General features: G+C 41.6%; 3 protein-coding genes across 8 annotated transcripts in view; 1 reads left to right on the top strand and 2 right to left on the bottom strand.

The window, feature by feature from the left end:
• Nucleotides 1-422, bottom strand: part of NANS (N-acetylneuraminate synthase) — a 9,428-nt gene extending 9,006 nt beyond the window's left edge. Inside the window, exon 1 of the mRNA XM_064736562.1 lies at nt 239-422. Within this exon, the coding sequence (XP_064592632.1) occupies nt 239-370 (132 nt within the window). The 5' untranslated portion in view covers nt 371-422. The remainder of the gene's footprint in view (nt 1-238) is intronic.
• A 13,255-nt stretch (nt 423-13,677) lies between these two features.
• CLTA (clathrin light chain A) lies at nt 13,678-27,996 on the top strand. Of its 3 annotated transcripts, XM_064736862.1 has the most exons (7): nt 13,678-13,954; nt 20,375-20,412; nt 22,266-22,383; nt 23,715-23,826; nt 25,249-25,302; nt 26,479-26,514; nt 27,556-27,996. In XM_064736862.1, the coding sequence occupies exons 1-7, from the start codon at nt 13,762-13,764 to the stop codon at nt 27,722-27,724; spliced, it is 720 nt and encodes a 239-aa protein (XP_064592932.1). In that variant the 5' UTR covers nt 13,678-13,761; the 3' UTR covers nt 27,725-27,996. The 3 variants fall into 3 exon arrangements, with proteins under 3 accessions (XP_064592932.1, XP_064592933.1, XP_064592934.1); XM_064736863.1 differs by lacking the exon at nt 26,479-26,514 and having other exon boundaries at nt 13,692-13,954; XM_064736864.1 differs by lacking the exons at nt 25,249-25,302; nt 26,479-26,514 and having other exon boundaries at nt 13,693-13,954.
• A 3,637-nt stretch (nt 27,997-31,633) lies between these two features.
• On the bottom strand, nt 31,634-66,741 carry GNE (glucosamine (UDP-N-acetyl)-2-epimerase/N-acetylmannosamine kinase). Of its 4 annotated transcripts, none has more exons than XM_064736858.1 (12): nt 66,601-66,741; nt 53,628-53,836; nt 51,508-51,959; nt 50,362-50,514; nt 49,700-49,912; nt 49,374-49,461; nt 41,091-41,301; nt 38,580-38,709; nt 36,597-36,818; nt 35,544-35,726; nt 34,838-34,954; nt 31,634-33,984 (listed from the first exon to the last, which is right to left on the bottom strand). In XM_064736858.1, the coding sequence occupies exons 1-12, from the start codon at nt 66,649-66,651 to the stop codon at nt 33,749-33,751; spliced, it is 2,265 nt and encodes a 754-aa protein (XP_064592928.1). In that variant the 5' UTR covers nt 66,652-66,741; the 3' UTR covers nt 31,634-33,748. The 4 variants fall into 4 exon arrangements, with proteins under 4 accessions (XP_064592928.1, XP_064592929.1, XP_064592930.1 ...); XM_064736859.1 differs by lacking the exon at nt 66,601-66,741 and adding an exon at nt 57,785-57,825; XM_064736860.1 differs by lacking the exon at nt 66,601-66,741 and adding an exon at nt 55,358-55,480.
• Nucleotides 66,742-71,247: the final 4,506 nt, after the last annotated feature.

Genomic DNA, 71,247 nt, shown 5'->3' with positions numbered 1-71,247 from the left:
CGAGCCCCACCTGGCCACACGCTCCTCTCAGGGAGTTGTAGAGAGTGATCATGTCACCCCTCAGCCTCCTTTTCTCCAGGCTGAAGAACAACAGCTCCCTCAGCCGCTCCTCACTGGACAAGCACTCCAGACCCTTAATCAAAGTCAAATGCAAGGGTCCCCCTGCAGACAGTCTGTGTCTGGAATAAACCCAGGCCGTACTCCGGCGCTCTCCCTCACCCGCCTCCCCCCTGCGCACCTTGACCATGCGGATCATGCGCTTGGCGATGTCCAGGTCGCCCTGGTGGTTCTGCCCGATCTCGGCGATGATGAAGCAGGGCTGGTCGCCGCCGACGCGCCGCCCGGGGCACAGCTCGAACTCGCGAGCCATGGCGAGATGGCGACAACCCAACAGCCCGCCCGCGACTGCGCCGCCGCTCCCGACTCCGCCGCGCCTCTTTCATCCGCACCAATGGGCGCCGCCATTCCGGGTCCGGCCGCGCCTTCTCCCGGCCGCACCAATGGGCGCCGCCATTCCGGGTCCGGCCGCGCCAGCCCGCGGCGCCGTCGGCGGGCGCGGACTCCCTCCCCCAGGGCCAGCTGCCCGCCGGCAGGAGGCGCCGCGGCACCGCACCCTCAGCGCTTCCCGCAGGGACGCGGGCACCGGCGCCACGGCAGCGGCTTCCCGGGAAGCACGCACTAGCTGGGTGCTCCACCCAAGAGAGAGACCTTTAAAATCTTCCAGGGATGGTGACTCCACCGCCTCCCGGGAAACATGTTCCAGTGCCTGACCACCCTGAGAGTGACAAATTTTTTTTCTAATACCTAATCTGAATCTCCCGTGTCTCAGATTAAGGCCAGGCTCGGCAGACACACCGACCCCCGCCTCACTACACACTCCTTTCAGGGGCTGCAGAGATTTGGTTCAGACAAAACTTTCCATGATATATGGAAATAAATGGTAAAATATGGCGCAATAGCTAAGGTTGCTTCTGAGATTATTTTACTCCAAAATCGTTCTCTGACTGACATGCAGATACACTTGTGACATTCTGGGCCTATCTGCGAGGTTTTTATTAGAACTGAAAATCGATAATTTCAATTGTTATGATTTTATGGTACGTGTCTGGTGGTTTTTTGTTTGCTTTATCTGCTTTGTTTTGTCTTGGTGAGTGACATGAAGCGGAGTTGAGTCCCATTGATGCACAATGTTAGTACCATAGTTACAGCACAGTATTTATTTTTGGGGGTATTGATTGTTCCCCAAGGAGAGCTGCATCCTTCTGATGGACTGCAGTGACTGATCGAACACAACCAGCAGGCTCTAAGCTGTGTACTACTACATGAGAGATAGCCTAAGAAATTGCCTCAATTTAAAATCAGAAATGGCCTTGATGAGTGATACACTGCAATATGCCAGTGGCTCTTGAAAAGGATGTTGTCTTTTACAAAGAATTGACTTTTGTAAATTATGGTGAGAACACCGTATAAATACAATTTTTTTTTCTTTGTGTAACCAAGAATTGCAGCATATAAAATGTTTGTATCTGTATAAAACCAGCCAGTTTTCTAGAAACAGGTCAGTTGCCTGAGGCTGTCTCATAGATGAGAAAGTTTCCTGACAACAGAACTCACACTTAACCACTTCTACTGGTCAATTACATTGACTACAGCCACAGGTGGACACAAATGCAGCCGTAGCTTTTTTAGGGGTGCTGAATGACTGTTACAGAAAGCGATCCGAGTCAAATACAGTCCCTATAAAAAAGGTTGCATTTGTGCATTGGGTTATACATACTTAATGTTTTTATGAAAATTTTCCAGAGAAAAAAATAGAAGGTTGAAACTATACTGCAGGTATTACTGATGTAGTCCATATGGGCTAAAACAGTATAATTTCAGGAATTACACAGAGTTAAAAGCCATACCATAGTCTGTTGAACTTTAGGATACTACAAATTAATGATTTATGAAAACACCTGATACTCAATATTGGCTATGCAAAACAATTTGTGAATGTAACTTTAATACTGCATGCATACAAACACTGAGAATAATTATAATGAAATTTACCCCAAAATTTGCTGATTGAAAAAGCAGCTTCTTAAGTGTTTCTTAATTGTAATATCTGAAGCAAGTCTCTAATATGCTGCATTTCACTGAATTTTAGTTTACACTAATTTTAGTACCACCTAGCCCATGAGACATTTCTCCAACTAAACTACATGGCTTGAGGTCAAAAGTTTGTTCTTGTAGTTCCTTAGGTACTATAGGTTCTTCCTGCATAAACATTTACCACCACCTCCACAGCACAGACACACAGACACACCCTTCTTTCCTGGGGCAAGTTTCTTGTTCAGTCATCAGGTAAAGAAGCAGGAAAAAAATGCCTCCAGAACACAAATAATTAACTTCTGGAATAATTCAGCAATGACATAATAACATTTTGCATATTATAGCCTAAAAATAACAGTAGGTTCAGCCCCTGTGCTTTTAATTATTCAGCATTAAAGCAGTAGAATGGAACCATAAGATGACATGTGGTGATATATATATATATTTATTTATTTATTTATTTATTTAATGTAAAGCACTAAAGTAAGAACTAATACATATACAAATAATAATACTGCAGAAACTGTGAACCATTCCAACCCAGGCAGTTTTACACTTCCTAACACTTCCTAATAAATGTCTGTCTGCAATAATTCTAACTTTGTATTCTGTGAAACTGTTCCTGTGTGATGTCTAAAACCCTGGTTCTGTTGCAGGTTTGTCTTTTATTTCAGTGGGAAAGCCAACTCACACTGAGGATTTGATGGATGTATTTGCGGACAATAATGAGAAGCATACAGAGAATACAATGGAATACTTCCAGCTGGAAGGGACCTACAATGATTGTTTAGTGCAATTGCTTTGACCATTTCATGGCTTGTCAGTTAGTGTTGTCACACTGATAGTTATCACACTAGGCAAACTGAATTTAATGCTTTTTTCAGGAATTACAGAGTTTGAGACAACAAGTGCATGTAGTTTGTGTACTCAGATACATACTTCTATACAGCCCTAGCACTTGACTGGCATGATAAAATATATTTGAAGAGCCTTGGTCCTTGAAACAGATGTGCTTGCACCTTTGATATAGTTTTTAGGAAGAAAATTCCATTATGATCCAGTGATGACAACCATTTGCCAGCAGCAATTCCTTTCAAATATCAAGATCTAGTACATTTCAAAAAAGCTTGACTGTCAGTGAATTTTAATTCCCTGGTCTCCTTTTCCTTGGATGATACACTCTCCAATTCTGGGGGTGTTAACTTCCCAGGGCCACATAATCTATTTGTCTTATTCATAAACAGTGCATGAAGTACATGCACTTGTTTGATTGCATCCTCCTTGTTATGTCTAAAGAAGTGTTCTCAGCACTTAAGATTATAATTGTCCAGAACCAGAAGCTGACTCCCAGTGAGATGTTTATAGTCTCGTGGCATCTGTTTTAAGCCTGTACACATATTTTCAAGGTCTCTGGTATTATCCCACACTTAAATTCTACATCATAACAAAAGACACTTGATACCCAATTTCAATTTTTACTGAGTAAATTCATTCAAACTAATAACAAACCTAACAGCCCACCAGTTCTTGTGGCCTTGCAATGCTAGCATTAATTTTATTACTTGCAATGACAGTTTAATTTTTTTATTGGGCCATCCAGGCCATAGGTGACAGGCAGTACATCTTCTTGTGGTGACAGCAAAAATTTGATTTCTGCAGATTTTCTTTATTTCAGCTTGACATTTGAATTTTAGTTTCCACACAAGTTAAAAAGCTAAAAAGACAAGCTAAAAAGACCAGCATATTTACCTTTTGCTCTGACTAGCTTTCTTATACAACTTTGAGAACAGCCCTGTGTATTGTGAATGCGTCCAGATGTGCTAATTGTTCAGCAAATTACAGTAATGGATTGACTTGTCCTTTTTACCAGATCTTGTGGAGTTTAAGTAACTTTAAACAACTTCCACAAGAAGAAGTGAGAGATTGCATACAATATTTGAGCAGGATGGCTGGGATGATGTGAATGAGACAACTCTTACTGACAAACAGTGATTAAGGGTTACAGAGGCAAGAAGGGATTCAGAAGGGAAAAGATATAAGGAGAAACTAAGGAAGAGTGACAGAATAAAGTGATACTGGCTGATACTGGGCCAGTGGATTGCTGAGAATGCTGGGAAGCCCAAAAATCTGAGGAGTATAAGAGGCTGGACTAAAAGCTGGAGACAGGGGAACTTGAAGGATACTGGTTTTATGAGAAATGCTGCTGGAAATGACAGCTGAAGGGACTGAGTCATGAAAATCAGAGCCTATCCCTAGTGCTAGGAGTAATACGAGACAAATGGGACTATAAATAAGGGGTCTGCATAAGAAGAAGGCAGATGATGTTAAACATCATCTTTTTTCCCCCTAAAAAATCACAGGTAAAGGACTATGGTCCATTAGAACATATTCAAAATTGGTAAAGATTTAGAATTTAGTTAGAGGCCTACCTAGAGTATATTTTCTCCCTCCTTCTGCACAACTGTCTTCTCTCCTTCAGTTATTTCCAGGGCCGAAGGCACAGAGATCTCTATGTTCCAACCCTGTGTGTATCGCTGGGGTGCATTGGCTTGCAATTTTTGACTTGACAAGACACACGATCAGGGCTATGACACAAAGCACATGTTTAGGGCAATACAACCCTCAAATGATAGAGGCTGCTAGTTTTAAGATTTTTCAGTCATTATTTTTGCCTCTTTCAGCATACTTAGTGAACAGTCATTAAAATACCCCCTCAAGAGCAATCTTGCCCTAGACTGTACCAGATGTACTGGAGGTGACTGTCCTAGTCTATATATCCTGTGTTTTATGAGACAGCAGGGAAACATTCACCAAAGCTATAGGGAAGAGAAAGCTGGTCCCTTAATCAGCCAGTTCTGATTCACTGGTTTTGCTATCAAATTCCTGGATGATACTGAGCTAATCACTAAAATAAGCTTTTCATATCTAATTGTCAAACTGAATTCTTATAGATGGCTTATCCAAGGCATTACTGTTTAGTTTACAGATCTGTTGAATTCTTACAGCTACAATTCAGTATGAGAAATGTGCTGAACTAACACAATACCTATATAAAATACCTGGTCTTTGGCATCTCTGAATTGACATTTGGAATAAGTAGACACTATCCAGTCTAATCTGGTTGTATTTCAGTTCTACTCTGCAGGAGCAGAGGAAAGAGGAGAGTACACTCTCTGTACATTGAGGGCAGAGAGGGAGAAGACTAATACTCTCACTTTTCTGAGAGGTGTGTAAATGTAAATTATTACTTTAAGAAGCCTCCAAATGATTGTAAAAGGCGCAATGACAGAAATAATGCATCTGTTGTCAGAGGAACAGTTGAAAAGTGTGTGATGCAGAAACCCGTGACATGCAAAACACTGAGAATAAACAGAATATTTGTTTGTCAGCTTAGCTCAGGGCTGTCAGTCCTGCCTCAGTGGTGCTGTAGGAGTGCCAGTCTACATCTCAGCTCCTGGCCTGCCTGCATGACATCACTCATCATTGACCTGCTTATCACTACAGTCTGTGGGCTGAGGTCATAGCCAAACCCATTCTCAGCTGGTTTGTACACGTTAGCCACAAGTTCCTACTGTAAGAGGCACATCTTGCAACTGGATCCAGTTGATTTCCTCCAGCAGATCAGAGCCTAGCTTTGCTGTTACAAGGAGATAGGTCTCTAACACTTCCAAGTATTAGAAAGAAAACTGAACTCTGACTGGAAAAATAAGCATTCACATAGATGCTACAGCCTTGATTACCCAGGGAAAAAAAGTCAAGTTAATGTGTTTTGTGATAAGGCAGCTGAATGGGTGCTTTCTATGTGTTCAGAATGTAGATTACTTTGACACTTAAACAGGGGAAAGAAAATACCTTACCTTCTGTATGGAATTCAGTCATAAATCTATTGCTGTTTTAGGAGGGAAATGAGAAGATTTTGGCAGATCCAAGAGCTTCAAAAAAGCTTCAAAAGCTCTTGGCTACCCAATTTTCCTTATAGTCAAACTCCCTTTCAAAGTTCTTCTAAAATTTAATTAAAAAGTTAAAAATCCCCTCTGTCAATAAAGAATGGCTTTTCCCTTCTACCAGAGCCTTCTTAATTTCCTTACCTTGCAACAGTCTGCAACAAGTTGTGATTTCTACTCAGTATGAGTTTCAACAATCCCTGTATTTCAAGTGTCTGTCATTTATTTAAGGTTCAATTAAATCATTACAATAAACAAGCAAACAAACTAAACCAACCCCCCCCCCCCACTTTGAAAAGCAGTTTACAGCAGAAATAGAATTAAAGAGTTACCTTTATTTATACTTCTTTGCATGAGTTATTTTTTTGCAGCCAGGCTCTTCTCAACATTTTGTGACCTGTGTTAGGTTTGAGCAAGTTAAGAAACTCATTCTGCACCTCATGGAATGCTCTTGTGTCTGTAAATCAAATCCAGAAAAGGTCATTGCCTCATTGTTTGTAAGGAAGCTGACATGTATTACAGGACTGTAATACATGAAAGAAGTGGTAGATTATTTGCTAATATTTCAATTAGTTTTACTACCTTAGGAATTGCAGATGTTCCACATTCAGAGGTGTTACTAAAATATTAAGACAATGTATTGTGAAGTAGCCTTGCGAATCCAAACTGTAGAACAAAAATGTAATACAGACTGTCCAGAAAACTTGACTGGAAACTAATTTACTGAATACATTTTCAAATACACTACTGAAGTAAAATTTTTCACTGAATACTTCTGGTGGTGGGGGAATTCCTGCTGTAAATTAAATAGGTCTCTTTAGTTATGTCAGAGAAGATGAGAGTGAGATTATAGGACAGAAAGATGCTTATTGCCTACACGCTTGCAATCAGTTTGGTCAGACAGGCATCTCTGGAAAATGAATTTTTCTCTCAGGACAGTTCTGTCAGGTAGGCTGACAAGTCTTCCTTTGCATGTGAGAACTTCACATGCAGCACATTCTACAGCAACAAGAAACTGTGAAGTCAAACGACATGTCATTGCTTTGTGGAATCAGAGATTCTGTATCACCTTTCACTAGTGAGGAATTCAAAATGTTTTTCTGTGAACTTGTTCTTTAAGATATGAATAGTAATTGCCCTTATTCAGGCTTAAGGAGTCCTCCTAACTGGCATTTCAAAGATGATTGAGTGGCCTCACAATGCCATCAATCATCTTTTTTGTTGGCATGGATGCCAATAAGAGTAGATTAAGACAAGAGTAGATTAAGCAAATTTAATAAGGCAGGAATTTGAGGCTTCTTGCAGGCTTCAGCAGTTCTACATGGTAAGTAGGTTGTTTTTGGTTTTGGTGTGATTTTTTTTTGTTTGTTTGTTTGTTTGTTTTTGGTAATAAGCCTTTATCCTGAGAAGGAGAATCAATGATCTGGCTTGAAAATATGCCCCAGAAATACCTGCAAATAGGTACTTTTTTCTTCTGCCCCTACATAGGGCTTTTTCTTCCTGACAATTAATGAGTTTTTTATGAAGAACTAAACCGAACCCTTCAAGCACATTCTTCCTTATTTCATACACCTCTCAGAACACCACAAAAATGTTGATTTCACCATCTTTATGGAAATGCAACATGCTGTAACAGTTTTTCCTGTGCATTTCCTCTGGCTCCTTTTAGCAGAGATGATGCTCTTAAGAAAACAAATGGTAAGGCATCAAAATCCTAGTTCCTTTTGTTTCTGAGGAAGTGATGATCCATGGGGAGCCACATACTACTGTTTCTACTATCAGAAAGACACCTGTCTCTACACTGGATTTGTATGCACCTAAATAAAACTCTCCACCGTGGATTATGAGTAAATTTGGAACACCTTCTTAGGTCTCTTGAAATAAAACAATCCTAACCTTCAAGCATCTCGGGACTCTGGACCAGACAAATAGGCTGAACCAGAGAAAATGTCTGGAGCAAAGAAACTTTCCCTGGGTGGAGAAGGACCAGTTTAAGGAGCGCATAAACAAATAGGCCTTACCTACTCCACCAATGACAAAGCTGACAGATGTCTTTGGGAGTCCACCCTTGATAGTCTTTGAAAGGCCGTGGCAACTGGGAATGTCCCTCAAGACTGGAAGAGAGCAAGGGTCACTATCTTCCAGAAAGTCAAAAACGAACATCAGCAGTGCAACAACAAGCCAACCAGCTCCACGTGAGCCCCTGGAAAGATGACAGAGCAATTAATCCTGGATACCATTTTCAGTCTCATGAAGGACAAAAAGTCATCAGAAGTAGCCACCATGCACATATGGAGGGGAAGTTATGCCTAACCAACTTGATAACCTTCCACAGAGAGCTGCCTTGCCCGCTGCATGAATGGAGAGCAATGAGACTTTGTTTACCTTGGCTGTAATAGGGTTTTAATGCTGTCTTTCACAATGTTCTAACAAGACAAGCTGACAAAGTGTGGGATAAATAAATGGATAGTGAGGTGAATTGAAGATTGTCTGAACAATTAGGACCAGAGGTTGTGATATATGGCACAAAATCAAGCTGAAAGCAAGTTCACTAGCATTATACTTCAGGGCATGATAGTGGGGCCAGTACTGTTGAGGTTCTTCATTAACAGCCTGGATGGTGGAGCAGAGTGCTGCTACAGCAAGTTCATGTATTATACAAAACCAGGAGGAGTGACTGTTAGATCAGAGGGATTGAGAGGGACCTTGGTGGGCTGGAGAATTGGGCAGAGGGGAATCTCATGGAGCTCAACAATGAGAGATGCGAAGTCTTACACTGGGATAAGAATGATTCCAGCCATCGGTACATTCTGGGGACTGGAGTATAGCTTGGCAATGAAGGGCCTTGGGGTCATTGGGAACAAGAAGCTTGTCATCTAACAGCAATATGCCCTTACAATGAAGAAGGCCAACAGCATCCTGGGATGGATGCACAAGGAAGAGCACTGCTAGCATGCGAAAGAAAGTGATCCTTCCTCTGCATTTAGCACATCTGGAATGCTGAATCCAGTTTTGAGCCCACAGAACAAGAAAGACATGGACATACTGGAGTGAGTCCAGGGCAAGACAACAAAGATTATTAAAGGACTGAAGTACTTTTGTGTTAAGGAGAGGCCCACTATATCTATACAAAATGTTGGCAAGGCTTTACCTTCCTGGTATTGCTCACTCTATAATTCATAATCATATAATTTCAAGTATCTTCACCCTGTATTTGCAAACCTTCCTCTTTATACTAGGCTTGTCATATTACTTACTTACTTACTACTGTTCTGCTCTGGCAGTCTAACCTTCCACTCTGCTCATCTTTGTGCAGCTACTTGCTTTCCTTAGGTAGGGAACCATGTTTCTTCTCTGCTTACTCAGATTCTGTTTGAATAACATGCACAGCTGTGATGATTAGATACAGCTGTCAGAGCAACAAAAAAGCAGCATAGTTTTAATTAGTTTTTATGTGTTTATTAGTTGTAGGTATGTTCCTTATTTTACTGACTACTGTCTGTTCCTTGGAAAGCAGCCATGACTCTTATCTTGGGATGTTTGTGTTTAACAGTGTGGACACTACCAGCAGTGTCTCTTTGTGCCCTCATCTAATTAAATTCTCATGGCAGCAAATCAGCTTGATAAACTGAAAGCAGTGTGTCTTGCCGTGGCACTGGAGGTCTTGTAGCAGGGGACGTTTGTCAATATAAATGTGAAGTAAGGGTGGGCCACTTCAAATCCTCTTGCCTTGCAGGTGGCTTGATGCACTCTCATGATAAAACTTCCTTTCTTCTGGGGATGAGAACTACATATATTTAAAGACTGGTTTCTCTTTCACATTGTAGAAATAAATATGTCTCCAGTTTGATTGAATAGGAGAATTGCTCTGTGGTCATCCTAGGTAGTCAGAGTGGGCAGATGGCTTATTTAAGCTGCTACTATCAATATGAGTTATAGACCCTGGCTTGGCTTTAAATCCAGCCCCAGCAAAACAAGGTGAACAGCTGCAGCATGACTCTGTAGTGCAGATGGGCTTGAGCTGAATGGCAGTGACGTGTACAAATGTTTTCTTTGTGGGCTTTAGTCTTCATAAACCCATTTAGTAGAACTGTTAATTGTAGCTAGCTTTAAGTGCCCAAGTCAGTGTATGTGCAGTGACCTTTAAAAATCTGCTTTGAGGGAGCTTCCAGATTGATGTGAAGTGATGTACAGGGTAGTTGCTGTGGAGCAGACTGATGCTGGTACCTTTATGTGCCTCTCAAAACAGTTCTTTTTGGGTTTTGTACCTTGCAAAGGAGTGGCAATCTGACCCCAAGTAGGCACCATCTTTCTGATACAGGAGTCTAGGTTCTCATAAGTGAAAAGCTGGGAGGTTTTTCTAACTTCTGTCTATAGCTTGAAAGTCTCTAGTCATCAGCAGTTTGAGGGAACCTCTTAACTGGTTTCAGTGGAACTGGACCAAGTCCTAGTCATTGTGTGCTCTCACCAACTGCGGGCTCTTGTGCAGGGCACTTCTAGCTAGAAAGATTTCCTGTCCAGATGTCAGCTGTGCAATGCCTTTCTCATTTGCATACTTACAGAGTATTGTATGGGCTTGCATTTATTTTTTTTTTCTCTAGAAACATCTGTTCTACTAATTATTTATTTTCTTAAATAAAAAACATTGTGAAAGAGTCAGAGAAATCCCAGTATTGTGGCATTGCAATGCCTTTCTGTTGCAATACCTTTCTTAATGTAGGAAGTGCTGAATTGCAAACCCATATTTTCATAAATGCTCAAAAACATATTTTTAAACTACTTGTAAACAAAATCTCAGTACATATAGAAACTAGAATTAAATTTTATCATCTTTCAAAGAATGGAAAGAAACAGAACAATCCTGACACTCCTTTGTAGTCTATTTGCCTTTTCATAATTCCAAAAGGGTTTATTCACCTAATATTTCTGTAATACACTCTTCTCCCTAGTGTGACACATCAACAAACCATGATGGATGAATAACAAAGGGTGTGCTACTCTTGTGCTTTGTACTACTCTCTAAGGAGTAACACCTGCCTTTAGAAAAGGAGATATCTTGACTTCTTATACAGGGTAAGAAAGCAGGAAAGTAATAATAGCTTTGTCAGTGCAAGAACACTTCATAGTGCATCTGAATGATAGATGACATACAAATTTTTGAATTCATCATCAAAATAGATCTAATTGCTCACTGTATTTTCCCTTCCATCTAAAGCAATAACATTCAGTTACTCATTCCAATAGAACACAGAAAATAATTTTCTTGGGCTATTTGAAAAATTGCAATTCTGTTAATATATCAAATTCCTTAATCCCTATTCTGCAATTTTTAGACAAGCAAGTAACCGGATTTGCTTTTCATTTTAAATCACAATGTCCTACTTGTGTTTGTGCCATCAGAAATCCCCCAGAGGGCTGAGAGGCAGTGGTAAAGCAAAAGAGGAAATAACTAGACAGTCATGCAACATCCACTAGTCATAGTTAAAGGGAAGCAGTGCAATATTCCTTTATTTACGCATAAGGAAAGAGGAGTGATGAAAATGAATGTGGGAGTATCTTTTTAGAAGAACTTGTGAAAACAAAGTCAGCAAGTTTCTGCTAGAGTGTGGCATACACTTCATGTTGGCATTTCATTTTTATCACCTGTCGTAAGTTATGGGCCCACTTACTGCTATTGTTTTTAATTCTTTAGCTTTTCCATGGCAGCTGGAGATTATTTAAAATAAATAACCTTGCTGTTTTTCTATGAGAGATGAAATTCAGGAAGGTCTAGCCTCCTACCATACCAGATTCTGAGTTTTCAAAGGAAAAACTAGGCACATCATTTATTTGACTAAATGAGGTGAAGGGAGCTATCTGTCATACTACAAGAATTTACTTGTACTTTTTTTCTCTAGCAAATGATATTGATGGGGGGAAAAAGTGTAACTGAGCATGTGGTTTATCTCACCCGTTAAATTCACATATACAACTGTCTTTCAGAGTTAAATTTTTCTCTGAATTTGGGCTCCTTGTGAAATATGCCTGAACCCTTTTTTGGGACTGTAACATAAGCCTGGATGGCATTACCTCTAATATTTCATGAAATGTACACACAGACTTATGGGCAACATGTAAGCAGAATTAAGCAGGTACATCTTGCAGCAACTACACCAGCTTGAGGGCTGCCAGCATAATTTTCTCCTTTCTTACATAAATATTTCCGCTTCCTCTCTGCTATGCCAATAAATTACATCTGTGGCCAGCAGGTCAAAGGAGGTGATTGTCCCTCGCCCTGCTCACGTGCCACCCCACCTGGACTACAGCACACAGTTCCCATGCCCTCAGCATGAGAAGGACATGGAACTGCTGGAGCAAGTCCAGAGGAGGCCGCAGTGTTGGTAAGAGAACTGGAGCACCTTCCCTACAAAGACAGACTGAGGAAGTTGGGTCTGTTCATCCTGGAGAAGAGGAGGTTGTGCAACCTCCCACTATCTGGAGGGTACTACTGGGAAACTGGAGAGGGAGTCAGTGTCAGGAACTGTAGTAACACGGCAAGGGGTAATGGGTACAAACTGAAACAGGGGAAATTTAGGTTAGACATTAGGAAGAAATTCTTTAGTCTTCTGGGGAGAGACTGGAAGAGGTTGCCTAGGGAGGTTGTGGATGTCCCAACCCTGGCAGTGTTGAAGGCCAGTTGGATAAGGCCTAAAATAAGCTGCTCTAGTGGAAGGTGTCCCTGCCCAAAGCAGCAGGGGTTTGGAATAGATGATCTTTTAGTCCATTCTAATCCCTTCACATTCTACAATTGAATGATTTCATCTGTGTTATAATACCCAGATACAAGAACATGATCAAAGTAACTGTCCAAAAAATTGTATCAGAAATTACTGCCCTTCTGATTAACATTTTGGCAATAGAACACATGCTTCTTGAATTTACACTGGTTTGATCTCATCAGTGTGAAAAAATGTCTGAAGGCAGGGGTGTCAAGAGCAGGGAGCCAGGCTCTTCTCGGTGGTGCCAACCACTAGTACATGAGACAACTGTCAAAGACTGATGCACAGTAAATTCCACTTGAACATAAGAAAGAGCTTTACTGTGTGGGTGATTGAGTATTGGAACAGATTGTCCAGAGAGGGTGTGAAGTCTCCCTCACTGGAGATATTCAAGAACCATATAGAAACAATCCTGTGCCAAATGCTCTGGGATAACCCTGCTTAAGCAGGGAAGTTGAATAGATGAGCCAATGTTGATGTCTCTTCCAACATCTTGTGTTTCTGTGACTTAAGTTTCCCTATGTGAGAGTGAAGACACCCAATATCACGAAAGATGTTTGACACAACCCATGTTTTGGACGTTCGAATTTGTCTCCAAGTTGCCGATGGACCCGTGTCTTGTCCCAGCGGAGCGCCTGTGCTTTGGCAGGCTGGCAGAGGCGACTCCGGACCGGCTACAGCCTGAAGGATCGGATCCCGATGGAGCGGATCCTGATGGAGCGGAACCCGCCGGTGCCACCCGGCTCTCCGGGCATTGGGGCCGCGCTCCGCCCCGCCCGCCCACTCGCTGCTTTCTGGGCACTGATTGGCTCGCATTCCGGAGGCCCCGCCATGGCCGCTCGCTCATTGGGCGGAGCCGGCGGTGCTCGCCGCTCATTGGCGCAGGCGGGGCGGCCCCGCCCTTTCCGCGCTGCTGCCCGGCGTAGGCGCGGTGCGGAGCCGCAGCTGCTTGCCCGCCTTCACCCATGGCCGACATGGAGCTCTTCGGTGACCCGACCGGGAACGGGATGCCCGACGGTGGCGAGGAGGATCCCGCCGCCGCTTTCCTGGCGCAGCAGGAGAACGAGATCGCGGGCATCGAGAACGACGAGGGCTACGGCATCCTGGAGAACGGCGAGGTGCCCGAGGCGTTGGAGGGTCCCGAGGGCCTCGGCGCGGGTACGCCCTGCGGGGGCCGTGGGTGGGGCGGGGGCTGAGGGGTCCCGGGTCCCCTCGTCCCTCGGGGCGGCGCGGCCGGGCGGGGGCGGCGCCGGCGGGACCCTCGCTGTGCCCGGAGCGGGGCTCGCTGCCCGGGGCTGGTCCGGGGGTGGGTCGGGGCCGTCCTGGGTGCGCTGCGCCGCAAGGTGCGCTACCTCCCTGCTCCCCGCCTAAGACGTGCCTGTGTCCTAATGCGAACGGTGCTGATCTCGTTTAATCCAGGAGCCTGTCTGAAGGAAGGCTTCTGAAAGCTGAATAAATCCGCCACTTGAATTTCTGTCTTCAGCGGGGGTGATCTTAGTCTTGGAGCATAAGAGGAGTTAAGCTAATGTTTAATTTTACTAAACCTTTAGCCTTTGTTCCTTGGTAACCTTTGTACTGAATGTAGCAAGCCCGACACTGCAGAACCCGCGTTTGGAGAAGGGTGGGAACTGAGTGTTGAGAAGTATGGATTATAGTCTAATGGTGGCTAAAGCAGCCCAGAATAAACACTTCTCCTTTTGAAAGGTTTTAACCGAAGCCCGAGTGGAAAGGGGTTGATGTTGCAACACTCTCAGAAGACTTTGCTTCTACTTATCACCAGGGCCAAATATATACTGGAGACATACTTGCTCTCATGTGACTTCCCTTTGTCACTGCAGTAGGATGCCACTCTCCTTCAGACTGAGATGAATAACTGCTCCCCAGTTCATTGTTGGAACATCTTTAGAATTAAGTCTTCATTTTGCAACCCGATATCAGAAATTACTGACGTATCTTATGTATGAGGGGGAGGGTTTGTAGTATCTCAGTCCATAAAGCTCATCTAGATAAACTGGGTAATGGAGACCTTCCAGTGCTTATTTGAAGGTAGCGTTGCTCTTAGCATCAGCTCACTCATAAGTTCCAAAACATATGGATTACATACTGCTGAAAAAAAAGGTGTTTACTGGGGACTGTTCCAGTACAAGAGCTTGAGGATAATTGTTATCAGAACACCATCCTGTTTTGGTACCATATATAATTTGACTTCCGTATTCTATTTATAGTGCAGAAACAGACACAGTGGTCACTTCCCTTCTTACTTTCAGAAGTCTTAGACAAACATCATGCCTTACATGGGCTTTATGTTCCAAACAGACTCTGGAACATTAAAGTGGCTGTTTGAAAACTAATTTAGTTGAAAAAAAAAATCTATCATTGACCTTGCCCACAATATACTAGAACAACTAGAAGAGTATCTACATACATGTAATGATGACTATTGTGTTTCCTTTTCAAAAAGTTGATTTGTTTAATGCTTCTAGATTAGTTTCTTATTTAGAAGTAGTTATTAAACTGCCTTTTAAGCACTTTTTCTGAAGTCATGTAAGTTGACGTGTCATGAAGTCCAAAAGGGTTATTGAAGAACTTTAGGAATAAGTTAATGAAATAATAAATATGATAATATGATCCAAGGGTCTGGGAACCCTAGGCAGGAACTGTGTGTTGTCTTGCTTCTTTTTATGCCTTGGGATTGCATTTATGCTCTGGCCTGTTACATAGGCATGGTAGACGATGCTTGTGGACTTGTGGTGGCCCTGTTTTTTAACAGAACATTGATCTTTGTTGACTGTCAGAGCCTGTACTTGCTTGCTCCATGTTAAAAAGAACAGACTTCAGCCATGCAAAATGTACTGGTTCAGGCATGGTGACAAATGATCTAATGACTTCTGTTGCCATTTGTATTAGACATTTCTTCTCATCTGATCAGTACCTTAATAAATATCAGACAGTTGTAGTCTCTGGCATATTAGCTCATTAAACTCTTCTGTAATTGAATAGATGAATGCAAATTTCTTTTTGAAACAATGCAAGTTCTTATGTAAATCCTTAAGCATAATGACCAGGGGTTTGTGGATTTACTTTTTTTAACTGTAACCTTTCTTGAACTCCTTATTTACAGGTCTCTTGGATAAGTTCTTTATAAACACTGGGCCAAAACTAATAACTTGGGCAGCTCTCAACTGAAGTTTGAAGATCTTAACTTCAGATACAGTCACAAGCAGTCATCAGCTTCTTGAAATACACTTTTTAAGAATCATAGTTTCTCATCAACAAACAGTCTTTCAGTTTCAGTCTCTTTAAATAGTTAGATAAATACATGGACAGAAGGAAGCTTCATGAATTGTAAATATCATTATTGGGAATTCTGATAATTGTCGTAGTGGTGGATACTGGGTGAGTATGGTGGGAGTAGCGGAATGCTGCCAGGCTTGTGCGTCTCACATAGCATTATGTCATGTTGCCATGATCAGGGTTGGAATACTGATCCAGGCCTGATCCAGTAGGCTATTCATTATGTAAATAGCTATGCCATTCAAGCTGCCTGAGCATGCAAAAACCTAATCTTATTTCCCTAGGAAGGTGAAGCATAATCCCTGCTCCAGAAAGCAGAGAGTACTGTATAAATCAAGTAATACAATGCAGTTGCTTAGGTATGGGTAACATGATATCTTATGACATTTATTTTTCAGTGATGAATCAATGTCCATGTATTTGCAGTGAGATTCTGACAATAGTATGTCTTGAGGTTGTATTGGTTCACTTCCTATGTTCTCTAAGCAAGAGAAAGAGAGTTCAAGGGGAAATGTGTGGTTTTTAGATCATGTATGCCAATACAAATCATCCTGGCAGTTTGCCAAGTAGCTTCTTATGGGGAATTTCATTCAAAGACAAGCAGTTATAGATGTTGAAAATCACGCAAATACACAATTTTAACGTAGGCTGACTAGTCTCAAACATTGCTTTTGCATTTTCACGCCTGTAAGTTTTATATGAACTTGACCAAAATATTTTTCTCTATCTTCGAAAGATGTTCGTGAGCCTCTAGCAATTAAGAAAATTAATTGTGTCTGGTGGTTTCTCTAGGTACTTCATTTAATAGCCTTTCAGGAGCTGAGTATCAATTTGCTTCAAAATTGTTTAGGAAAGAATTGATTCCTGTCTCTGTAGTTAGCACCACAAACAGCAAGAGTTCTTTTCTGACTATTGATTCTTTCTTAATTGTTTGAACAGCCATTGATCTGGGTTTTGCTGTGCAATCAGCGTCTGGGGCTTCAGAGCCCCATAAGACAGCACTGATGAAGGTATGAGAAAAGGAGTGGTATCTGTCTAGCTTGTGTTAGTAATGCTGCATTATTATGAAGTCAGGATAGAAAAATCTTGTTTTGTTTTGTTTTGTTTTCAAGAGAATACTAGTGGAAATGTACAGAAGGTGGAAATTACAGAAGCTGTTAGATTGGAAGATTATAAGAAGCTGTTATGGCACAGTGTTATTGCAGATGTGTTTTAATTCTAGCCTACTGATTATATTGAAAATGAGGGAACTCATGGCTTTTAATAGGACAGCGGATTAAACTAAAACACTGGAAAGAAGCACTCTTCCTGAGCTGCTTGCCTTTGTTTTGCACACAGGCATGAGGATGAGTTATAGCTAGAAAAATTATTTCTTTTCCAGGTTCTTTCATAACGGCGTAAACAAAAGGTTTGAGAAAGATCCTTCTTTCTTATCATGTTATGGGTTAGAAGTAGGTAAAATTAAAGCATGACTGTGCCTAAAAGATAAAAGGATGGTAAACTAGGCCTTGAGTGGTGAAGTTACTTAACCTTATGTCAGAATATATTAAACTTTATGTTCTTCTCTTCTTTAACTAGAGCTGCTAACCTATTGAAAGTAGCAGCACTTAGGGTACTTATTGTTTAAAAGAGATGCTGCGGGTAACTCCTAAAAAATACTTCTGTTTTAAAAGAGAGTAAGAAAAATGTTTCAGTATACTGCAAAGCCCTGCCTGTGACTTTAGGGTAACAGTCCACTTTTGCATTGAGAATAAGACTTTAGAGAGGCTGGTGAACAAGGCTAAGCTAGCTTCCTTTCAGGCCAAGTGATCCTGAGTGGTAATAATTATAGTAGCAGCCTTCAGAATAGTTAATCATCATTGTGATAAATCTCTGAGGCCATATATTGACTTCTAGGATGTAAGTGACAAAATGCTTTTTGTATTTATCTTCAAACTCTCCAGTCTTTTCTTTTGTAAGCTGTAGTAAATGTGGAGGGCATTAATGCTAGCTTTCTATTTCTGGCAAGCTTGGGTGTTGTATCTCCTGGGAGTGCAAGGCAGCTGATATGACTTATCCTCTCCATGCTCTTCCAGACTCTAAAAGGTATCTGTGTTGCTGTATGAATATTCATTATTACCATATGGTCAGCATGTGTTGCAGAACTGTAGATGTTTATATGTTTATATATGTTCATTGCAACAGTGCCCTTAAAAATAAAAGTTTATCTGAAGTTCAAAAGCAAACAAGGAGTATGGATCATTGGTAACTGAGATGGTTCTAAACATGTGGATTTTAACTTCAGGAGATACAATACTATGATAGAATTGGATGGACTCTGAAGCCAGTAGAGGAGTCTCGTTGTTCATGGCTGCTGAAAATGTTATGATGCCACTAGCAGTATTTAGGCTTTTTCTGTGGGAAGCTTATGAAATTGCAAGTTTCTGTGAACAGAAAAATCTGATACACAACTAGCATTGGTTACTGATATGAAGGCTGGCAGACAGACAGTTTTTCTGTATTTTATACTTAATTATACAAGCATGAAGACCGGAGAGCTGAAATGAAGGAATGTTTGACTATTGGTCTTGTTGCAGTTAGCACACTTGTATTGGCATATGACAGTGTGCTGGTACATTTCTGTTTCCTCTTCTGCTTGTGATTAGCTCAGTCAGCATGCTGACTCTGCAGCTTAATTGCAAGTTCTGGGGAGCTCAGAACAGATGGGAAATTTGTTCTAATACTGCTAACGCTTCTAACCTGGATGCCCTCTGGAAACACTTAGTTCAGTTTCTGTTAGTGGCTGTTTCTGTGCAGAACAAAAATGGCCCTTAGACAAACCTACGTGTTTCATCTCAGGCACAGCCTTAAACAATGATGTTGTTCCTTTTACCTGCCAGCCTGAGTAGTGAAGACCGTAATGAATGTTTTTTGGTGTGACAAGAAAAACATATTTTCAATGTTCTTGGAAACATCCTCAAAATTTATGAGCCCTCTAGCCCAACTGGTGACTGTAGTCTTTTTAAAGGCCTCCTGTACCTTCCAGAGGAGTAGGAGTCCAACAAAGCAGCAACCATCTCTCAGTTATGGGAGTCTAGTTATAAAATATATTTTCTCATAACTGAAAAGCTATTTTTTCTTAATTTGAGTCTTCCCCTGCAAAAGTTAGTAACTATGTTCTTGGGGACTAGTATTCTCCAACTTAACTGCCATTCTTGAACTGATGAATTTATAGTCCTCTACATAACACAGTTAATGATTGCTCTTCAGTTCACTGATAAAGGAGTATGAAGAACTTCCTGTGTGCCATTCACTTGAACCACACAACTGGTGCGAAACTAGCTGCAAACAAGAGGACACAGCAGCATAACTTGCTTAGTTTTAGGTCAGTCAGCTATCTGTTTTTAAGACAGTGGTGCAAAATAATGTGATTTTTCTGCTTACTTTTTGGTATAGTCACTTCTTTCACTGAGGGGTGTATTATGGTGGACACACTTTTGTGTGATAGATTTATCCATGGTGATATGAGTAGCATGAGTACTTGGTATGGCTCGCTGACAGATGTTATGTAGCCCTGCTCCAGAGAGATGCCCTGCTGAGACTTCGGAGTTTCTGAAAATCTTGGTGTGTTTTGTATAGTCCATAGATTTAAATAGTTTCAAAAACTTAAAGGTTTGACTCACACCTGGTATTTGTTCCCCTCGGCTGTGTTGCCACTGTCACTTCAGAGATAATAATGCTGCAACTGAAGTAGGAGTTATCAAGCATGTCATCACAGATGGTAGCAGAAAGGTGACTTTGCTAGGAATGTTAGCTTTATCTCTGAGCTAATTAGGAGATAACAACAGTAAGATAAGAATTACCAATTGTTGGCTGCAGCATTGTTAATCTTCCAGGTAGACACTAAAAAACTGGTAGTCATCCTTCTTAACTTAAGAACAGTTGTATAGTAGTCAGCTTCTAAGAGAGGGAGGATGAGGACAAAGTGGGAGTAGCTTTAGAACACAGTCTGTAGCAGATTCTCAGCAGTATCAGCTCTGCTTTTTGTGTTGTTAAAAGCAGGATCTCATGATGAAGAAATGACCTTGTATTTCTGGTTCTGCAGAACAGTGGCTCACTTGGTTTTTCGTGCCTGTCCAGAAAAGTGCAGGGAGAAGGAAGTGTCCCTGCAGGGTATCAAGTAACATTCCCTTTCACAACTCCCACATTACCTACTTTAGTAAAGCTTTCCATACAAGTTACAGAAATCAGTAAATCTGGCTGTTCTATCTTTCTCAAATGACTAAACAAGTCACCTCTTTACAGATGCCGTTGGTGGAGTGGTTAACGGGGATGTCTATCAGGTAAGATAGAAGTATTCTATACTTAGAATGTGCTGTTCTATTCTGAGAACTTTACCTTAATGTAGACTAATACTTCCTATTTCTTGTCTTTAAAGTAAATTTGTCTCATATCTGAGGAGGGTTTTCTGTACTGGTAGCTCATCTCATGGAGTTGTCAGTCTTCTTAATTATGCCCATCCTCTGAACTTAGAGGCCATATAAAGCAGCAGTTCATTTTGAAATGTGGCTTAACAGTACATAAGCACTGTAAAGCAGACTGTTAGGCTCTGTGATATGACTTTACATTGACTTGCACTGGCTGCTAAGCTGAAAGTGTGCTCTGATTACCTAGTTTAAAGTAAGAGTTTTCAGATTTGCTTGCTCTTTAAAGATAATTCATGCATCCTGGTTGTCTTATCAAAATAGTCTTACAAGAAACGGACTGAAAACATACATTTCTTAGTGACATGAAGATGCATGAAATTAAGCTTCTGGCTAAAAAGCTCAACCCACAGTATGAAAGCATGTTAGACAGCCATGATGACAAAAGAAGGAGATAACCTGCTTTATTGGTGTCAGGGAGGAAGGAGGCATGCTAAGGCTATCACTTTGTTGTAACTGAATTTCATGGCATGGTCATTGCCTGGTGTCACAGTTGACTCGTTAGCCTGGTTGAATGAATGCTTGGGAAAGAAGCAGTGTGAGCAATGTACTTCTCCTTAGAGTTTTAAGTGAATGCTGAGCTTTGTGGAGACATAAACAGCTTTCACTGCTGCTGACATTCTTATATCCTCAGCATTGCTGTGAGATTGATGGGACAACCTGTATTTCACAGGCCCTTTGCTCTTCCTTGTACAAGAGAAGGCAGATTTCCCTTTTTAGGTACCTTGATTTTGTGTTTGAAATTCTAAGAGATCAGTTGTTTTGGCTGACAGAGCTTCCTCTTAATCAGAAAGAAGAGACTGAATGGGCTATACATAACATAGGTTTTAGCTACCTGTAACAAGCTAGCCCTGCAGCTGCCCAGTTTATTTTGCTTTCGATGGAATGTGAAGCCTGGTGGTGTTGCCCCAGCCTAGAGTCTTCTCTTTGCAATATTCTGTCATTGAGGGCTACAGGGAGTCCAGAGAGGTGCAAGCCAAATCTATGGTCAGCTGCAGTCAACCTAGTACTCTTACGAGTGGTATTCCTTAACTCTGCTAGGGATAGGATGAAGCAATAAAAGTTGTTAAACTTAGAGTATCTTCTGTAGCAAATACCACAATATTCATTAGCTTTGTAAATCTGGTGTATTAATGTTAGCCCTACTCATTTTGAGTCTTTGAGATGTTACATTGTGAAAAGGATGCTAGTACTCTCACTGTTCTGATGATTAAATATTAAAATGCCTCTTGGGTTATAAGCTGCATACAGCAATCCAAATCCTGTAATGTGATGTGCAAATGTCTCTTGAAGTAGACAAATAAGCTGCAAAGAATGTTTTGTACTCCTGTGCACAAAACCATGAAAAAAATTATTTCGCAAAAAATATTTAAGGTGAGATGAACTCAGAGAGTATATGGCCTACTACTGTGTAGTGAGGTGCTAGGCATTGTCTTCTGCCTTCTGCAGGCTTAGTGGTCTGGTACTAAGTGTTTGTGGCACTTGTATTTCCAGTTGTGTTGACTTTTTGTTTGATCTCTGATTTCTGGAGGAAGCCCTTTGATTGTGCTGTAATTTGTAGCAAGATGTTTTTAATGGTGGAAATGTGTTATAACATCAAATGAATGTGTTATTGGCTCAGTTCAAATAGAGTATAATTTTATATAGCTGGCAGGCAGTTATCTGAAATCACTTGTTCTACACAAATGACTTTGCTATTCCTTTCCTCCAAGGAGAGTAATGGTCCCACAGACTGCTATGCTGCCATCTCCCAAGTAGATCGACTGCAGTCAGAACCAGAAAGTATTCGTAAGTGGAGAGAGGAGCAAAAGGAGCGTCTGGAGCAACTTGGTAAGCATGGTATTTGTTGAGTAACCTAATGTCAGCTCCTCTCGGGCTGAGAGGCGGGGGTGTTCTACCTGGAGAAGAGAAGGCTCTGGGGTCACCTGAGAGCAGCCCTCCAGTACCTACAGAAGAAGTGGAGGAGGAATTTTTACAAGAGAGCATTGTGTAGTTTACAAGGAGGAATGGCTTTAAACAGAAAGAGGGTAGATTTGGATTACTCATTAGGAAAAATTCTTTGTGGTGAGGGTTGTGAGACACTGGCACAAGCTGCCCAGAGAAGCTGTGAATGCCCCATCCTAGGCTGAATGGGGATTTTGAGCAGTCTGGTCTAATGAAAGGTGTCTCTGCCCACAGCAGAGGAGGTGGAACTAGATGATCTTAAAGGCCTCTTCCAACTCAAGCCATTCTATGATTCTTAAGCAATAGAATTCTGAACCATGGCAGTGCTTCTTCAGAGTCTTAACATGCTTCCTGGATGAGTTCTGGTAAGCAGACTTAAGACTGGTGTGGGAGTCAGCAAGCAAGTGGCTCTCTGAACCTTTACTTAGAGATGAGCTGACAGAAAATGAAAAGCTTTTTTAAGCTTTGATGATAATAAATACTACAGGCATTAGTAGTTATTTCAAAGGATAAATATTAATAATTTTGTAATTGCTGAGGTCATCGTTGTCACATGGATCTTAATCTAATAACTAAATTAAGAAAATAATGGATTATTAATTAAACTAAATACAGCTATCAAATGCAGTGGTACCTACCCATGGACAACGTCTAAGAGACTACAGACTGGTGTGCTTCCCACTTACATGGTGGAGGAGCCTTTGCTTGAAATTGTTAGGACAGAACCTTCTGTAAGATGTAATTCTGGATAAAGCTGACAGTTTCACTCCTCTTTGGTATTAGTTACAGCAGGTGAGGTTGTCCTGAACTGTAGGCTGTGTGTAAAAGTATGTGGAATGCCAGGTTCCTTCACTTTGTCTAAGCATAGAGGCTTTACTAAGCTTTGTTCTAGCACTGGCATAGCAAGGTGACTGTTCCTGGTTTGAGCAGTTTGCAGACCAACAGATTGACTGAATCTGAGCTACTGTGCAAAGAGCCTATCCTAAACTGAAGTGGACTGTCCCAGTTATGCAGCACAGGAGTTCTGTTCAGCTAATCCTTTCAATGTTTGTAGTATTTAGATTTCTCCTAGGACTAAATCAGGAAATCTCCTAACCCTTACCTGAGTTGGTGAAGCAACTGTCTGCATTAGAGTGCACCCTGAGCCATAAATTGAAATGTTTGCAAGATGCATTTGAATACAAAAGTGACTGACAAAGCAATTCTTAAATCTTCAGATGCAAACTCACGAAAGCAGGAAGCAGAATGGAAAGAGAAAGCAATAAAAGAGTTGGAAGAGTGGTATGCAAGGCAAGATGAAAAGCTTGAGAAAACAAAAGCCAGTAACAGGTAAAGTTTTTCCAGTCATCAGGAGAGTTATGGTTCTAGTTATGAAAATAATTAGGAAGGGATGGGAGAATACTTCTATGTCCTAAGGCAATAGTCCTTCAGATCATTAAAGTAAACAGACCTACGACCTACCTTTTTAAGTTTTCTTAGATAATCTAGATTAAATATCCAGGAAGCATTAAGATGATGATCAAGTATTACTGAAGATTCCTTCAGACATGAAGCTTGAACATGGCCATAAAATATTTTACTCTGCCCACTTGTCATGCTCCCAGCTGTACAGGCCTTCAATGTCTGTAGTTACCTACCCTGAGACTAGCAATCTTACTTGCTTACTTTAGAACATATGGAAGTGGCATTCTAGTTAATCTTTGCTACAGGTAATTTCATTAAATATCTTAAAATCTTTTGCTGCTCTTTTTGGAAGCAGTTCAGAAATTACATTACTCAGTTCTACTAGTGAAAAACTGAATGCTTATTGTATCTGTAGTGGTTTGAATTGTCTAATTATGGGTCCTGTAGTAGAAAGTGATGACTTGATTGCTGGAATAGTAAGCTCTTACACTTTCTTAGAAGTTCCCTGTGGAATTTTGACATGATGGTACATGTACATGTACATGACGGTAAAAGTGATAGAACTGACTTAATGCCTCTTAAATCTCTACTTCATTCTATGCCGGTAATCATCAAGATTGCTTTATATTTTGAGAACTCAGAGGGTTCAAAACTGCTCTTCAGAACTGCTGTTTTGTTCATTTTGTTGTATTTTGTTAGTTTATTTCTTTGAAATACTGCTTTTCTTATCAAAATAGGCATCAGATTTGTCTTTATTAAATGAAGTCCTAGGTAGACTACTCTCCTTTCTAAAGGAAGAAAGGAAGCCTACACTGCCTTCAGAATTATGGATTTGCCACTTCCATAACATTCACTGAGGAATTCACTACCTTTTCGTTGAGTGAAGAAAGGGAAACAGGATTAATACTGTCCCAGTTGGTGGCCCGAGTTCATGATACCCTCATGGCTTTATTATGGCCAGTGTTTGAGTGCAAGATACAGAGTCTGGAGCAGGGCACATTAAACAGGTGTTGCACAGAACTGTTTGGCATTCTCATCACTCTGGTGAGATCTCTTGCCTGCTGGTAGTTTCTGTCCTCTAGGAGTAGTCTTAATGCTAACATTGGGGCTCTAGTCCTCAACTAGCTGATCTAAACTTCTAGGATGTGGAAGAATTTCTGTGTTGCCCCTCTGACCAATGGCTTAATTGGTCCATTCCATGTGGTAACTGCTTTCCTGTTACAGTAAGTCTAGGTGATGCAAGGTTGATATGCTTGTTAAAACTGCCTCCAGCTGTGTTCCGTACTTCTCATCCTTATCTCTTTTCTCCTGCCTGCTTGCCTGCCTGTTGGACTACTTGCTACCTAGGGTGGCAGATGAAGCTTTCTACAAACAACCCTTCGCTGACGTGATTGGTTATGTGTATGTTGCTTAACTACTAATTCTGCTTGCTAGTCAACACTATAATAAGCAGGATCAAAAACAGTGCTGAGTGTCTGAAGGTGCCTTCTGAATATTTACTTTTTGGACCACTTCTGGTCTGCAGTATTAAGTGCAGTTCTCCTGTATGCAGTGCACAAATCCTAGCACTTTCAGATTAAGTCATGTAGTGTACATAGCCCTGGAATTATGGTAATGACTGCAGTACTCTTTAGACCTAAGGGTTTACAGTTGTTTCCAGGCCAGTGAACATTGCTTAGCAAGATGCTTTGCTGGGGATGTGGGTTAGTGCCTGCAGTTTCACATGGGTGCTGTATTTAGTCCTTCCACAGAGAAGCAGTGTTTAATTCTGTAATAGGCAGTGACCACCTGCTTTGCCTACATATCAGAAAAATATTCAAGCAATGTTTGCACATAAAGGTTCAGAAGGAAGCCAAGGAAGGTAGAGGGGAATTGCCTGACATGAATCAGGGCAGAAAATGTGCATGCATGTAGAAGAAATAGGAGGCTATTAGAGAACAGATAGATAGTACACAAGGTGGCATTGAGAAATCAGTGTAAACTGCTGGGAAGACATTTAGGAATAGTGTAGATGTTTTGCCAGCCTAATAGGTCAGTGAAAATAGAGCTGTGACTTTCAAGCCCCAGTGAATATGCTAGTTTCTGAGGGGTAGAAGGATTGCAATGTTCATTGGCTTGTTCATGTATTTTAATTTCTTCCCTTAATTTGTAGACTTGAATTGAAAGATGGACATGTCACAGATTCTAAGGTGACACCTTTAGAAGGTGTATTGGTGAGCCGTGTTCTGGCTTTGAGTGCATTAATATTGAAGATTTGGTGTGAAATTCACAGCTAACTGTAGGTGGATGTAAACCAAGACTTGTGAAATGATGGATTTACAGGTGGTGTTTAACTTTTTTGAAATTTCCTGGAGTTGATTTTGTTGGATTTTTACAATAAAACCATTATTGTTATATGTCCAGTGCAAATGTGCAGTGTGAGTGCTGCATAATAAAACTGGCTGCCTGTTTCCTGAATGTAGGCTAAGCTACTAGTGCATGTTCAGCCAGCTAATCATCTGCATTAAACTCATTCTCATTTTCTATATCTGACTTAAACTTTCTCTCCTTGTTTCTTTTCTTCTCTTCACCTTTAAGCACAAACATAAATCATCCTTGCTACAGCCTAGAACAGTTAAGTAAAAAAATCTTCACTGCCCTTTAAAAGTGTCATGTCACATAAAGTAGCAGTGTTGTAGTGATCCTTGTCTTCAGTGGTGTCTGTAACCTTATCATCCTTGTGAATAGTGCTGAACCCTCATGGGAGAGTCATTTTCACTGCTTTCTCTGTACTGCTTGTTGGAGTAGATGGATTTGGTTTGATCTCTGGATGCTTACTGCTTCTGCACTCAGGCAGCTACCAGGGCCCCGCATCATGTAAACTAGATGCTGGAGTGCTATCCCTGCATTGAAGCAATGCTATTGGCAGCATAGAAAAGCCAAAATAATACAGCTGGGAAGCCACTGGCATTATCCAGTACATAATGTACAAAGCCTTAGAGTCTCCCTAGGGTGAGAGCAGGGGAAATCCATTTGTTCTGTGAGGTGACCTCAAACAAGTCATCTCCTCTGCCAAGATACGCTGTAGTTTATTGCATTCACAAGCATGGGATTCCTGACTTAAATTCCTTATGATTCATGCTGCTTCACTACAGCATTGGGAATCATCAGCAGATAGTTTTATGATGGCCTGTAGGCCTTGGGGCTGATTTAAATCCTCAAACAGAATTTGTTTAAGACATGCTTGCAGGCAGTTGTAAATTTCCAGCTGGCAAATGTCCAGTATAAGCCATCAAGCAGCAGAGGCTTAACTATTCAAGACCTGGGCATTTCTCCATAAATAAAATGCCTACAAAAGAAGTACCTTACTTCCTGGAACCTTGTGTGGTGACTCCTTAGGCAAAGACTCAATAAGTATTCTTAAAACCAAACACCTGTATTCCAACATTTTACACAATCCTCTGCGATCCTCTGCACTGCTTGTGCATAGCATACTACTGCAGTCTACTTCATCTCCAGGACTGGGGCAGTGGGAGCTTATGTGGCCATAATGTCCACAAGCAGCTGTCAGGTCACATTTCTTATGAAACATGCCGAAAGAAACTGCATCCTCTAAGAGGGAAGGAGTGCCTTACATGCTGGGCATTAACACAAGGTGCATTGCATTGCTTTTAGGGCAGCTGAAGAAGCCTTTGTGAATGATGCAGAAGATTTTCCTGGCACTGAGTGGGAACGTGTGGCTCAGCTCTGTGACTTTAATCCCAAGTCTAGTAAGCAGGCAAAAGATGTGTCCCGCATGCGTTCAGTCCTCATCTCACTCAAGCAGGCTCCACTGGTTCGCTGAAGCAAAGCTCAATGGAGACACTACAAAGGCAATATCTTAACCTTACCCAGAGAAGCTATGTTTGCAGTAATTTGATTAATTGTTTCAATGTGTATTTTTGGACCACATCATGATGTATCTAGAGCTGATCATCGTTTGATTGCATGTTCTTCCTGATGTTTCCTTTCTGTGTCTGAAATGGGAGAACCTCCAAAACTGTAGTCTCTGTGCTGTTGTGCACCGAGGTGTCACTTCCTACATTACTGATATTAAAGATCTCTTGAACAGCAAAATGTGTTGACTTTGGATGAATTGAGAAGGTCTCCTGCTTCTTTTTGACAGAGTGTGTTTGAATTAAGTGTGAGTAAACATTTCTCTTGATTGCTGGTGATTTCACCTTGCTGATGAATGTCCAGCCAGCAGTGCAAGGCTGTCCTCCTTGTTTCTTTAACCTTTCTTAAAGCTCTTGAGAGCTTTAGTTTAAAAATTTCTCCACTATCCAATTTGTCACACTAGACAGCAGCTCAAGAAAACTTAAACAGCAGGCTTGTTAAGGGGCTTATCTTGCTTCCAGTGGGACTGAGGACACTGCCTTCTGCAGGTAAGTAGTTGTGTATAATTTTCTGCTGTCACTCTGGCTGTCTGAGGCTCAACACAAAGGAGAGGGCACTGCAGTTAAGGCCTTTGTTATTCTGCTGCTTATTGTGTTCCACGAGGTTTTCAATGCAGTCTTCATATGCAAAGATCTGTGGTGCAGAGGCTGTTTGATGTTTTTGAACTGCGTGCTTGTCCTCACTGACCTTTGCAGACACTTCTTCCACTAGGGTGGTGAACTGGAGAGTTGGAGAGTAAGAGGAGGGAAGACTTCCTCTTACTGCTGCTCATCTCTAGGTTGGAGCTCTGTCTGCCGAGGTGGTTGAATCAGAAACAAAGCGATCTAGAAAATCTGTGTTCTGCTTCCTTTACTCACCGAGCAGTCACAAGGGCTGTATTCTAGCCTTGCTCTGTTAAACCTTACCTTAGCTGTCTGTCTTCTAAAACTAATCTGTTCTATCTCCTATGTTATTCCACCCTGTTTATCAAAGACACAATATTTTAACTACTGTGTAGTGTAATTGCTTTAATACCTTTTATGTACAAGCTGGAAGGTTAGTCCAGGTAGTTTGAAAAGAGTTGCAGATACAGCCTATGATGGACCAAAGCTCAAAATGTTACTGCACAGCAGCTGTGTCCCTTTGGTGGGTAAGGTAGTCAATAAATAGTTTCCAGTTGGGCTGCAGTAGTTAAGCTGTACCTTACTGTTGTCTGTAATGGCTGGACCTGCTCTCATGTTTGCAAGTGTATTCACACACTACTGATGGGTGGTGACGAGAATGATTGTAGACTACAAGTCAGAAAGCTTGATTCCATGGAAGATTAGGGCAAGAAAGTATCTTCTGAACTGCACAAGGGCATGGCAGGTGAGTCCCAACAGGACTGAAGCACAGAGCTTTCCATAGTCCATAGAATAGTGATAATCATTCCTAGCCTTGCCTAGTTACATATTCACCTTGACCAAAAATTTCCTTTTTGCTGCACACTCAAAAGCTCTGAAAACAATGATGTTCAAAATGACCTGATAATAAGAAAAGTCCACTACATTAAATACAGAGTCTTTAAAGTGTTAATATGAATTTAGGAGAATTTGCAAGATCAACAGGTTAGAGGGGTTCCTGCACACTGAATGAATGATGGTATGTATTGACCAGTACATTTTCCTATCTTACAGAATATTTTATCTGGCTATGAGTGTGGCTTAGAGCTGAAATCCAAGAAAATGGGCAAAGACTCGAATTCAAGCCCAAAGCAGTATTACAGAAGTTAAAGCAGTATTCTATATGCTGGGTTTGCAGAGCTTAAGAAAGTGTTTGCAGATTTTTGACATATTTCATCCTCCTGGAACACTTAAAATGCAGCTCTGTGGGTTCTGATTACTTCCACTAACTCTGGTGCAAAGATTACCTCTTCTTAATTCCTTCTCTTAATTTTACATTCAAGTATGCTAGCTCACTGTCTCCTTTTGTGCTGTCACAAAATCATAGACTGGCTGTGGTTGGAAGGGACCTCTAAGGTCATGTGGTTCAACTCCTCAAGCAGAACCACGTTGAGCCTGTTGCCCATGACCAATATCCAGACAGCTTCTGATGATCTGCAAGAAGTGAAATTCCACTTCCTCTCTGGGCAACCTCTGCCAGTGCTTGGATACCTGTGCAGTAAAGAAGTGTTTCTGAGGTTCAGATGGAGCCTCCTGTGTTTCAGTCTGTGCCCAGTGTCTCCTGTCATGGCACAAATGAAGGGAACCCATCTTTGCACTCTCGCTTCAGGTATTTATATACATTGGTAAGATTACATTGGCTTCCCTTAAGTCTTCTTGTTTCCAGGTTGAGCAGTTCCAGCTATCAGCCCTTCCTCACAGGAGAAACGCTGTAGTTGCTTTATAACCTTTGTGGCTCTTTGTGAGCTCTCTCTGGTGTGCTTATGTCTCTCGTGTACTGGGAAGCTCAGAACCAAACACAGCACTCCTGGAGTCAGGACATTTTCTGTGCCTGAGAATTTTTTGTGTACTTAGACCTTGAGACAGCAAAAGAATTCTCAGGTTTATTTGGGGAAAATCAACTCCCTTGTCTGTGTTTCTAAACATTGACTTGTTTTTTTTCAGAGGTCAGTATCTGTTACGTTGTTTTGTAACTTCATGTGACTGTGTTGTGCTACACCTCTGGCCTCCTGTGCGTGCTCAATCCTGTTTACTGGCTTTAACTTCCCACTGTTGCTGCTTATCTCCATAGCATTAGTCAGTGGAATCTGGAAAAAAACTTGGATCCTTCCTTTTATCCTGCAGATAAAATCCCAGCTGCATGCATGTGAAGATCTCATGCAGTACTGGGAGAGAAGCTGTGGACTCTTGCTGAATATGTCCTGGTATAGAACTTGCTTTGTTTAGCTTCTGATCAGGTGGCAGCCAGCAGCCAGGCAGTCTGAAATTACAATGAGCATTTGTAATGAAGAAGGGGGATGGAGAGGTCATGGGTTCATTGGAAAGCAGGGAGCCTGGAAACAACAGCACTATGCATTCATCCTCTTATCTTAGCTTGTGGAACACGGTTAAGTTTTAAGCAGCCATAAAAAATCATGGTGCAGCTTATCTTTTTTCCTGCTGTTTTTTTGTTTTTTTTCTGAGCAGCCAGTTAAGAGGCAAACATAGATTACTGGCTTGTATATCAGAATGGACAACATGGGAGTCTGCAGTCTCTATTGCCAAGAGGATTCCCCCAGCAGTACCTGTCATGCAGGCAAGCAAGTTCCTTTGCAGAACTGTGTGCTGTCTCACTAGTTCTAATCCAAATATAATTATCTGGAATGGTCCAAGGGGTGTACAGCCTAGCTATTAAGGTGTTATATACTTGCTACCACCTGTGGTATCTCCATGGCATTTGAAATTGACACAGTGATCAGATTTCACTGAATCCAAGTGTAAAATCTGTCTGCACCTTACTCTGTGTTGTGTTTTTTTAACACAAAATTGCCATTGCCTCCATTGATAATACATGCGAGTTTTTGACAATTTTGTTACAATTAAATGGAGGAAGGACAGTGCTTTAAGACCACCAGAAAGTGAATGAATTTGTTATTTCCAAGTGTCTGGGTGGCATATCAAAGGTTCAAAATACTGAGTAACTAAACTTGATGGTATGGGCTATTCTGAAGGACACTGGGCCAGCATCAGGTAAGCATATTGCTGCAGATATTCTGTGAACATCTGATGTTTGCTCCTTCTGGGGCTGGATACAACAGGGGGCTAATATCCATAAAATCTCTGGTCCACATTCAAGTACCTTAAGTTCAAAAGATGCTTCTGAGCAGAGAAAGAAGTAGAGACAAACAAAACCACTATTACACTATTAAACATGATTTTTTATTCTTTCTGATTTAATAAACTGCTTCTACATATGCAGCAAGTTCTTGGCCAATTGAAAGGAAAAAAGCATTTTCAAAAGCATTTCAAGAACCGTTTTCTTAACATGACATTAAATGTGTAAAACTTTTCAACTGTGTTTTAGTCTGTTGTGTTTTTTCTGTACCTGCACCCTTCCTTTAGCTGCTAGGAAAAAACATTTTGAGTCTCAGATACAAGAAATACAGAACTTCAGAGGGTCTGGAAAGCAAAAGCCTGGTCCCACTTTCAGCCAGGCATTCCAGCCAGGCGTTCCTTGTCATAGTAGAGGATGGAAAGATCAAATGACAGGCCTCCTCACTGTTAGAACCTCAGTACTCCTGATCTGAGCTACTGTCACTGCAGAGAAATGCCAGTTTCTCCTTGACCTGCTCATAGAGCTAATGCTGTGGCATTGAAGGTGATTCCATTACCTTCAATACTCATCAAGTGAACCAAGACTTGTAGGAAAAGTAATTAAATCTCCTTGGTTACAGAAAGCCTAGTATAACTTGGCAGAGTGAAGAACCAGTTATTTGCCAGTGGTATAGAGGTTGCAGGATTCTTCCTGGAGACATCAGGAGGGAGATCTGGTGGTATTCCTGAAATCTGCTCTGAAGATGTGAGTTACCAATAAGCATTCCTTGTGGAAGAGAAGGTGAAGTAAAGACAATCTCTACAGGTTATATCCCAGAATTAGCAAATGAACTAGGAGCTATTCAGTCCAACTTGATTGTATAAGACAGGGCAATGGTTGCAGAAGATTGTTTCATTTTGACTGGAGGAGAAGTTCAAGTGTGAAAATAGCCCCTGTACTAACACACTACTGGACTCTTGAGAATATCAATGGTTGAGTTAGATGTCAAAATAGGTCATTAAATTCAGGACAGGATAGTTTTATGACTGTTCCTCCAGAGCTATCTTTCTGGATTAGCTGATAGATGGGCTGGTTTTTCAATTCCTCCAGCATCTTGAAAGAATGCTAAAAAAGCAACTGGATAAAGACAGCACTGTATATCAAGGACTCATTAAAGAAATACAAACCAGCTTACTTAGGCAAGCCTTTACTGGTACTTGACATACTTTTCTCCTAGGCCTCTGAATGCTCTGCAGGCAAGAATAAGGGTCAGATTTGACTCTCCATCCTGAAAGCTGATGGTGAAAGCAGGACAAGAACAGTGCACCTTCAGCCACCTGAATGGCTGAGGGGATGCACTGTGTCACTCTGTAGTGAAAGGTTCTTTATGATCAGCTGTGCCACGTGGCTGAATTTCAGCTAACTGGCTACCAAAGAATAAGCAGCCCTCCTCTCTTAAAGTAGTAGATTAGGTCTCTTGAAAAGTCCTTCAAGATTAAAATTCAAACAATTTACTACTGGCCATAGCCAGAAGACAAAGATGCTCACTGCTCTCTTATGAGTTTGTTTGGACTCCTCTGCAGGCTGTAAGCTCACTAAACTGTAGTTTTTTTCCTTCATATGCAAAGCTTCTAAAATGGGACTCTGGCGTTCAGAGATGATCTAATAAATAAACCTGGTTGCCTCTACCAAGTCCTTCATGAAAAGGAATTTCTTCTAGGTGTAACCTTTTTTTTATTGTAGAGGCCCTGGTTTCCACCCACTTAAATTATTACCTGCTACTGGTGATTACATCATATTTACTTTGTGGGTGGAATCCTAGAAACTGAAAAGCTGGTAAGCGTCTCATTTCACTTAACTGGGAAATGAGATACGGATCCCCAACAGTTAAAATAGTTTTATACACCATACACATTATCCCCATACAGCAAGAGATGCTCATAAATAATTCTGCCACACTCAAAAGTAATGTATAGGCTTAACAACAGAGGTGCTTAAAAAACCAGAATTGCACATTACTTCCAATGAAGTCAGCTGAAATTTAGGAAAAATATAAAAAGATAATACCTCAATTAGGAAATGCTGAAGTAGTCACTAACTACTCAAAAAGCTACTTTGATTCATTAGCTGCTCTCATCAAGAAAAATTTGGGGCAAAATATTCCCTCCACCCATTAAGAATTTGAATAGTCCAATTCTCTTAATTCTTCTGTAATTCTTTAGTATATTCTACGTGTGGTATAATCCAGTACCAGGCTAGCAGCTCCAAGAAGAGCAGGATCTGCTAGATTTGAGACCACCACATCCACTGTTTTAACAGAGGACAGTGCCTGTCGATTTATCACATCTTTGACAGCATTAACGTAGTGGTTAGCTAGAACCCCAGAAAGGATCACAAGAGATGGGTTCACCGTGTGCAGAATGTTCACAACGCCAAGGCCCAGCGCTGTCCCAGCTGAAAGATGAAGTAAAAAGAAATTAAGTAGAATACTCAGAGCACTTCTGGCATCAGTAGCTGAAACAGTTCTGTTAGCAGCAAATAACACTGGAAAGTCAGTTAAGTGTTTTGTTCCACAGAGTTTTATGTTATCAGGTAATACATGTCTGCTATTAAATTTTCTTTTGAAAGTAAAAAAAGAAAAGGCAATTTTTTTTGCACAATATTGCATTATTCAATGTTATGGATGTGAAAAGACAAAACAAGGCATTAAGCATGCTTGTAAACAAGCAGGAAATAGGAAAGCATCGCTCTACCACCTCAGTGTTAACCACTGTGTATGAGGAAGGACTATGCTTAAAACTACTAAATCTGTAAAATCCACCATGTAAAGTAGCACATAACATAAATTGCCTTTGCTACCTCTGACAGCCATTCACTTGTTTACAATGAAGTGTCCCAGAATTTTCCATTATAAATGATAATTATATATAAATTATTATAACTATAAATTATAATTATAAATATACAATAATTATAAATTATAATTATAAATAATTTTTATATATGTATATATCATATATATTATAAATAAATATAAATTATAATTATAAATAATTATTAAAAACTTCTTTTTTAAAGCAGTGCCTTTTAATTTTTTATTTTTTTTTTACCGGAACAGATAACTTTTAACACTTCTGCTGACATTTTCTCCAACATTTATATTTAAAATCTCAGTACGATTAGTAATTTCTATATTGAGAGGGCCTCAACATGTACAGAGTGCTTGTAGTGTTACAGTGAACTACCATTTCTGTATCCCCTAAAATACAATCATGGAAGTGTTTCACCCTCTGGGCTATGTTCTCACCTGTTCTGAGAATGCTCTCTGCTTTTGTATTCCCAAGTTTAGCTGCTTGAATAAGATGTGCAGCACTAACAATCTCCTCCTCCTTCATTGACATTCCTTCTACTAAAAGCAGATCATCTGAAAAGAAGAGAAAGCCAAGAGCAAAACATCATAATGTGGCAAGTCAGAGGGTGGAAAAAAAGAAAACTTAAAATCTTTCCATCTCCTTTACTTGTATACTGAATCCTGAACAATCTGTTCAACTCTGAGTTTACCTGAAGTAATCATATCCATATTATTCGGGACACTACTTGCAGAAGCAGGGAATCAAACTCAAACAGTTATAGAGTGTGGTAATTCACTAGTCTTGTTGGACCCAAAAATAAATAAAATAAAAATATTCTCATATTATTTAAGACTTAGAAGGTTTTGCTGAAAGACAATCACTGTGAAACCAAATGTCACAGAATGCCTGTCAGATTAGTTTTCATCAAGCTTAAAAAGAAAAGACCAGCTCTACTGTGTGCTTCTGCAAGTTCTGACACCAGTGGTTCCGAATGTTCCTTGCTACTGAAAATGATCTGTATTATGTATGCTGCCTGTGTACCTATTCTTGTCTCCTCCTAGAAAAAGAAGGCAGATTAATTTTTTCTTAATACCTTCTTTTAAAATGTCTTCCTATACTGCAGTTTAGTAACAGTGTTTTCAAACCAGAGTAAACAGATACCATCATGCAGTTTCTTAGCTTCTCTCTGTAACGCTATTCCTGAGGCATATGCTTCTATACATCCTTGGCTGCCACACAGGCACTCTGGTCCATCTAAGGATACAACAATGTGCCCAAGCTCAGCAGCACAGAAAGAACTGCCATGGATCAACTCGTGCTGATGAACGATTCCACCTCCAATTCCTGCAAAGATATTAAGATTTATTTTGTTTAAAAAAAAGACAAACAGCCCCTGCTCCCCAATAGTTTTTAAAGACTACAAGACACTGACATTTGCTTATCCTGATGTAGACAAGATTAAATAATTTGCTTCAATGATTTGACACACCTAATACACAAGCTTACAGCTCCCTCCTATTCATATATGTATCAAAATGGTATATAATGTTTGTATTTTTTTAAACCTATGGATGGTACTGAAATATGACAGATCTTTTAAGCTTGTGAATCATACTCTTTATGCAGAAAACTATCCAAGTGGCCTTAAATTTTGCACTTCAGAAGAAAAGTTCTAATGGTGTATTTAGACAGGTAAACCTGAGTGTTAAATGGCCAGGACAGATAAATGTGCAGGCCTCTGCTGCCCCTCCCCAAACTGTGTGTAGATTCATCAGCTAGCTCTTACTGCCACCATCTAAAGGACTATACTTAACAAATGAGAAAAGTTACCCCACATTTGCATTTGGGATTTAAGCATACTTTCTTATATTCAGTTGCTTATCTTCCAGATACATATTCTGCATTTCTAAAGTCGAAAGAGGATTAATCTATAGAGCTGAAAAATGCCAAATTATTCCAGTTGAAGTTGCTCAGATTTTCCTTACTTGCCTGTGTAGCAGTACCAGAAGAACTTCTTTGATCAAAAAGTTCATAAACTATGGAAGTGGTTTTATTTCCCAGAATAAATTAAAAAGCACCCTAAACCAAACAAACAGTATAGAAGAATAATTTTTGGTTTTCCAGGCACAGTGGTAATGTTTATGCCTATAGAACACCTGAGCCTCTACGTGATGGTGCTGGACTTTGGGTGTCATTGAACTACAACATACCCACCTGTACCAGTAATCAGTGTTACAAAATTTTCTATTCCTTTTCCATGACCAAATTTCCTTTCTGCTAAAGCAGCACAGTTTCCATCATTGTCCACCCAGACTGGCAGGTGCAAAGCATCAGATATAGGAGTTCTGAGATCCACAGAGCTCCACTCCTGAATGAGTTTTGTAGAGTGAAGCACAACTCCTTCTCGAGGGTTTACCCGTCCACCTGTGGAAATACCTAAGTCCCAGAAATACAGGAGAGAAAAATGAAAACTAAGTCTGTGTAACAGACTTTAAGTAAAAACCTATTTTTCTTTCTTTAATGACAAGAATTTTTCCCCCTAATATTAGGCTTTGAAGCAGAGTATGAAAGTAAAAATTTTTGAAGTATTACTGGCAGTTCAACTTTTGACATGTACACATCACAAAATGATTGAATGGTTCAGGTTGAAAGGGACTGCTGGAGATCATCTAGTCCAACCTCTCTGCTAGAGCAGGTTCACCTACAGCAAGTGGCACAGGATTCTGTCCGTGTGGGTTTTGAATATCTCCAGAGAAGACGACTCCACAACCTCTCCAGGCAGTGTGTTTCAGTGCTCATTCACCCTCAAAGTAAAGAAGACAGTTCATAGAATGCCACACCTCTAATCACAATGCACCAAGTATCTTCAGACTCACTAGATGGGTAGTGGTTGTTAGTCAGAGAGTTAATGTTCCTACTTCAGGCAAGATTGCAGCAAATCACTTAATAGCTGCCTTTCTTGTTAGTGTGTACAAAAGACATAACAGAAAAAATAAATTATTCACATCCTGGAACTCTATTAGTGTCCAGAAGTCTACTATTACTCTCAAGATTCAGAATGACTAAAATAATTACTAGACTTAGAGTAGTGATTTTTCCTTAAATACACACTGTTTTTATGAAAGATCAAAACTGTGTTCAGAGATTTGTCTGCTGAACAAAGTAGGCCAGTAACCAGCTCTATTGGCCAGACCAGTTTTTCCTAACTCTGGAGAGGCTTCCAGAGTTGGTAGCAGTCTCTCAGGACCACTGAAAAGCAGGTGTCTATAATGGAGCTTTGTAGCTCTAGACAATCAAGTTTGAACATTTTCTTGTACAGAGCTTATATGACTGCGTCACATATGAAGATGGCTCTAGGGTTAATGCTATAATGGAAAGCAGCCATAAAAGGTCCAAAACAAGCAGCTGAATTGAACATTAAAGGTGTAAAAAAGATCAGATTTGAAGGGCTAACATTTCTCCTTACAGCTTTGTGTACTTAACATTGTTTTTGAAGTTCAAGTTAACTTTTCTTTGTAGTGTGTGATTCAGGTAAGTTTTCATGTGGAACAAACTACTTTTCTTTAGGAACATTTCTCAGCTAAAATGAATATTCTATTTCCTTCCTAAAAATCCAGGACACATTAAACAACATCTTCATAAATAACTAATATTTAAGGCCAAATCTCCTAGTCACCATCAAACTGAAGAAGTCCCGATACAAGCACAGTTTAATACAGAACTGTACTGCAAGTGAACTAGAAGTCAGCAGAAGGGCTGCTTTTGTCTCTGTTAGCTACAAATTTACTCCTAACATTCTCGCCTTTTTAGTTTGCCTTGGTGTATCTGAAAATTCTGCTGCACAGCTGATCCTAGCCCTAAAGAAAGGCTTACAGAGAGCAAAGAGCTGTTTTGATAAACACTGAGCATCTGATTCACAAGGCCCAGACAGCAGAGAGCTTCATAATCGAGTACTACAAAAACACATTTTAGATATAGTTTACCATAACAGATTGTTTAATGGTTGTTACAAACTGTAGAAACTTCAGTTTTTATAGTCAGCTTCTCATTTTTAGCTATTTAGAAATGTTTGTTTGTTAAGAATATGTAAGAACTTGAAGTACAGAAGATCCATTTTAGAGAGGTGTTTTAAATTAATGAGTAGTGATTTAATTTCATGTTGGAAAATACAGATGTAAAAAGTATTTGTTAACTTACCTACTCCCAAAATTCTGCAGTTTACATTTACTGCCTCTGATGCAGCCTCTACACACATCTTTAGAATTAACGCTAGTCTGTCTTCATAGGTTTTAGGGTTGAGCTGGGTATACTTCTTAACTATTTCACCCTAGAAATTAAAAACAACAAAACATGCCCCAGAGAAATGTATGTCATGATGAAATTTCTCTTCCATATAAATTACAGGTCAATTTGAAAATAGAGAGCCATAACTTATCTCTTTAAAAAAACCACACATGCTATACTTTAGTTTTTTGGGCCTGCAGGCAACGTTCTTGACAGCTCTTGAGTACAAGTTTGTAAGATTAGGCATTGCATTCTGCTTCTGTAATCAACCTCCCATCTGAAATTAAATACACATTTTAAGGAACACATAGCTCATGTGAGGAAGTATCACCAGAGCTGCTGCAACTGTTGTTAGGCATAAACCATGACAGAGCACTGTACTTAAGCTCAACACTGCGTTAAAAAAAGAGAGTAACAATTGCTTAAAAAGGACAGGAAACCCACAGTGCTTTAAAAATAAAATCTTTCCAATCTGACTGCATGAAAGGTTTCTGCACCAAAAAGGCAGAATCAGACAGACAGAAATGCTAGAAATTTCAAGGCAAAATTGACTATACTTTCAAAAATATCTTCCAAGTGATCAGACTTCTGAGTTACTTGCAATATCTGTGGAGTACCACCAAGTGTCACACATCATGACACTTGATGGTAACCAGAATAGTCTGGGTTTAAAGGGACCTCAAAGGTCATCCAGTTCCAACTCCCTACCATGGCAAGGGACACTGAACCAAACCAGGCTGCTCAGAGCTCCATCGAACCTGGCCTTGAACACTTCCAGGGATGCGGCACCCCAGACTCCTCTAGACAACCTGTTCCATTGCCTCCCTATCCTACAACAGAGAACATCTTCCCAATATCTAATCTAAACCCACCCTCTTTCAGGCTGAAGGCATTCTCCCTTTTCATGTCACTACATGCCCTTGTAAATACTTTGGAGAGGGTGGGGAGGGGCCATGAAGATTATTTTCAACCCTGTTCATGCTGTGTAATGAAAGTATTCATGATGCATGCTTGGAATCCATGGGCACTAAGGAACTGACATTAATTCAATGTTTACATGGCAGGATTAAGCCAGGAGACTGCTGAAGGTATCCTGTGTAACAGTGATATTCTCCCTGTTAAATCCCCTGTACCATGCATCTCAGTGAACTGCACTGAATTAATGCAGCTCAGTAAAGAGGAGTAACAAAGACAGTCTATAAACAAACATGGCTGAGTCATTGTTGCCAAAGAACTTGGAAAATTCCAAACTGATAATGGGTTCGAGTACTGTGTCTCACCATCTCAGTATTACATAAGTGATAGAGTTTGTGGATTTTGGATGCTTAGTTTCTTCCTCACTTTGAGGTTCGAGGGTGCATCAGAGAACTTGTTTTGGAAGACAAGGTTGCAGAAAATATTATCAGAAGACATAAGGCCTCCTAAAAGGAATTTTTAAATCTCCTTTTTTTTTGTGAAAATAAAATTAAATCTCATATTCTGCCACTAGCTGTTAAATACTTACATCTGTTGTGTAAATTTTATTATGAAAGTATGATTGTTTTCACTCTGATTTGCTAGCATTTCAATTTTCACAAATGTAACTTCAAGCTCTGTAAAGTGAGCAGAATTTTTTACATTATTTTTTTCCAGTCTGTGTTGACTCATAGGAAAAAATGTGGTGTCAATTTTCCTTCTAAAAATATTACACTTTTAAAAGCTGTCTTTAAGACCTTGAAGATCTGTCAGACATCTCTGAAATGAATATTTTCTCTTAATGTGAAAATTGTGGACTGTGTCAGGTCACTTTACATAACCCTTCACTGGCACCTTATTCTGCCTTCTGGGCAATTATTATTGAACTGATCTAGTTATCTGCAAATATGAAGTGTAACGGTAGGTGTAATTGTCCAATACTGTTGAGAACAAAAGCAAAAGACTTCTCATCATGAATTTTATTCACATCTTTGAAATGCTGCAGAGTTCAGTAAATTGATTTGCTAGATGCTGGCTGCTGCTCAGAATGGTCTTGTGTCAATTAATGGAACTGTAAGGCAGTGGGGAAGCAAAAAAACTAATACTGCAGCCCTCCATGTTTTGTTTGACATACAAAACCTTGCAGGTTGAACCGAGTTACCTTTCAAGAAGAACCAACACATGCAAAAGCTGTTCTATTCGTCAAAGTCTGTAGTCAACCCACAAAGAAGCAGCTAAAACCTTGCACCACCAAATGGGCATTGCTAGTTTAACATCAGTCTTAGAAGAGCAAAGCAATAAGCAAGTTTTATCAGGATGGTATGAGAGGCAGGAAAGAAGGTGAGAAATCTTCTTTGTCCCTCAACAAAAGTTGATAGACTGCTTTGTTTTGGAGCGGCATCACAAGCCCGTACCCACAAAGCCCAGTGGAGTTGGCAGAATATCTAGAAGCACAACAGAATTATTTACCTTCATACTGACGATTGCTACTCGGAGATTTGTTCCGCCTAGATCCACCGCCAGAGCACTCTGTGTCTCTAGAATATGGTCAATATCTTGAGAGATATTATCTTTGACAGGAGGAAAACAGAATTTCTTTTGCAATGGTTCTTTGAGGTCAATAGATTTAAGGAACTTCAAAATCCTTGGAACAGCATTACCATCTCCATATATTTTTGAGCTATAATACAAAAAAGAATTAATGTAATTTGAAATAACACTGGAATCTATAAAGTTCTTTGTATGGCAGAAGAGTGTAACAGTATCATTACTATATTATTATCTGGTGACTCTGCCAATACTGCAGCTCACACTATGACAGACTGTCATGAGACATGGTAGATAGTGACACACACAGATCTTTCAAGTCTGGCATTAGCTCCATTTTGGAATATGAAACTGGAATGCAGAAAACTAGAAACTAATGATACCAAAATCCCTGTAAAATTAGGTTTAATGAAGCAGAAATAAAAATATGGGCAGTTTATGTGGTACAAATCAAGTAAGATGTACTTATCGCACAGATGCCAACTATGTAATAATAAACCATACATTCATGTCAGTTTTCAACATGACTGTTTCTAAAATATCATACACAGCATCAGATACTTAAAGAATGCAGGTATTAAAGAATTCAGTTTTACTGTTCAGTTTAGATTCTTAAGAAATACTCTTTTTATCCTTGTCCTTACTTGAACAAGTATCTATCAAACTTTATAAGAACTCAGAGGAATGAGAGTCAGTACTCATAGGGCTGAGGAATAAGGAAAAGCACCTTGCCAGAATTCTGCAGCTTCTCTGGAAGCTTGCACTCAGGACTCTCTATGCATCATGAGGTGAAATCCGCTATTGGGTATTGTGTCACAGAAGCACAGAAGTTGGAAGCAACCTCTTGAGATCATCTAGGCCAAGGCAGGTCACACTGAGCAGGTGACAGGAACTCATCCAGGTGGGATTTTAATGTCTCCAGGGAGGGAGACTCCACAACATACCTGGGCAGTCTTTGCCTGTGGTCTGCCACCCTCAATGTAAAGCTCTTCTTCAAGTTGAGATGTAACTTGTGTTTTGGTTTATGGCCATTACTCCTTGTCCTGTTGCTGGGAACCACTGAGAGGAGTCTGGCACCATCCTCTGAGCACCCGCCTTGGAGATATTGTTATATATTGAAGAGACCCCCGCTCTCAGTTGTGTCTTGTCTTTGTCTAGACAGGGCCACCTTCCACATTCTCTCTCTTCTCATAAGAGAGATGCTCCAGACCCCAAAAAACAGAATCGCAGAATAAACTAGGCTGGAAAAGACCTTTGACACAATCGAATCCAGTGTGTTACCTAACATTATCAGCTTAACCATGGCACTGAGTGTCTCATCAAGTCTTTTTTTTAAACACCTCCAGGGACAGCAGCTCAACCATCTCCCTGGTGTCGATCTGCTCATACGAACAGGGGTTGTGATGGTTCAGAGTGCAAAACACAACACAGTGGGGATTTCAGTATTAATCAAAACAAACCACTGTTTATTGAATGACCACAGCAAATGCGATAGAGGGATTAAGGGAGAGAAAAAAGATAGAGAAAGGGGGAGAGAGAAAGGGCTTATAGCTACCAAACATAGAGATGAAATCCTTTGCAGTCTGGCCGAGGATTGCCTGTTATGTCAGGGAGATCTCAAAGTCCTGGTTATCTCAGGACTATACTACTATATATCTACTATATCTACTATATATCATATATCTACTATAGTCCATTGCTGAGGGGGGGAACAGATCTTCAAGTAAGTCTATTGAAATGGCTGAGGGAAAAAGATATTGAAGACAGGTACAGACAGTTCATGTTTCTCAGCAGGGTAAGTCAATATCAGCAGTGAGCAGGACCCATTGTGTTTCAGCACTGGTTTCTATGGGAAACCAGTCTAGGTCCAGTGAACACATCTGCAGGCAGCACTTAGCAGGCATCCTGCTTCAGTCAGGCCAGCACCCCTGGATCAGAATTACAGGGGTCTCAATCTCAGTCCTTGGGAGTGGGGCATCAACCTCCGTCCATCATGATGGTAGTGGAGCAGATGAAGGATTTTCCGTGGGAGGGCTACCAAAGTTGCCCCAGCAAGTTCATCTGGCCAAGAGGTGGGAGAGTTCCAGGGCTACGGTCATGAAGCAGGTGCAAGCATATAGGGCGCGTTGCCCCTTGGCAGGCCCTGCTAGAAGCAGTCACTGTAGATACAGCTGTGAAGAATCACTTGGCAGGACAGAATTCTGCTCAGGGGCCTCAGGATTTTTGGAAGTTCATCCACCACCTGCAGGCCAGAATTCCAATCAGGCTCCAGATGTCTGTCCTTGGGATGGTCATGAGGCAAATGAGGAGAACTTCATACTACCTTTCACACCTGGGTAGCTCATTCCAATGCTAAACTACTCTTTCTGTGAATAATTCTTTCTAATATCTAGCCTAAACTTCCACCTGGCTACAGCCTCTTGTCAGGGAGTTGTAGAGAGTGATAAGGTCTCCTTGAGCCTCCTTTTTTCCAGGCTTTTTTCCCAGCTTCCTCAGCCATTCCTCACAGGATCTGTATTCCAGGCCCTTCACCAGCCTTGTTGTTCTTCTCTGCATGAATTCAAGCATCTCGGCGTCCTTCCTAAATTGAGGAATTGGACACAGCACTCAGGGTGTGCCCTCACCAGTGCTGAGCACAGGGGCAGAATGACCTCCCTGCTCCTGCTGGCCACACTATTCCTGACACAGGCCAGGATGCCCTTGGCCTTTTTGGCCCCCAGGGCACACTGCTGGCTCATGTCCAGCTGGCTGTGGACCAGCACCCCCAGGTCCCTTTCTGCCTGGGCCCTGTCCAGCCACACCATCCCCAGCCTGTGTGCTGCAGGGGGTTGTTGTGACTCAGGTCTGGGACCTGGAACTTGGACTTGTTAAACCTCATATCCTTGGACTCGGCCCATCTATCCAGCCTGTCCAGGTCTCTCTGCAGAGCCCTCCTACCCTCTAACAGATCAATAATTGCTCCCAGCTTGATGTCATCTGCAAATTTACTGATGGTGAACTCAATCCCCTTGTCCTGATCATCAATGAAGATATGAAACAGGACTGACCCCAGCACAGACCTCTGAGGGACACCATGGTGACTGCCCACCCACTGGATGTGACACAATTCACCTCCACTCTCTGGGCCCGGCCATCCAGCCAGTTCCTAACCCAGCAAAGAGTGCTCCTGTCCAAGCCATGGGCTGCCAGCTTTTTCCAGGAGTGGAAGTCCTGTGGAGAGATGGTGTCAAAGGCATTGCTGAAGGTCAGGTGGAGAACATCCACAGCCTTCCCCTCATCCAGGTGGGGTCACCTGGTTAAAAAAGGAGATCAAGTTGGTCAGGCAGGACCTGCCCCTCCTAAATCCATGTTGGCTGCATCTGAGCCCTGGTCCATCCTGGAGGTGCCATGTGACCACACTTGGGATGATCTGTGCCATTCTCCTGCCAGGCACAGAGGTCAGGCTGACAGGTCTGCAGTGTCCTGGACCTTCCTTCCTGCCCTTTGTGTGGATGGACATCACTGACCAGCTTCCAGTCATCTGGGACCTCCCCAGTGAGCTGGGGAGGTAAATGATGGAGAGAGGCTCACAAGCTCATCTGCCAGCTCCCTCCTGCCCCTGGCATGGCCACCAGGGCCCATAGACTTGTGAGCATCTAAGTGGCTCCGCAGGTCTCTGAGTGCCTCCTGCTGGATAACAGGGGGACCATTCTGCTCCCCGTCCCCATCCACCAGCCCAGGAGGGCAGCTGTCCTGAGGACAACCTGTCTATTAAAAACTGAGGCAAAGAAGGTGTTAAGTATCTCTGCCTCTTCATCATTAGTTACTAAATTCCCTCCCACATCTAATAGAGAATGGAGGTTATCCTTGCATCTCCTTTTGCCATTAATGTATTTATAAAAATATTTTTATTATTCTTCATAGAAATGACCAGATTAAGTTTAAATTGGGCTTTTACCTCCCTAGATTTTTTTCCTACTAGACCTAGCCACACCCTTAAATATTTCCTGAATTACCTGTCCCTTTTTCCAAAGGTCATCGCCTTTTTCTCCTTTAGTTCCTTCAGAAGTTCTTTTTTAATCCAGATCAGTCATCTTCTCCAACAGCTCATCTTTTGGCACATAGGGACAGCCTGCTCCTGTGCTTTCAAGATTACTTTCTTTCGGTACCCCCTTGTTTATAAGGACTGCTTCCTAAGGATCTTTCCGAATCAGCTTCTTGAAAAGGCCAAAGTCTGCCCTCTGGAAGTCCAGCGTGGAAGTTTTCTTGGTGCTCCTCCTTGATTCACCAATTATTGAGAATTCTATTATTTCATGATCACTGTATCCCAAATGACCCCCAACAACCATATCTCCCACCAGCCCTTCTCTGTTGCCCTTTTTGAAGATCACTGGCTTTCTTTCAGTTATTAGGCATCTTTCCCAGTCCATGATTTTTCAAAGATAAGGGAGACTGGCTTAGCAACATCTGCCAGCTCCCACAGCACCCATGCGTGCACCCCATCAAGTCTGTAGATATATGGGTCTTTAATCTGCCTAGCTGATCTCTAACCCAACTCTCTACAAGCAAGTCTTCCATTCTCCAACCTTTTCTTCTTACTCTGACGTCTGGGATTCCTGAAGGCTGTTCTCAGCAGTAAACACTGAAGCAAAGAAGGCATTCAATAATTCGGCCGTCTCAGTGTCTTCCAATACCAGGACACCCATATGATCCAGCAGCAGCCACACATCTCCCCTGTTCTTCCTGTTGCTGCTGATGAATTTGTAGAAGTCCTTCTTGTTGTCCTTTACATCCCTGGCCAGACTGAATTCCACATCCCTGCACATTGTGACAATGTTCCTATAGTCCTCCCATGTGGCCTGCTCATTTTTTCACATCCCATAAATTTCTTTCTTCTGTTTGAGTTTTACTAAAATCTCATCTATTTAGGGCTCCACCCCTCTTTGCCTGATTTCTGGATCATAGGGACACACTGGTCTTTAGGTCAGAGGAAGTGATGCTTGAATACTGACCAGCTCTTTGGACACCCTCCTCATCTGGAGTCCTAACCCATCAGATTCCACCAAATAGGCCCTTGAAGAGGTTAAAGTTAGCTCTTTCCAAGTTTAGGGTTCTAATCCTGCTTGCTGTTTTGCTTCCCCAGGGGAGGATTCTGAGTTTCTAATGGTCACTGCTGCCAATGCTGTCTCCAGCCTCCACATCTTGAACCAGTGCCTCTTGGTTTGTTAGTAAAAGGTCCAGAACACCTCTGGTCCTCACTGGCTCCTCCACCATTGCATCAAAATTATCTTAACTGATCTGCAGGAAGTTCCTGAACTCTATGCCAAGCTGTGTTGTCACTCTTAACAAATACCAGGTACAAATCTCCCAGGAGAACCAGGGCCTGTGATGCTATTTCAGTTGCCCACACAAAGCCTCATCAACTTCCTCTCTTCATCAGGTAGCCTCTGGTAAATACTCACAACAGTGTCACCCATATATTAGCCTGTCACTTAATTCTCATCCATAAACTCAACTTGTTCATCTGTCCCTGAGTAGAATCTGATACAGTCCAATTGCTCTCTCACATCAAGAGCAACTCCACCACCTTGCTTCTCTGACCTGTCCTCTCTAGATATAGCCATCCATGACAACATTTATCTCCACACACAGCCATCCATACAACATTCCAGGTATGCTGCCATAATTCCAATGAGATCATGGCTTTGCAACCTCACATAGATTTCTAGTTTATTAGATTACACTTGCTGAGTGCACTGGTATACAGGCACTTTACGGAAGATCAAGCAACCAGGCCGCTTGAAGGGGTGTGAGAGTCATGAACACCACAGTCATAAAAACCCTTGATGTGTTTTGCCCTATGATCCTGTCCGGGAGTGATCTATAATGCTGTATTCCACTACTATCTGTGCCAAAAAATCATTACTGTCTTGTCACTGTCATATTTTCTGAAAAAACCCTTCACCAGGATTTCTTCACCTGGGAAGCTGAGAAGTCTTACAGAAGAATGAAAACAATATTTATTTGATTGCTTCTCTTGTGTTTGCCGCTTTGGAATGTGGTTGGAGATTGTTTATTCAACAGGTGGGTGGTTGACTGGTTTCATGTGAACTGTTTTTACTTAATGACCAATCACCGTCCAGCTGTGTCAGGACTCTGGAAGAAGTCATGAGTTTTTAATTAGTATCTTGTTAGGCCTTCTGTAAGGATCCTTTCTCTATTCTTTAGTATAGTTTTAGTATAGCAATCTTTAATATAATATAAAATAATAAATTAGCCTTCCAAGAACATGCAGTCAGATTCTCAATTCCTCCTTCATCCTGGGGACCCAGCAAATACCACACTGTCTCTTCAAGACGCTGCAGCTGGGGACCTCGTGTGCATGTGGCAGGAGGGAGGGTATTTTTAAAATTACCCTGCCCAGGCAGTTTCCTGTCTTTTGCTGGCTAGTGTTTGCTTTGAGGGCTGTTTCATCTTTGTTTGGGTAGAGTTTTTTCCCTTCCCTTTTTGGGTTCTCTCTCCATTTCCCCCCAACCCCCCACCCTGCCTCAGACAGACTCCAGTTGGTGTTTCTGGGCTGTCCTGGGGCAAAGTCTGTATGTGCCCTCCTGCTGCTGCAGGGAGGGGCTGGCCCTGCCTCAGCCTGAGCTGCTCCAGGAGAGAAGACTATGGGAGTAGATCTTCTCCCTTTTGTGGCAGCCTTGGGTTTGCCAGTCTAAAAACTGCATTTTGCAGTCAGAAACTATTTCAAAGGGAACTTTGCAAGGTCTGCTGGCAGCAGATAAGCTAGCGAGTTCCTGGGGTTGGGCACCCAGTGCCAGTGCGGACGGACTGCTCCTTCCCCACCAGCCCATCCCAGAACCATGGTGTAGAGCAGCACGGCGGCAGCGCTGGCAGAGCCCATGGACAGCAGGAGGAAGTGGCAGCAGCCACTGGAACCAGAAAGTTTCCATTTGCCTCCAGAACTGCTCTGCAGATTCCTGCCTTCCCAGTGCGGGTTCTCACCATCTTGCCTATTTGTTCCTGGGAGGCACCACCTTGGAAGGGAAGGGTGTGATGCCCCTTTCCCTTTGTCCTTCAGCCATGCAGCTGCCTCTGGCAGGCATCACTTCAGGAACAGTTATTTCTGGCATTTCAGGTCTCTCTCTGTTCCCATGGGGTTGTGAGATTTAGCAGTTTGGTATCTAACAGTTCTTTACTTTCCCCCCTCCCACACCCAACCTGCAGGCATCCTGTTTGTTAATAAACTTGTTTTTCACTTGCATTTACTCCATTCATTATATGTTGTTCCTTATTGGTAGAAAGGGATTGGTTGGAATCAAGGGGAAGTTACGCATTTCAGAGTGCCCGTCTCTTTAATTTTCCTCAAAATGAGACAGATCTTCAATCTGAGCTGCAGCCAACAAACATCTGACTCTGCAGCAGTTGCTATGACCTGCTCCCCAGGAGGAAGCAACAGCACAATTGTTGCCATTCGCACCCTGATTCCCAGTGCTTCAATTTAAAGTCCATCTCACCAGACAGGCCAGCCTGCTGCCAAGGAGACACTGCCCTTTTTATGCCCTTTTTAGCTGGGGGATCCAATTCCCCTGTAACCGGCTAAAAATAATAAAAACACAACCCACTGTTATAAAAGCCAAAACCTTCTTGATAGCACCAGCCACAAACCCAGACATTGATCTGCACAATGTGTCTGCCTCTGACTGTGCTGATTTCTCTGACTGGTAGGATACATGAGGAGATGACTTGGGCAGAGATGTTTTTCATGTGCCTCACCAGGGCTTTATAGTCTTCCTTGATCCTGGCCATTTTTTGGCTCTAAGTATCACTTGTACCCACACAAAGTGTCCTTTAGGCACAAGTCAAGGTAGGCAGACAGGATGTTCTCTCCCATGCTGCTCCTAAAGAACAAGCTCTCTTAATCACTGGTCTAGGTTAATATAAATTTTGTCTTCTTGACTTTCGGTTGGATGTTAAATGAACACATATTGAAACATGAACATGTTAAATGAACTTGTATTGAAATATTACTAGTAACATTTTGCCCTATAAATACTACTGCATACCAGACACCGCATTATGGTTCTGAAACGAAAAATCATTTGCAACCTCCAATCAGTGTATTAAATGCACTCCAATCAAATATGATGGAACACCTTAGGACTAAATGCCTTTTACTCTACTGCTTCAACATGCCCCTCAATGAATTAAGGTGAGTGTACTCACCATGGATATTGCTTCCCAAACTGCAGCTGTAGAGCATGAAGAATCTTATCCTGTGTATCAGCATCACGAACATGAAGAACATTTTCACCTAGACAACAAAAAATTAAGATAATAGGACAGATCAGATGCTCAAATTGCATTAGAGTATGAGCTGCTTTAGAAATGGAAAAAAGAAAAAGGTTTTATTTCCTCTGTGAGGGCAAGATGCCCGTCAGATTGACATCACTCTTCATCAGTTCTGTGCCTCCCCTTGCTCTCACTAAAGCAATGGTGACACCTCTGAGACACTGTCCTGCATTATAAAACGCAGTTAAGAAAACATGTACCTGTTTCTCTTCCTGTCTGCCGTGTCCCCAGGTTGATGACAGGTGTGCCAAATGCTCCCACCTCTCTGACACCACAACTGCTGTTACCAATCATACAACCAGCATGAGCAACTAGCTGAATGAACTGGTCAAATGGCACATGCTTCACTGCCCGAAAATTGGGATGGTGTTCAATGCCCTTCTTCCTCATCACACGAACCATCTCTTTGCTTCCTACAGAAAAGCAAAGTAGAATAAATGATTTAAGTTCTACTTTTAAAATCAAAGTCCTGGCACACAAAGAATATAGCAGCCAGCCACTCACTGAGTTGCCAGCTTTGAACAGGTTTTTGCTCTTTTTATCCTTACACTGTAAATCATTTTGCTCAGCACCTATGCCAAAGTTTGATACAAGAATTTACTGCAAAAGTGTCTTTGTAGTTTTAAGCTAATTTAAGAGGCACTAATATTGCTCCTACATGTCACCTGGTTTATCCTCATTTTCCTTCCCACACTGAAAAACTGAAATGTCCTCTAGCAAGGTGAACATAGAGCTGCAGCAGATGCACCCACAAGGCTGACACAATCCAGCTATTTCCATCTGGCTGAAAGACCTGGGATAAAAGCACTCTTTTGAAGACAATCTGTTATGTGTCACTCTGTCACGAAGGTATTCTACTCACCTGCATCCACATTAGGGAATAGAACAAGTGTTCTCTTGTTGAAGGAGATGAGTGCATCTAGTGTCAGCTCAAACATCTTTATGGAATGTTTAATATCTGTGGTTACAGGATGCTGCAGAGCAACTATATAATCTCTGGTTTTGACATCTTCACCTGTCCAAATGGAGGGCAAGAGAAGTTTTTTTATTGGCGTAGAATAGCAAGAGGAAGGAAGGACATACTTTAAGGAATTACAGCTGTGAAACCCTGAAAAGTTGAGGCACTGAATTGGATATATCTAACACATAGGGAAAATGCTAGAATAAAAATCCAGGTACTTACAGGGTAGCCTACCTTGTTATTGGCCTCTCTAAGCACATCTCATAATTTTAGAGACCATTGCCTAAATGTCCACAAACTGTTAACTTGCAAGCCTACTTCTGCTTTCCAAGACTATACCAGGAGATCAAGACACAACTCTCACACCACTATAAATCTGGAGTAGCCCCTGAAGCTGCTCTGATTTTCTGTCAGTTGTCCATTCTCAAGCAAAGACCTCATTTCCACGGTATTAAAACAGTCAGTCACACTAGTCTTAGTACATTTGATAAACATTTATCTGCAGAACATACTGATTGAAAAAGATTCCTGCTTCTACACATGGTAACCCTGCAGGACACTGCTCTGTCAAAGACAAAAAGCAATCATAAAACCCCACTGTTTACAGGAATTATTTCTAAGTCAGTCAGTATTAAACGCCAAAAGCCTTTGGTGCATGTTGTCCTGTTGCAGTGCATTCCTCAAAAAAAGGTTCATAATACAAATCTGTGTGATTTTTTTAACATTAGGCCTGAACATCTTTGATTCTATTTAACTAAAACTCTACTACACCAAAGTAACTGCTCATGTAAGACTGTCCTGCTTTTAAATTGTTCAGCTCAGAGAAAATACCCATTTAAGGAGTTATTTTTTGACTTGGCAAAAGGTCTGGAAGTGTTCAGTAAAATAGATTTGTTTCAGTTTTTATGTGGCAGAATGAAAGCAAATGTAGAAAGAAATACCAAGTACTATTAAAAATACATATTATTTTTTGACTGATAGCCTACTTACTGAGTTCGTCTAGTGTTGAAAGGCATGTGAGAAAAACATAAGAAGTGGCCTGCTTACCTAGCCACATGCTAATAATACTCATGTAGTCTTTGTTTTTGGCAGAGAGAAGCTTGTCATACGAGGGACAGCCTGCTAAAAGGATGCGGTCGTGGTCTTCGCACATGGCTATCAGGTGCTGCTCTGCACTCCTCGTGCAGCACACGTGGTAATGGGCCAGCTTGGTTATGGCATGTCTGATGGAGTCATCGATGGTCCCACTGACCTCCCCACCTTCAATGTGAAGAATGCGAATGTTCATCAGGGCTGCGGACGTGGCCAGGGCCAAGGCATCGAATCTGTCCCCATGAACTATCATTATGTCAGGTTTCAGGCGGTTGAGGACGTCAGGTAACTTGACTAATGCAAGGCCCACCGACTCCACCATGGCTGCCTCATCCTCCCCTCTCACGATGGTGTGCAGCCTCGTATGAATATCAAAGTCATCTTGTTCAATCATACGATAGGTGTTACTGAAGGTCAGAGAAAAAGCGTTATTAGAGTAAATACAACTTGATTTTACAGCAATATTGCCTCACAAAATAAACATGAATTACAACAGCTGTACTGGGGTTGAAAAAAGACTTGCTTTCCACATCTTCTTCACTGAGGAAAGTGGCTTTTAAGATTTTAACAGAATATTCTCATCCATGTGAAGATCCTCCCTAATATTCCAAACATCCAGTTTTTCTAGACACCATTAAGGAAGAACTGTGCTGAACACACTGTGGAAATCCTCAGAAATCAAACTCGTTGTTCATATGTCCACTGAGACTTACAGAGAATAGATATGGCATGACTTCCTGTCAGAAAGGGTATGTTTATTGACGTTTCTGTGGACAACTCTATAAATACAACAACCAATGTGATGCAAAGCTGAGGCCTGTATGTTTAAAGAAAACATCCTACAGGTAGCATATATTATTTCAGATTCTGTATTTTTTTAAGGCATATCCTTTCTATTTTACTGAGTAAAGGGCCTCGCATTTATATAGCATAAATTTAATTGAATTTCCAACTCCATTTACAAATATCCTTCACAGACCTACCATCTTCCTGATTATGTAGATTTATCTCAGAAAACTTTTTTTCTCTTTGTTTCTGTATTTGCCTTTTGAAAGGTGAAAATCTAGGAGGCAAGCCAGACTATGCATTTATGTTTGCCAGATCAAAATCTCTACTGTTTGCTTTGTGCATTACAAATCATTCACAATACAGAGACAAATGTTAAACACCTTGGAACTGGAAAAGTAGTATTTTGTATTACTTTGCACAAGTCTTGCAGACAGCCAAGGATTATGTGATATGGAGAAATCAGGGCCATGTTTGTCCTTTACGGCAAATGAAATGGACTACTTTATTTCTCCAATCAGAGAGGATGCAATTCAATGTACTAACCTATCAAGAAGTTAAACTCTTTTTTTTTTTTTTTGAATCAGTTTACTTTTGTGATGTTGAATTCACCTTGCCATGTTACTGGATGGAAACAACATCCAGTTCAAAGCAAGGAACAGAGTGCTGTAATGTGCAGAAAGAGAACAGTCACCAGCGGAACATCCTGTCTTACTAGTCCTCTCCCACCTACCCATACACGACCAGACAACCATATAGCTATCATTTTGTTATTAAATTTTGCCATTCATTTTGTCATTAAATTTTGTCATTCATTTTGTCAGAAACATATGACAACAGTTTCCTGCCTCCACAACACTGGAAGTAAGAACTAACAGTGTTCTCCTGGCATATGCAATATGTACTTTCTCCAATAACTGTAAAGCATTCAACATGACTGAGGAGGCTCTTTTCTCTATTAAAACTAAAAAACTGTAGCACATTTCCATTTGATAATCACCAGATTTCAGGGGAAAATGCAGTACATCACTTTCTCACTTCATACAGCCTGTGATTCTTTTTGGAGTCAGTTACAGCATTTGCACAAAACTTTCTAGAATTTAAGACTGGCTGAAAAAAATGATTGCATAAAATAAGCAATCTCATAAGGAGCTCAAAATAAAATTCTGGGAAAAAAAAGTAAAACTTTGTTGTCTGCACTCATGATGCCAAGAGTTTGTTTTACCTAAGGTTGATATTATCATTGCTAACACCTCAGAAACATACTGGTAGATAAAAATTCACCTTACCCATAATCATCAATCAGGTGAGAACCAAGCACTACGACATCAAGCTCAAAAAACTGTGGTTCTGCCTTAATACCAAACATAATGGGAGCTAATTTTGAATAATCAGCACGGTTGCAAGTAGCAACACAAACACGAAGCTTGTGGTTGTTTCCATTCTTCTCCATTACTTCCTTCTGCTTCTGTTTTGAAAGATTCTTGAAGTACACCTCCTGACATAATAGAGAAAACAAGAAGTGTGGCATTAATAATGGTAAATTACTTACATCAAATGGCAACCACTTCACGAACAACACACACAAGTGTAGCCACAACTATGGATACTACTGCACTTATAATGGACATCTAATACCTAACAGAACAAATGGGGTACTCTTTCCAAAATTTAGGAGAGAAATTTTTTTCCAGTTAAAACTCAATTTTAATGCTTCTATTTCTACAAAAGGCATATAAAAATTCTGTGTAAACAATATTTAAGTGCTATGAAGTTCAACTGTAATCAAACAGTAAAATTATTTCTCCCTATTCTGATGGAAACCTCTGCATAAGTAGAAAAATTATTCTGCCTTAGTAAATGAAAGAAAGAAAATCTCATATTCCAAATAAAAGAATGGAATAAATTGCTCAGATGCATCCACTGACAGACTCTGTAAACACAAATAAAAAGTTTTTGACTAAGACAGCTTATGTATCTCCATTAAACACATTTTGGTGAGGTAAAGCAAGTTAAACATTTATTTCCAAAGCCCCACATACCCTTTTGTAGGCCAAAGTACATTAAGAAAATCAATAATACAAAACATCAAAATAACCCAAATTTCCTTTCCTACCAAACAGAAATGGCTAAGGTGTTAGCAAGAGTTTAAGTAAGCACCATCCTTTTAGTATAAATTTGATGTTATGTCAGATTTTTGCTCCACTTTGCAGATGCAACTTCTTCTGGATTAATGGACAAGGCTTGCTTATCCTCGACTCAAAGCAGTATCAATCTCTCTACTGATTTTGCCAGCTAGAAATGTGTGACAGTACATGATAATATTAACAGGAGAAATTCCATGCTCCTTTTAGACTGCATTCAGATATTTTTCAGTAAAGTTCTAAAAGAAAGGCTACTGTGATATCGCACTCTCATGAAACTTACAAAATCAAGATTCAACTTAAAAAATTTCAAGATTTCCCTAATTTTAAGACATTAGTTTAGGTTTCATCACACATGATCATACAATGCTTTGGTGTAATAGCAACATGAGGGTCAATCAGGAATCTATGCCAAGTTGTCAAAGATAATGTGGTATCTCTAGTCCACTTGCAATCCATTATGGCTCTGCAAAACTATTAGTGAAAACTATCAGAGAAACCTATCAGTGACCATCACTGGCAGTGACACCAGCCAGACTCAGATCTAACAGACCCCACTGTTCTTCCTCATTTCTAAAACAGCCTCTCTTCGGAGGTGGTTCTGAGCACGATGTCCTGCCATTATTTATGTAAAACTGGCCACTAATTCAAATAAAATGGTGCTCAAGATGTGAACGCCACTTTTGACACACCTATAAGCTTGTTCTTTGAAACTGCATGAACAATTTAAGTATAACTAGAGCCAAACCGCTCACAAAACTCTTCAAGTTGGCCACTGCTGCATACATATTCTATACTATATAAAACAAGAAGCCAAAGTAAAAAACTGCAAAATAAGGAAGTGACAAAGCAAACTAAACTGAACTCCAAGTTACCTGTCTGAGCTAGGACCACCATGACCCCTCTGACAAAGCAGTTTCTCTTCACTTATGCAAAACAGTCTTTTAAGAAGCAGAATAGTTTTCTTTTTTTCTTCAAGAATTGTCTGAAATTCTAAAAACCTTCCATCCAGACACAGAACATACCATCTCCTAAAACAGAAGGTCTGTAAGTTTAGAAAAAATGAAATCTCTTTTTCCACCATTTTTTCACAGATCCAACAGAACTGAATCACTAGCCCACATATCTTTCCAGCCACGAAGAGCTCATTTAATTACAGTTAGTATTTGGCTGTAGTAATGGTCTCTTGAAATAATTTTAGATGCACATGTGGAGACACTCCAAATCTGTCTGAATTGACTAGAATCAAAGGCAGTTTCTGGTATTTGTCCATTTAAACTACTGTTAACATTATATTTAAAAGCAGAATTATTTCCAGTACTGCCTTAAAACTCTGTAACACAGCAGTTTCAAAAAGCTGCCAAGTGCAGACATTGGCCTTGGTGCAGACAGGTTTTCTATTGCTGTCAATTTTAAACACCTGCCTACCTGAAGAACCAAAATATTTACCCTAGTATAAGGTAGGTAATAATGCAGTATAATTATCAACTGCATGTGGAAATTTGCCACTAATTAAATAGGTTTATTGTTTTCGAGGATAACGTGGATGTTTCCTAAACATCTGATGTACTGCTACATCACAGTTTAATAACAGTCATTATTCTATCCCGACTCCAAACTTTTCTGAGCATAAATGCTCAGAAAAAAAATTCTTAATTTCAGACAGTATTCACTGTCAAAAAGCAATGGCCAAGTCCCTTCAGCCATTAATAGCAAATTCCTTCAAGCATAGCTGTGATGACCTAGTTACAAAATGTTGTTACCAGTGTGGTTTTAGAATTTATTATCAGCTTTTGCAGGCAAGTCATCTCTTTTCAGGACTGTGCACCAAAATTATATGAAATAATGAATCCTTGACATTTGCCTCTTAGTTTCTAGATGTCTGACGATATACCGAGTTTGATCTACATAGAACTCTCTAGCTGGGGGATCCTCCTGTTCCAAGGTCTATCTCTTCTACCTAGTAGGAACTAGTAATCTTTAGCAGAAGGGTAAAGAAATAAAACAGTCTTCCATGAAGGACTACTTGAAATACTTAATCTCCATGTGCTTTGGTCAACTGCTCTTCTATACTCCATCCTAAAGCTTTTAGATTATTACAGATTCAAGGACTTTTTGAGACTGGGAAATTCTGGGCCAGACTTAACAGCAGCCAAGCAGCTACTATTTCTCTTAGCAGGCTCAGAGCATGAGACACCCCTCGATCACTGTTTCACAAACAAATGACAACACCTGTATACTCTATATTCTACATTCACACCTCTGAAACACTGGCTTATAAAATCAAAGACCCTGTCTCTACACTCTGTGTTTTCCCATGTGTTGAAGGCAATTTCACTTACCAACTGCTTTGTTGTGTGGCACACAGGTTATTGTACCCTGAGCGGTTCCCACACCCTGTACCAGTATGTGTATTCCCACCACCCTTCTCCACCCATGCACTGAACCATTGGTTCTACATCGCCTGTGTGCACACACACCCAGGGCCCCTTCCCAGAGCCGAGTGCAGGTGACCAAACATCAAATGACACCCTCAAACACCTCTGTGAGGGTGGAAAAGCATCCATCGCCCTGCACATGTTTTAGGGCAAAAACCGCTCCCCACCATTCCCCCCATGAATGCGGCTGATGTCTCCACCAGGCCCCTTCCTGGTGCAAGGGATCAACCCCTGTGCTTCTCCAAATATTGATACACCAAGAATCACAGAATATGATTACGCCAATGCTGAACTGGAAGGGAAGCACAAAGATCATTGAGTCCAACTCTTACTCCTGCACAGGACAACCCAAGCATCCACGTGCCCGAGAGCATTCAGGAAGCAAACGCTTCCTGAACCCTGTCAGGTTGATGCTGTGACCACTTCCTTAGGGAGTCCGTCCGTCATCCTCTGGGTGAAGTGCCTTTTCCTAACATCCAATCTAAACCAGCCCTGACACTTCAGGCCGTTCACTGGCTACACAAGGCTACCCAGGTACTCCCCCTCTTCCGCACAAGCCACAGGGACAAGCCACGCCTGCGGCCCGCCGCTCTCTCTGCTCCTCTGGACAGTGTCCCTGTGTGCACCTGTCCCCTGTGGGCGCTCTGGATCCCGCTTTTCCCGGGGACCCGCACGCGCATCTCCGGGGCTCTGGATCCCCGCATTTCGCGGAGACGCGCCCCGGCCCGCGCGCCGCCCCGCCCCCAGGCACAGCCGCGCTCCCGCCCCCGCCCGCCGCGCTCCCGCCGCTGCCGCCCCCCCGCACATCGGCGGCGGAGACGCGGCCCGGCCCGGCCCGGCTCTGCGCGGCCGCCCCGCAGTCACCTTGCCGGCGCCAGCGCCGCTCGCATCCGCAGGCAGCAAGCCCCGCCCCGCAGGAAGTGAGCGCAGAGGAGGGGTCTGCCCCGGCCGCGCCACGCTGGCTCGAGCCCCGGGCAGCCCCCGGCGCGCCCCTAGTGCCGCATGCGGGTTTGCCATCGCAGAACCAATTGCTTGGAAAAGACCTCTGAGGTCACCGAGTCCAGCTCAGGAGCCAACACCTCCCTGTCAACGAGACCATGGCACTGAGTGCCACATCCAGTCTTTCCTTAAACACCGCCAGGGACGGTGACTCCATTGCAATGGCAGCTCGTTCCAATGTCTCATGGGGCTTTCTGTGAAGAAATTCCTCCCTAAGAGGAGCCCTATCGTCTATAAGAAGATAGTGTTCCACCTCAGAGTCGGTTTATATATGGAATACTCCGTATATACACATCTGAGGTAGCTAGTTAAAACTGCTGGATGATCTCACGGCTTGAGTGGCGTCTGCCATCATGTTAAGACCTTTTAAAGTGAGGGCTGTGAGGGAACGAGGGGCTGTGGGGGTGCTGTAGGAGATGCACAGTCAGGACAAACAGCCTACAGAGGTGTATGGAAGAATACGGCAGTAGCCTGATGGTGCAGGCTGTGTGGAACTGCAGCCCCCCAGTCAGAGCACCTACCAGTAGCGCATGAAGAGTGCCTGGGTGTGATGCAGAATTTTATAATTTTGGCATTAATTCAGCCCAGGGCGTTGCCAAATGACAACTTCATTGGCATGCAGCACAATCAAAAAAGCTGTTAAACCAACTACCAGGTGTTGCTGTCATCTGCGTTCCAGTTGACTGTAAAAGAGATGTGGTTTGTTTGCTCAAGCTGGAGGCGTTTGGAGGTCAAGTCTCACATTAATGAAGTGACTATGACTTGGATCCTAGCTCAATACCAGAGGCACCATGTGTAACATCAGCAACCTGTGCCCACTATATACTGAAACTACCTAAAACATCGCAGTAGCTGAAATGGTGTCACACAGTCCTAGTAAAAGGATAATTCTTTGCCCATTTTTACTTCTCTGATTTCACATTTGTGTGGCTGAAACCTAAGTCTAGTGTGGTAGGGCCATACATTGGAGCAAGCCTGTACAACATTCAGCTATTTGGTACCAGAACTTTGCCACAGTTTTTCAGTCCAGGTTGTATCTTTGTTCATCCATATAAACCTGAGGGGACTCATATCCCTTCTAGCTTTGCCCTTTAATTCTTAGAAAAATTAGGTGTAAGCTGACTCTTGTCTGACATACCTAGAAGAAAGTAGGTGCAAGGAATGAGATAATTGCATTTCTGGCCTTTATCAGGGAGAAAAAAGTTGTCTTTCCTAGCAGTTACAAATATTTGTTTAATAAGACTTTAAGAAACAATTACTGAAGTTTTCAGCTAAAAGAAAAAATATTTTCAAGAGTGATTATTAAAGTAAAAACTCTTAACGACTTGCCCTTGGGAATTTAAAGTGATGATCTGACTGTTTCCCAAGAGAGGTAGAAAGGATCTTATCCTGTGCTGGCATTCAGAAAGTCCTCAGACAGCGGTGGTTCAATGAGTCATAGCTCTGTGAAGACTCAGTGTTTTGAGAATATTGCAGCACACCCACCTCTGAAGTTACCAGGCATCTTTGCTTGCAATACTAACCACATGCAGTAATAGCAACTCATAGGCACCTTAGGTTCAATTCATGTCCAATTAAAATTATTTTCATTGTTCTCTGTATCACTAGATTTACTTTATGCACATCGCTTAAAAACCCATTTACATTCTGGAAATGCCATATTAAATAAATTTGAATTGTCTGCTGTAAATGCTTTCAGGTTATGATAAGCTTGCCAGCATATCTATGTTTGGTTTTACTGAAACAATGAAGAAGAGCCTGAATAATATTTGAGCATGAGTGTATGGAAGTGTGAACATATGGGCAGACTCCGGTTTATACTAGTATTAACACAGCTAGAAGCAACCACATTGAGAGTTTATTACTCTTACAACACCATCAGTGCATCTCTTTATGTAATTTTTCTGTAAATGTTCTAATGGTGTTTCAGCATGTTATAGTGAAAGGTGCAGAAGAAACAAGAAAGTTTATGTTCCTTTTGGTTATTTTTCACAGACCTCACATACTACATAAACAAGGTTACATTTTTCTTGTTACTGAGTGAGCCCTGCCTCAAGGCTTCTCAGCAGAGAGACAAATGCTGTGCAGAGAGATGAGATGATGAGATGAGATGAGATGAGATGAGATGAGATGAGATGAGATGAGATGAGATGAGATGAGATGAGATGGGAGGAGAAGCCTCAGCCCAAAATCTGCCTGCTCCAGTTGGTTTTATGCTTTGCTGCTCAAAATCTCCAATGACACTGTGGAGAGGGCCTTGACAAAGCCTGTGGCTGCGAAGGGGTTCATTAGAGGAGAAGAGTCTCAGTATACAGAAAATTCATTGGCACTTCCCTCATCAGAAAGCTTTGCAGGAATAGTAAAGGCTCTGCAGAAACTAAATGGTCATTAGTGTCAAAGTGTTGGGAAATGTTGGAGATGAGGAGATTACTAATTTTGGGAGAGGTCATCTTGCTTAAGATCTGAACAGAAGAGTGGGTTTGATTTGCAGCTGGTTTGGATTCGCTGGAAACCCATCCTGCAAAAGGTGAAAGGTGCTTAACTGGGATGGTCGGTGCATGACGGTGGCCAAGAGATGGATGGTGTGGACAGACAGAATCAGTAGCACTCTGATCTTCTGCACTGGTGCTAGCCACTGTGTGTTACTTATTCCCTTCTGAAAGCAGAGCCTTATGACTTTTCAACATCTGCATGATGTGAATCTTTACTACTTCTCCTTAATTTTTCATTTATGTCCATTTTATTTATGTCAAAGACACATGCTGAGAGTAAAAGAACTTCCACTAAGGTTTTCAAAAGCAGCTGAACGTAACAATTCTGTACTGTCAAGCCTAAAATACCTGAAAGCAACTTGAATTTTAAAGATCGGGGCTTTCAGAAAAGCCGGCCCTTCTGAGACAGCCAAACTGAAAACTGAAGATTCTGGCATGGTAGTGTTCAGCTACTGAGAATGCACTCCATTATAAATATCCCTTGCAGGAAGAGACCAAGTACCATGCACTACATGATATAAGGAGAATATAAACAGTTATACACAGTAGGGAAAGCCTAATAAATTTTACCTTCCTGCATTTTTCTGTTTGTTCTTCCTGGTTAAAACTACCAGGTGAGGTGTGCAGTTAACAGCAATTGTGGACAAACACATCACAGTTCATATCTGATGTTCCAGAGAAGGGGAACAGATCAGGGATAAGACAATGCCATACATGCTATGAAAAGGGAAATTTGGAGATTTATTCTCTTGTCATCACAACACAGATCTCTTACATATTTTCTTGGTGTCTTATGCCCACAAAATGGACATCTAAGATTGTAAGACACAGAATTCCCAGCTAAGGGAGAAGAAATCAATAACTATATGAAAATTTGTTCTTTGTCTCTGGAAAGATACTGTCCAAAGAAATCAATGAAGCTGGTGCAGGGAGCTATCTTATGAGTAGCACGGTGGGGATCAGTTTCTTTTCCCAAGTAACAATGACAGACAAGAGGAAATGACCTCAGGGTGTGCCAGTGGAGGTTTATTCTTGGATATTCAGAAATATTTATTCACTCAAAGGGTTATCAAACATTATAAGCAACTGCCCAAGGAAGTACTGGACTTATCACCCCTAGAATTATGTAAAAGGCACATAGATGTGGCACTTAGGAACATGATTTAATGTTGGATTTGGCAGTGCTGTATTAATGGTTGGACTAGATGACTTTAAGGTTCTTTTCCTATCTAAATATTCCATGAGTCAGTGTTAAAATTAGGTGCTTCAAAAACCCAGGTAGGAAGCAGAATTGTGAATCTCATTGAAGTAATTAGGAATTAGGTAAAAAACATTCTATACTTTTTTTCCCAAGAGTTTCCAATGTTCTGTAATAGATTACAGTACCTTTTTCTTCCTTATTGGAAAGATGGCATATTCTGGTGTCTGGTGTGTTACAAAACAATGGCATTTGCATATATGCTATAAAATGTGAGTAAAGTTTATTCTAACTAGGTAGAGTTGTAGAATGTGATAGATACATGGCATAAAAAGCAAACTCTTTGTAGAGAATTCCTTGATCAGATAGGTGTGTGTGTGTAGTGTAGGCTAGGATAATATCCATGTGAAAACCATGTAAAGCAGCGGAAAGAGTACTGGAAACCTCAACAGTTTGGAGTTTTTTTCCCAGTTCATTCTATGTCTTGAGCCTTTATCTTAATTTCTGCTAAAAAAAACCACCACAAAACTTTTCCTTCCCACTCTGTCTAAAAATAGTGGACCTGACCCACTTTTTGCTGTCACCATGTGACTAACTCTGCTTATGTGATCAGTTTAATTCTTCAAATGGGTCTGTTTTCTTCACTTGTAACCAATGCTGTTAGGGTTACAGCTTGTCTGTTTCTTCTGAAGCTCTACTTCTTGTTCAGTCCTGCTGGAATGATTGCTGCTGATAATTTTTTGACACACATCAGACAGCCACTGGGAAATCTGATGCAGTTCAACATACCCCAGGTGGCTTCAGACCAGTTGGTCTTGAACAATGATGGTAGCCTAGGCTGGGGTGGTTCTTGTGGTGCAATTCTTCCTCTTACGGTGCCGTGCACCTACACTCCTGGATCAGCAGACAATGTGGTTCTCTTAGAACAACTTGGGGTATGTTCAAAATGGAATCAGTAGAGTTGCTCTACATACTCAGAATATTTGGATGTGATCCAGTGCAGAATGAAGTTGATTGGAAGCTTACCTCATCAGTAGGTAAGACAGTGGGTAACTTTGCCAAGTACAAGATCCCATTTTCCACCTCAGATATATATGTAAATACCTGGTCGAGGAAACCATGAAGAAAAAAGAGCCAACTCTGCAACAGCCAAACATGCAAATGCCTCTCATTTGTGAAAGTCTGGAAAGAAAGTTCTGTTAAGCTTTACCAGTTCTGACGCTAAGACTGCCTACTTTTTTCACTTCAAATTGACATGAAGTGCTGAAAAGAAAAGTCTGGCAGGAATGAGGAATCAAACTCTGGCCACTTCTCACTATTAATAAATACCTGCCATGTTGCACACTGGTCTAGAGATTCCTCTCTGCTGTTCTTGTCCAAATGGTATGTTCGTTTTTTCATCTCTCCTAATCTCTTTGAGGCTCTTTTGCATCCTACTTGAATGCAACTGTGTTTTCCAATGCGACTATTAGATTACCAATATTTTAATTATTATATCTTCTCTGGTAATCACTAATTTCTAATTTTAAGGAGTACTAATTCTACTACATAATTACAAAAAAAAATCCATTAAGAAGTGATCCATTATCAGGATTAAAGAATTATAATAGTAAACATGTATTTCCACCCTTTATGCCATATTAAAATAATTTCTTTCATGTGTAGTTTGTGGATTTTGGCTATTAACTAAGACAAAAAATATGATGAAAGAAGAAAATGACATTGTAAAGTTACAGTACAAAGCAGATAGTCAGTTTACATTTACTACGACAGGTGAGGAAATTTTGTGAGATAATATAAAATGGACAAGGGTAGCAGTAGCTACCCTTCACTAAGTCTGGATTCTCCTGTCTTTCAACACACTAGGTATTATTAGGTGAGTTATTCAAATGTCTCCTTTAAACATGTGACTCTCAGAGGATTCTTAAATCTTAATCTATTACATGGCTACTATAATTCCCTGAAACAATTTCAGATTTTCCATTTGAAGAAGCTTGTAGAGATGCAACAGAAGGCTTAAGTGCCAGTCAAAAGCACAGTGGTATCAGGTATTCCACAAAAGTACATCTGTGGTTTTAATTCTGGAATAAAGAATAAAGTCTCGTTGTTTTTTGAAGTATCTGTAGGCCTTATTTTCATTCCCAGAAATGTCCAGGAAAAGTTTGTTTTTTCCAAACAACAAATAAAAGTCAAGGAAAAATAAAAACAAGCACACCATTTTAAAAAGAGGCTCTGTTTCTAAAGCCTTCAACCAACAAACCATCAGTAAATTTGCTTTGATTGGACAGTAAATCAAGATCTTGATGATGAAGAGTAAATCTTTGGAATTCAGGATGACATTTAGAAAAAAACCGAAAAAGCCCCACATGCTAAATTGCCACTTACTTATTTCCTTCCGGCTTTCTGATACTAATCTGGAAAAAAAAATCACATGCAGAGCGCCTGAGTCAGCTGTTATTCTAGAATAGTCTGATTTTCTCAGCTGGATTTGCTATCCATGTTCTTTTATTAAAGCTTTGATTTAGTACCAGATGTGTTGATGAAAAATTGTCCAGAATTACAGAGATATATAACTGCTAAAATATTCCCTGATTTTTGCAGGAAGAGCAAGTCTACAACAGACATTCTAATAGACACCCATGTCCTTAGGCTGTACCGAGTCCCTCCAGGAAGGACCATACACTGTTAAGAGAATAGCAGCCTGTTTTCCCAAGGCCTTCTGTGTGCCAGGGTGTCAGAGGTGGACACAGACCACTTTCTGACTGGCCTGGCTGCTGAGGCAGTATTTATAAAAAACTCAGCCTGAATGTATCTGACAATGAGACTCCAGGTTGAGACTCCTTCTTACTTTTCCTGTGCTTTTTGAAGCCCTCTTGTGTGTCTCTGAAAGGCAATTATGAAATACTGGCATTGTGTGGCATGCTGTCATGCCTGTGTTTTCTCAAAGATCCAATGATCCAGCTCAATCTTTTGACTAGAATTAAAATTTGATTACAGTTGTAAGAAAAAGCATAAAATTTGAACACAATTTTGAAAAGGACAATCCTTAGTCCCAAGTACTTAGTGGAAAAATCTTTGGTGATTGGCTTCTACCACATGAAATCATGCTCATTTGCAGGAAATATTATGGGTGTCCTTGACTCTGCCCTAGTGTCATTTTTACATAGCCCATAAAAATCTGCCTTTCCCGAGGCAGCACAGTGTTGATGGGACTCATGTACCTGAGTGTTGGGCCCCCAACCTTCTTACTAGTTAAAAATCTCCAGGCTGCAGGTAGTCTTGTTAAGTGTGATATGCTTAAAGAGCACATCACACATATCAGAGGTGAGAAATCTTCTGGTAGAAGAGTGCTCCCAAGTCAGACAATCCACATAGTTCCTCTGTACTGACATTCTCATTTAAAATCTTGGGGAATATGCAAACATTGTATAATTTCCATCAGCACCCTTGATTTCCTTAATATGAATGGGGAGCTTTGTTAATTTTCAGTTTTGTCTCTGAGTTGGTTTACTCTTCAGTATCTGATGTGCTGACATGGTGATTTCAGATTTGGACTCAGAGCACCATAGGAAAGCAGTGCTACTAGACGGCAAAAAATGTCAATTAATTTCTTACTTAAAAATAAATACAACAGATATATTTTCAGTGCTTTTTGGATATCAGTTTCTTTAAAGCCTGTATCTGAGTCCTACAGGGATACCTTCACTGGTGAATAGCCAAGGTGGTATTTCTCAACACCTCCAGATCTCAGGGAGATCTGGTGCCAAATCTGAAGTCAAAGCTGTCTGGAACACAAGGGGAAAGGGAGGATAGGTAAAGAAAAGCTTCAGAGAAACAACTGACATGGTAGGACATTCAGATTGAAAAGGGACAGGCCTTCCTTGCATGATAGGCACACACCTTTTGTTTTGTATTTTGGCAGACATCACCTCTGATATCTGTTGCACACTCTTCAAGCAGGCAGAGAGCTATAGCTCCTAGTAGTTAAAACCAGCTGTCAGTCTGCCACAAAACCTGCTCTACAGGTGGCAAAGTCAATGGCCTGGAGCAACAGCATCAGCAGGACTACTTCCTGCAGTGGCACTGCTGGTCGAAGATAAGGATTCTGGACCCCTCCCTCCCAAGAGTCTTGGCCCTCTCTCCAGTGCCATATTTCCAGCCTTTCTACACTTGCTATCCTCCCTGCCTCACAGCTCTCCTCTGCCTTCTCCTCAATGTTGTGTTGACTTCACCTGTTGGCTGAACGCCTTCTGAGAAAACCTACCTGAAAAATTAGCCCACAGAGCTCAAGTCCCCTTGTTATCCTGCCTGTATTCATGTCTCTTCTCCCAAACTCTGTTCACATCCTGCTTGAAAGTGAATCCTTGAAGCATGCATGCCTTTTTTCCTTGTACTAGTATAGCACCTGGAGTGCTGGGGCCATTCATCATTGCCACAGGTTCATCAACAAAATAAAACTGAAAATTATTCTAGACCCTTGCCGAGACCACCTTCCCGGATGGGTGAACCTAATGTATGTAGGTGAATCTAATTTCTCATCTTCCAAATAGAAGAACGATAGTCACAGTTACAAGGAACAGTGTGCTAGCTTCGGAAAAGGTCACTGGCTCCCCACAGCTTGCTATGGACTGGGTAATGAAAAGAAGCCAGAGAGAAAGGGCACAAATTCAGCCCAGGGCAACCATTCAGCACAGGTCTCACGAGAACTTCCACATCAGCCGGCACGGCCCCAAATCCCGTGTGCCCGCTGAAGACACGGCGATACAGAGGCGGGTCCCGCGATGGCCCTGGAGACGGCGCCTGCCGTGACATCCTCGCGGCGCGGGCAGGCAGCTGCCTCCCTCCCGGCTGCATCCCCCGGTGCCGGGAGCCGGCTCGGCGCAGGGCTCGGCGGAGCGCTGCCTGCCCGGCCGCCCCGCGGGGCTCAGCCGCGGCACGGCCCCGCAGCGCCCCCGGCCCGCCCGCCGCCCCCGCGCCCAGCCCTGACTTACGTGAGGGCCGCGGGCCAGCGGCTCCCGGCGCGGCGGCGCGTTCGTCCCCATGGCGGCCGCCGGTGCCCGCCGCTTTGCCGGGCCGGCTCTGCGGCCGCCAAGCCGAGAGACACCCGCGGCCGGGGCCGGGGCCGGGGCCGGGGCCGGGACCGCCCTGCAAGCGCCGCCCTCCGCCCGCCGCCGGGAGGGGTGTGCGCGGCGCTGGAAGGCGCCGGAGCGTCGAGGGATGAGGGGCTGTGCTGAGGCTGCTCCGGATTGCGGGGTGGTACCGGCGTCCGAGGCTTTAAGCACTGCGTGCGCTAAGGCCGTGCGGTACCCCCGCAGGGCAGCGTGGGAAGCGGGGTCCTACTCCGAGTATCCCCCGGTATCTCCTCCCTGCGCTCCCCTGTGCCTCGGGGAGCTGTTCCCCTGCTGGGTACCCTCAGAGCACTCAGCGGTGAGGAAATGCAGGCAGCCTTACTGCTACCAAGCATCTCTGTGGATATTATCCGCTAATATCCATGACACCTAGTGTGTTTAACATCACCAAGAGTACCCAGATCCGGTCAGAGCAACAGGAATCTGCAGCTGTCTCAAGGCAAGGAACGTGTCGAGTGAGTCTTCCCAAACACAGGTTTGGAAGACAGCAGCAGCCAGAGCTTCACAAGCCTGATTCCAGTTTCTTCTTGTCCCAAGACAATGCTGGGGCCTGTATGTGTCCACCCTGTCCCAAGGGAGCCCTGGAGTTACCCTTCTCGTGCAGAGCCCCAAGCTGCAGTAGACACCTGTGCGACCACAAATTTCTGGGTTGTCTTGGGGTGCTTGCAATTTTTTTGTGAATGTCTTTTGATTTTTGAGATGTCTGCCGTAGTGTTTATGGAGAAACTGCTTGTCTCCAGCTGTTCTCTCCTTTCCTGCTTGTTTTTCCTGGAACACAGATGTTCAAAGTAACACATAAATTTATAGCACTTTACTCTAGTAAGCAGGTCAGCACACAGCACCTGTAAATTTTGCTGACTGGCTTTTTCTCTGTGACCAGATTTACACCTGTACACAAACAATTCAACAGTAGTGGCCATGAATATTGCTGTGATATTATTTTAATTCACATCAGTGTGCTGTACTGGTATCTATTTTGATTCCTCCTGTATGGCCATGGCAGTTTATAACTGGTAATTTATAATTTTTTTGCATTCTATTGCCACAATGTTTTCCTAGCTGCTCGTTTTAGTCTGTTAAATTTCTACAAGGTAAGTTACTAAATAAAACATCAGAACAAAAGGATGGACAACGAAGCAGCACAAAAGACTCTAAAAAGGTTTGTAGAATTGGAAAAGGAGTAATTTTCTTAGTTTGCTATGAACTGTACATTGCATTTTCCCCCCATTTTACACAGCATGCAGATCTGTGTGGTTCTGTTTTCTGTATATTTTCATTGTGAGTTCTTTGCTATTGTCTTCTTTCTTTGTCTCAGAAATATACATTTTTTTTCTGTCTCTAGTCTAATCTGAAACCCAAACTGTTACACTGTGTTCTACTGAAGTCTCATCCTGCACATATGTATTTTCAGCTCTTATTTCTTCTCAGCAATGAAACATCCAATTAACAGATTTTCTTCCCCAGGGTTGCATTACACTGATGTATATGTATAGGCATACACATAAATATATATGTAGGTATATAGGTTTTAAACATATTTGCTGGTTGTGGGAGAAAAATATCTGTATTGAAATTTCCCTTTGTGAGATTCTTGGTTTCTAAAATTTCTCTGTTGTTGACACAAAGAAATGTCAACAACAGAGGCACTTGAGGCTCTGAACTTGAGGCTCTTTTTCTTCTGGGACAACACTACTAAAAAGGAAAGCTCAAATTCCCTTGGGCTTCTCCAAACAGCATTCCTTTCTTACTGTACTTTTCCACTTTTGCAAACATTTGTCATCCTGGTTCTTCAAATGTCACTGATCATTTGTTTGGCATGGGACCTTTACTTCCTACTCTACTGATGATTAGTACCCTTAGAGATGAGCCTTTGTTTTGGATTGATGCAAATGCAAGTTCATTTATTTAGTTTATTTTTTTTCCTTTAGTACTGTATTCTGTAGCACTGTAAGAAATTCTCGTCTGCCAGGAACTGTGTCTGTTGTGTTACAGTACTTCTTACTTTTCCTGAAACTTAGCAAAAGCAGGAGTCCAAGAGCCTGGGATGTCAACCTGGGACTTTATTGAGTCTCCTCTGAAAAGTCACTAACTCCTTCAGACAAATGAGCACACCTGAGTGCTTGTAGGGGCAGTCAAGTGCTCCTGTCCTGGTCCCATGCGCCATGTGAATTGTACTGGTGTTTTGCCCAGTGTGCAGAAAATCATGTCTTTGGAGGTGCAGTAAAGTATTCCCAAGGTGTTTGAGGCTCTCAGTATAATAAACCTTTGTCCTGGCCTCCCCAGCTGAAAGATGATTTTTGTTCTCAGCCACCCTCTACAGACACACCTCTGTAGGTGCAGTTTCATAAGTGTAAGGCTTTATTCAGGAGGGATGGCAGGGGCTGCATAAAGTGAACCTTTAACAGGATTTTCCCTCACTATCCCTTGATTTAGAATAGCAGCAGGTAATTTCTGTAATGTGTCCGTGCCCTAGTTTTAGATGGGATAATTTAATTTTCATCTGAGTAGGTGGTATAGTGTTGTGTTCTGGATTTAGTATAAGAATAATGTTGATAACAGACTTACATTTTCAGTTGTTACTAAGTTTATGGTAGCGTTTATACTATGTCAGAGAATTTTCAGCTTCTCCTGCCCTGTCATCAAGAAGGCTGGCAGAACACAAGAAGCTGGGAGAGGACACAGCCAGGACAGTTGACCCCAACTGGCCAAAGGGATATTCCATACCATATGATGTCATGCTTAGTATATGAACTGGGGAGGAAAGTTGTCTGGGGCCTGCTGCTTGGGAAGTGGCAGAATCAGTGGCAGGATCAGTGAGCAGACTGAGCATTTCTTTGTGCATCACTCACTCTTATATATTCTTACTACTATTATCGTTGTTTTTGTTGTTCTTGTTATTATGAATCATCACCACCATCATTATTAATATGTTCTCTCTGTCCACTTTAAACTGTCCTTATGTAAAACCAGAAGTCTGAGTCTGCTGATTCTCTGCCCCTTCCTGATGAGAGGGTGGACTGAATGAGCAGCTGTGTGGTGCTTCATTGCCAACTGGGGTTAAATCACAGCAGTCCACCACTCCTTCTCTGCACACAAGAGTAATGGAGAGGATTGTGTTCTCCTTAATCTTCAGTAGGCTTGTGAAACACCTGAGGTTGTGCAAGCTGCTTGGACCTAACTGAGCACCTGCCTTCTCACACAAAACCAGACCTTCAAGTGCCTTATCTTGTCTTCTGGCCTCTCCTTTAAGGAAGAAGTCTTGGTAAAATGCTGTTGCCCAAAGTCACCTCTGCCTACAGTCTAAAAGAAATATTACATTTTAAATAACATATTGGTCAATTTTTATCAATTTGGCAGAAGTCTAAATTTCTCCCTCTCTTCCCCTGCTTTGATGAGACCAGTGACTTGCAAGTAGCAATAACCCCGTTGAACAGAGTGTTCTGAGGAAGAGGGAACTGCACAGGGGACTTGCATTGCCTTCTGCTGGCCAGCTAGGACAGCTGACACGTTGCTGACAGCAGCCTGGCTGCTTGGTAGTGAAAGGGGAATAAAAAAGGCTTTGTCTTTGTAAAGTTGTATGTCATATTAAAATTATTATAGTCATACATAAGGCATCTATGTATGACTTCACACAGTCATGTCTGTTTTCCACACATTTTTACTGACCTTTCCTATTGAAAGGGAGGTAGCATCACCCTTTTCCTGCTAGTATTGCCTGGGCTTTCTACAAGATTTTACAGGATTACTTGATCTCTTGGCAGTTTATACTGTCTAGAGACTTATGCCCTGACCAAGTGATGAGGTATTAGTGTGGAGGAAGCTGAAGTGTAGACATGGATGATTTGTAGAAGTTTTTTTCTGCTCCTTGTGGGCATTCAGAGCACTGAGGTGGTGTTGCAGCTGAGAGTAAATGTTAAGTCCCCTGACCCCTTCTAGGATATACTTACTTCTCTCTGCTTTAGGGCAAGGAGGGACAGAAGGAACTTTTCAAGTAATCTCTGATCAAACAATTAACCTTGCTTTACTACATTTTCTTGCTCTACCCTCCTTTATTTGCCTCCAGGCTGTTCCTGTAAAAAAGCATGTGACGAACATCCACTAAGAAAAGAGCAGACTACTGTTATATAGTTCATGCAGGCTCAGCTGAAAATGTCACCACAAACACTGGAGGAATTCAGTACAACAATTAGCACAGTAAAGTTGCTGAAGGAGAAAGGAAGGTCTAAACTTCCAGAATGACAGAAATAAAGGTGATTTCTGCCAGCCACTGCCACAGGGGACTGTGGATGAGGCAGATGAGCTGGGGCCCTTCCCCTGCCCTTTTCATCTGCTGCATGAGCACCTGACCAGGCTGTCTGAAAGAACTGGAATGTGGACCCTGGACCCACAACAGAGACTCTGTGTCAAGAGGGAGGTGAATGGAGAAGCTCTGTGTAGAAAATCCTCAGGTTTGCAGACTTAGTAAGACCCAGTATTTTACACAGATTCAACCAGATGATAGAGAAAAGA

Source organism: Zonotrichia leucophrys, chromosome Z (genome assembly GCF_028769735.1).
Source record: "Zonotrichia leucophrys gambelii isolate GWCS_2022_RI chromosome Z, RI_Zleu_2.0, whole genome shotgun sequence".
Taxonomy (NCBI): domain Eukaryota; kingdom Metazoa; phylum Chordata; class Aves; order Passeriformes; family Passerellidae; genus Zonotrichia; species Zonotrichia leucophrys.
This window is presented reverse-complemented; position numbering and strand designations above follow the sequence as displayed.

What these genes read in the sequence shown, in the direction of transcription:
- CLTA (XM_064736862.1), top strand. Translation starts at nt 13,762, where the DNA reads ATGGCCGACATGGAGCTCTTCGGTGACCCGACCGGGAACGGGATGCCC. An exon ending in TCCCGAGGGCCTCGGCGCGG is followed by an intron (nt 13,955 to 20,374) that starts GTACGCCCTGCG and finishes ACCTCTTTACAG; the next exon opens with ATGCCGTTGGTGGAGTGGTT. An exon ending in TTAACGGGGATGTCTATCAG is followed by an intron (nt 20,413 to 22,265) that starts GTAAGATAGAAG and finishes CTTTCCTCCAAG; the next exon opens with GAGAGTAATGGTCCCACAGA.
- GNE (XM_064736858.1), bottom strand. Translation starts at nt 66,651, where the DNA reads ATGGGGACGAACGCGCCGCCGCGCCGGGAGCCGCTGGCCCGCGGCCCT. An exon ending in TTTGGGAAGCAATATCCATG is followed by an intron (nt 41,302 to 49,373) that starts GTGAGTACACTC and finishes TTTGTATTATAG; the next exon opens with CTCAAAAATATATGGAGATG. An exon ending in AGAGAGCATTCTCAGAACAG is followed by an intron (nt 33,985 to 34,837) that starts GTGAGAACATAG and finishes TTCATCTTTCAG; the next exon opens with CTGGGACAGCGCTGGGCCTT.